Raw genomic sequence first — 72,089 nt, forward strand, 5'->3', positions numbered from 1 at the left:
GAGGCCTTGGCCTATAAAAGGAGGTGTAGGCATAACTCAAATATAACAAGGAAGAAAGGAAAATAGCAAGAAGCCATTCGGCATAGAGAAGAATTTTCTCAAATTGTCTTGCTTTGTATTTTTTTTGGTTTTCTCTTCCTATTGTAAGTGTGTGAGCTTGGGTTATTCGGGTCTTTGGGAAATTGAGTGATAAACACTATTGTATGTTCTCATTGATTATAGTGAAATACTCCGTCGTCTCCAAACTGGATGTAGGCATTGCCGAACTAGTATAAATCTTGGTGTTCTTGTTGGTATTGTTCCATTTATCTGTTATCAGTTTTTAGGGTTTATTATTTTTCACTCACACTTGTTGAAGCTTCCGCACAACAAGTGGTATCAGAGCCCAGTTTTTCGACTAGGGCTTTGTTTTTTTCGTGGGAGTGAAGAAAAAAAAAAAAGGGAAAATTTCTTGGCGCTGCATTCCCGTGAATAGTGCCGAAGAAAATGGCTGGAGATGAAGGTGAACCTGTGAAGAAGAAGGAGTCGGCACCTACATCCAACAGACACCAAATTGCTACTTCAAGGTTAGAGGTTGATAAATTCAATGGCTAGAAAATGGCTGGAGATGAAGGTGAACCTGTGAAGAAGAAGGAGTCGGCACCTATATCCAACAGACACCAAATTGTTACTACAAGGTTAGAGGTTGATAAATTCAATGGCTCTAATAATTTTGGTATGTGGCAATGTGAAGTTATGGATGTCTTGTATCAACAAGAGTTGGATATGGTTCTGGAAGAGAAACCAGAAGATATTGAGGACAAGCAGTGGACGTGAATTAATCTTCATGCTTGTGCTGCTATTCGATCATTTCTTGACAAGGAGTTGAAATACCCGTATATGAAGGAAACTTCTGCCAAGGAGTTATGGACAAAATTGGAGGAAAAGTATATGACCAAGAGCGCAGAAAATCGCCTCTTCCTGAAGAAACGACTTTTCCGTTTTCAGTATAGTCCAGGTATTTCTATGCATGAACACCTCAATGATTATAATAAAATACTTGCTGATTTAGCAAACCTTGATGTGAAAATTCCTGACGAGGACAAGGCATTATGTTTGTTAAATTCATTGCCTGGTGATTATGATCATTTGACAACTACTTTGTTGTATGGAAAAACCGAGGTGAAACTTGATGAGGTGTCTGCAGCATTGGTGAATCATGAGTGTCGTAAGAAGGAACTAAAGACTCATAATTCACAAACCGAGGCACTTGTTGCAAGGGGTCGAACAGTGGAAACAAAATATGTGAAACGGGGAAAATCTCGTTCAAAGTCACAAGGGAAGTTTCCTGCTAAAGATGAATGTGCCTTTTGCCGCCAAAAGGGTCATTGGAAGAGAGATTGCCCTAAATTGAAGAACAAAGAGAAGGAGAAAGCAGGCCCTGAAGCAAATATTGTAAACCAAGGAGATAATGATCTCGAGTTTGCTTTGGCTAGTTCATCTACTAATGGTCACTCCAAGGAGTGGATTTTGGATTCAGGTTGCACTTATCATATATGTCCCATTCGAGAATGGTTTTCTAGCTTCGAGGAGCTGGATGGTGGAGTTGTTTTGATGGGTAATGATAATTCCTGCAAAACACAAGGGATAGGCAAAATCTGTTTGAAGATGCATGATGGAACAGTTAGAGAATTAAGTGATGTTCGGTATATACCGGATATGAAGAAAAACCTTATCTCTCTGGGAGCTTTGGAATCCAAGGGTCTTAAGATCACCATGAAGAGTGGAGTTCTTAAAGCTGTGTACGGGGCACTGGTGGTGATGAAAGGTATAAGACGAAATAACTTGTATTTCTTGCAGGGAAGTACAATTATTGGTGGAGTAGCCATAACCGAAGCTATTGACGATAGCACAGACACCACAAGGTTATGGCATATGCGTCTAGGGCATGCTGGTGAAAAAGCGTTGCAAGGATTGGTGAAGCAAGGCTTGTTGAAAGGTGCAAAGGCATGCAAATTGGAATTCTGTGAGCATTGTGTGTTTGGTAAGCAAACTAGGGTAAAATTTGGCACTGCTATTCACCACACTAAAAACATTCTTGATTATGTTCACACTGATGTTTGGGGACCTTCCAAGAATGCATCTTGGGGAGGTAGCCATTATTTTGTCTCCTTTGTTGATGACTTCTCTAGAAGAATATGGGTGTACACCATGAAGCGTAAAGATGAAGTCTTGAAAATATTCCTGAAGTGGAAAAAGATGATTGAAACTCAAAGCAATCGAAAAATCAAGACTCTCAGATCAGACAATGGGGGTGAATATAAGTCTGATCATTTCTTGAAAGTCTGTCAAGATGAGGGTATCGTGAGGCACTTTACGGTTAAGGAGACACCACAACAAAATGGAGTGGCGGAGCGCATGAACCGTACGTTGCTTGAGAAAGTCTGGTGCATGTTATCTAATGCTGGTTTAAGCAAGGCATTTTGGGCTGAGGCAATCACTTATGCAAGCCATATCATTAATCGATTGCCAACTGCTGTAAACGAGGGCAAAACGCCCATGGAGGTATGGTCTAATAAACCTTGTACTGATTACAAGTTCTTACACATATTTGGTTGTCCTGCTTACTATCATGTCAGAGAAAGCAAGTTGGATCCAAGAGCAAAGAAAGCTCTATTTATGGGCTTTAGCACTGGCGTGAAGGGATACCGACTCTGGTGTCCAGATGAGAAGAAATTTGTTGTAAGCAGAGATGTGACCTTTGATGAGGCTGCTATGGTTAATCAGAACAAGCATGAAGGTGAAACTAAAGCAACCAAGATCATGAGCAACATAAAGCAGGTGGAGTTACTGAAGACTCCAGTTGTCCCAGTAAAGTCCGATGTTACAAACCCTAGCCCTACAGTTAATTCTGATGATGAAGACGTGGATGATGAAGTAGAGGCACTTACACAAGAGCCTCCACAGCAACAAGACTATATTGCAACCAGAAGATCGAGAAGGGAAATTCGAAAGCCTGTTCGATTTACTGATATTGTGGCATATGCACTTCCCGTTATTGAAGATGATATTTCATCCACCTACAAAGAAGCTGTCATGAGTTCAGAGTACGAGTTGTGGAAGAAATCTATGGGTTCATAAAAATAAGACTTGGAAGCTGGTTCAGTTACCAAAGGGGAAGAAAGAAATTGGTTGTAAATGGGTGTATGCCAAAAAGATGGAATCTTTGGGAAAAGACAATGTAAGATTCAAAGCCAGATTGGTAGCTAAAGGCTATGCTCAGAAAGAAGGCATTGACTATAATGAGGTATTTTCTCCTGTAGTAAAACATTCTTCTATTCGTATTCTGTTGGCTTTGGTTGTGCAGTTTGATCTTGAGTTGGCCCAACTTGATGTCAAGACTGCGTTCTTACATGGTGATTTGGAGGAAGAGATTTTTATGTCTCAGCCAGAAGGTTTTAAGGTTGCTGGAAAGGAAAATTGGGTTTGCAAATTGGAAAAATCATTGTATGGCTTGAAGCAGTCTCCAAGACAATGGTACAAGCGATTTGATCGATTTATGATCGGGCAAAAGTACACAAGAAGTCACTATGATCATTGTGTATACTTTCGCAAACTACAAGATGGAACCTTCATTTATCTGCTTTTATATGTTGATGATATGCTTATAGCATGTAAGAGCAAAGTGGAGATTGAAAGGTTGAAGACTCAACTGAGAAATGAATTTGAGATGAAGGACTTGGGAGAAGCTCGGAAGATACTAGGTATGGAAATTGAAAGAGATAGACCGAAGGGCAAGATTAGTTTGTGTCAGAAGCAGTATTTGAAGAAGGTACTACAACGTTTCAGGATGAATGAAAATTCAAAACCGGTTAGTACACCTCTTGCCCCTCATTTCAAACTTAGTGCTTCTATGTCTCCTAAAACTGTTGAAGAGAGTCAGTACATGGCTCAAATTCCTTATGCAAATGTTGTTGGTAGTTTGATGTATGCTATGGTGTGTACTAGGCCTGATATTTCACAAACGGTTAGTATTGTTAGTAGATATATGCATAATCCAGGAAAAGGGCATTAGGAAGCTGTGAAATGGATTCTACGGTGTATTCTGGGTACTGTGGATGTTGGTTTATTGTTCCAGCAGGATAAAATTACTGGTCAATGTGTTGTTGGATATGTGGATTCTGATTACGCAGGTGATTTGGACAAGCGTAGATCCACTACAGGTTTTGTATTCACTATTGTTGGAGGTCCAGTAAGTTGGAGGTCGACTCTGCAATCTACAATTGCTCTGTCAACTACTGAGGCAGAATACATGGTTGTAACAGAAGCTATAAAGGAAGCCATCTGGCTTCAAGGGTTGGTTGATGACTTAGGGGTTCAACAAGACCATGTGGATGTTCATTGCGACAGTCAGAGTGCTATTCATTTAGCAAAGAATCAAGTTCATCATGCACGTACGAAACACATTGACGTGAGGTTCCATTTTGTTCGTGAGATTATTGACGAGGGAGATATTCTTCTTCAGAAGATTGAGACCGCTGACAATCCTGCGGATATGTTAACAAAGCCAGTTTCGTTGCTCAAGTTTAAGCACTGCTTAGACTTGATTGGCATTTGTAAAATTTGTTGATTGCCCCATGGGGGAGTGGGAGACGACTATTGGGAGTTCTAATTAGAGGGTTTGCGCCAAGGTGGAGATTGTTGATTATTGGCTCAAACAAAGTAGTCTAAAACCAACAAATGATGTCGGCTACTTTCGGCTGCTTTTATGGCTGGCATGCTACATGTGGGAAATAAAAAATGGATGCACTTACAGGTGGGAAATAAAAATTGGATGCACTTACAGGTGGGAGATGCACTTATGCCTAATTCTTTATTACTTGATGAGAGGCCTTGGCCTATAAAAGGAGGTGTAGGCATAACTCAAATATAACAAGGAAGAAAGGAAAATAGCAAGAAGCCATTCGGCATAGAGAAGAATTTTCTCAAATTGTCTTGCTTTGTATTTTTTTTGGTTTTCTCTTCCTATTGTAAATGTGTGAGCTTGGGTTATTCGAGTCTTTGAGAAATTGAGTGATAAACACTATTGTATGTTCTCATTGATTATAGTGAAATACTCCGTCGTCTCCAAACTGGATGTAGGCATTGCCGAACCAGTATAAATCTTGGTGTTCTTGTTGGTATTGTTCCATTTATCTGTTATCAGTTTCTAGGGTTTATTATTTTTCACTCACACTTGTTGAAGCTTCCGCACAACATTGAGCTTTGGCCTCGACTTGAAATGGAAAAAAATACATCACAACGCATCGAAATTATAAGAGCAAGTCCACCCGTTTTGTCATTACAAGGAGCCGGAGAAGGCTATATAAAGCAGTTACTATGGAGTTGCAAAGTCTTGCAATCACATTAGCTACAAATGTGATTAATCATGTGCTCAGGAGCAGTAATCAAGCGTCACGTGACCTCTTAATCAAGTGTTAGTGAGATAATATGGTCTGTCTCTGGTGTAGGCACCTGGTGGCTACCATTACTGGCTGGCAGGGAGCCTTCACCTTTCCGTACCTTTCAATGGCCATGGCATGCGGAACCCCGTCAGGGGAAGGTTATGGGAGGTTAGATTCGACTCTCCCATTGCATGTGTGTCAGGCGAAAACATCAAAACTAATACATGTGTGATTTAATCAACACAAATTCCTCAAGATGATTTATTGTTTCTAACGTAACCCAAATTCAAAAACTTAAAATCTAGGAGGAGCTGAGAGTATTAATCTCACGTCGGAAAAATAAGAAACTTTGTATATGTGCTCATAAGAAATCCATTTACCTACATCTTACGTTGTATGAAAAATGTTGCTTATTATTATCTAATAAGCGATTAAACCATTCAAGGCTACAAACCTCAATTCAAGTCTTAGCAGTGATTATACACCATAAACGGTTATTTGTGACGTAAATAAGATCAAAGATAAAGAAAATTTAGGAAAAAAAATTATAATTTTCTCAGCTAGATGAACGCCGTGTTTTGAAAATAACTATTATTATCAACTCAGAAAATATTGTAATGCTAAAAAGTAGAGAGGTCAAGACCAAATAAAGAAGATACGAGAATCTGGCTCCATGCAAAGACGTGTTTGAAGAAGTTTTGTTCATCAAAATTTTCACTTAATTACGTGTTAGTTGATACTTACAAAGATGACGACGAGGTTAAAATCTCCAACATTTTGACTAGGTCAGATAACGATATGCACGTATAAATTATTAATGAAAAACTGGGTTTGTCCAGACACAAATAAAACGAATAAAATTAATGAAAAACTTGTTTTCAAATTCAAATATAGGTTTTGCAGAGGTGTTAGTGGTTGTTGCAGAAAAATAACATAATTAATTGGCATATAAACATGAGATGCATTATTTATGAAACAAGTTTGTTCCTTAAAATCCAAACCAAAGCATGTTTCTCAATTAAAAAAAAAAAGGAAGAAAAACAATAGTTAGCAAACTAAATCAAATTAATGTTTTAAAAAATTATTATTTTCCTTAGATCTCATATTCCACATGGTCATTGTCATAGAACATAAACATGTATAAAAAAAGGAAGCACACTTAATATGAGAAAAAGAAAGCATAAACTTAAGAGTTAGAGCATCTTCAACATAATATATAAATATGACTCTTTAAATACATATTTCTTACTAAAAAGGTAATTTTAAAACTACTTTCAAGTTTCAACAGATTTTACAAATTTTAATTTTATTTCACTAAAAAAATAAATTCAAATATTTTATTAATTCAAGAGAGAGAGAGAGAGAGAGATTTTAATAGTAAAGTAAAAATAACGTTTGAAGAGTCTATAGATTGAGAGAGTGAAATGAGGGTCCCCAAATTTGAAAACTAGGTTTGTTAACCCTGTTGGGCCAGTGAAATCCCACCTAAAAAATAATGTTTGTTGACTTTCTCGGATATCAATATCTCATGCTAATAGTTATTTGTTAGAGATTAGATTTTGGCATTAGAGCTTGTATTTTCATTTGAGAAATAGTGAGAAGATTTTCTCAAACGTAGAATTATCTACCGTCTCATATTTTTGACATAATATTTTACAATATTAGCATGAGAATTGTATTAAATACATAACGTGAATTAGAGTTTATAGAGAATTTCACTTTCGAAAAAATCTATTTCTCCTTTCATTTTCTTAACACTGTTTCAAAAGATGGGGGGATATTCTTTTCGTTGAAACTGCCAAATGAAATCTCAATAAAAGCAGGAGGCTTTCTTGTGTTCTGATCTGTCAACATCTTCATCTTGTACTACTTATGGTGGTGGGAAATTAGTCTAAGAAAACGTTTGAAGATCCAAATTCAAGGTATTTTCAAGGGTGGAGTGGATGTAGACCAAGAAAACGTACAGTCATGGGGTTTTGTTTGTATAAGCATTGTCATCCACCAATCACGCTCTACAGTCATTGCATTATATATGTCTTGATTGCAAGTCTTGGAGCGCATTATAAACAAGCTATTTAGTGCATGTTTGAAAGTGTTTAGCACTTCTTTAATCTAGAATCACTTTTAATTTTCGTTGTAAAATGCACTTAGAAGTGTTTTTAATTGTTAAAAAGCATTTAGCCGTTCGAGAAGCAATCTCAAACAAGTCCTAAAAGTCTTTTCATACATCCAATACTGCACCAAAATGAAAAGACAAAAAAAGACGACAAAATAAGTTATTGACACTGTTTGACAGAAAACCGTTTCTTACAAAATTGGTTCTAAAGGGGCTCTTGGGCATGTTCGGGATTGTATTTTTTATATAAATTTCAGTGTCATTTTTTGCTCACTCTCATTAATTACAGTTAAATTAGTTTAAATTGAAATTCGTACTTTAAATTAATTAAACCAAATTAATCTAAAGGCAAATAATCTGGGATGTGAGCATCAGCCCCACTTTAGACGGGTGAGCAAAGTTGCACTCCTAAAAGAACTCTATCCTTTCAAAACAAATAGGCATTTGAAACTTATTGTATTACATAGAAAAACCACTACTTGGTATAACTTCCATGCATGTTTTATCTATTAAAATTGTACCGTAAAGTATAAACTCGGCGTGCATCTATATATTTTTTTGGAAATCAACCGTGCACCTATATTATAATACATAAAAAAATAATATTAGACACAATGTTTCAAGTACCGATTTAGTTTTTTTTTTTTCTTCAGATAACTCCGTTATAATTTTTTTTTCCCTTAAACCCTTTTGTTTAGACAACTTTGGACAAAAATCTAGTGGAGTTACCAAAAATACCATTGCTCCACGATGTGACAATTTTAGAAATCAACGCTCATAGATGTTTAGTTCATAAACCAAAGTTTTAATTCAACTAAAGTTCAAGAACCAATAGTCTAATTTTCTATTCATTCTGTATTAACATTAAGCATAATGTGTGCACACACACGAGACACTCATAAAATTGTGATTAGAATCTATTGAAACTACAAACTCGAGCCCATATAACCTACAGTTAGATGTTCTGTAGCCCTAGATATACGAACAATAATACATATTGGTTAGTTTGTGTGGCTACTCGAGCTAGGAAAAAAGGTATTTAAGTTTTTAGGAGTTTTAACGAAATATTTCTGATACTATTCATATTTAATGAAAAATCATATTTTTACTTTTTTCTAGTACTATTCACTACATTTTTATTTACCATTTTTTTTTTATTAAAACTAAATTTTTTTAGACTTTTCGCTAGTTTTTCTTAAGTTTTTCCCTTATGCATTCTTGTTATTGGAAGCATTTCAAGATAGACATGCAAAGAAAAAGGAAATCGAATTTGATATTTATTACAATTATTTATGCATTATTCAAACTTTTCAACGTTTTTATTTTAAATGAACGTTAACGAAAAGGTTTTGATATTATTTATTTTAACGAAAAATTATATTTTTATACTAAAAAATTAATTCTGGTACTATTTACTTTATCATTTAATTTGTTTTTATCGTTAAAATTAAAAGTTTCTAAACTTTTTGATTAGTTTTTCTTTGTTTTAAAAAGTGCTCTGCCACTTCCTACGCCAAGCTCTCCTCCCCATAATTAAGCTTAAGCAACTTCACACACAGAGAATCTACTATCTAGAGAGAGAGAAACTAGACAGAGAGAGAGAAAAGTGTCAGATGCGATGGCCAGAAGCCAAGCTCCAGGTGATCATAGTTCAGATGAAGACTACATAGACATGGAAGTGAGCTCTTCCTCCAGCTTCTTATGCTATTCCATCAGCTCTCCACCACAAACCAGAGAGTTTGAGTTCCAGATGTCCTCACTTTGTCAAGACAAAGAAACCACAAATTCCCCAGCAGATGACCTCTTCTACAAAGGTAAGCTCCTCCCGCTCCACCTCCCACCTCGCCTGCAAATGGTCCAAAAGATCCTCCAAACCTCCAACAACAAAACACAGGAAGCCATTGACGAAAGCTTCAGCAAAACGGAAAGCTCCAGTATCCCATTGGACCAGTCCTACAATATCGCCCCCTCAGAGTCCTGCAGGGTCAGCAGTGAACTCAACTCAGATGAGTACCTCTCCGAATGGACGGCTGACATGTGTGTGAATTTCATTGGTGGGCACAATGATCATCAAAAGAAATCTTGGTCTACAAAGCTGAAGCAGATCAAGCAGTCCTCATTGGGTCAAAAGCTCAAGGCTTCAAGGGCATATGTGAAGTCCCTGTTCAGAAAAACCACCTGTGCGGATGACTACAACTCATGTGCCGAAGCAGAAGCAGAAAGTGGCTCAAAAGTCAGAGACTTTTGCTCCAACAAGTACATGAAAGTGGCTGAGAAAACCCCATTTGGAAGAGTCGACGGTGGCAGATTCCAAATATCATCAGCCACTCTCATGAAAAGGATTGGGAAAGAAATGGCCGAGGAAAACTCAAACACCCACAGAAAATCCTTCTGTGGGGCAATTCAACATTCAACTGCCCTGCAATCTCTGTGTTCACCTACATCTTCCTCCGTTTCTTCGTCTTCCTCGTCTTCTTTCTCCTTCAGCTCAAGTGGGTTCTCAGATTTGCAGCTGCTGAAGCGAAGTACGAGTGCAAATTCAGAGCTTGAGAGCTCAATCGAGGGGGCAATTGCTCATTGCAAACAGTCCCAGCAGCTGTTGAGTTCAAGAATGCAGTTTGTGGGGGTCAAGAGATCTCACCAAGGTTCATCCAATAATCCTATGAGAGACGCACACATGAATAATTTGATTGCATTATATGATTGAGATTTTGAGAATTTGAGATGGGTTTTCTCTGTTAATCTCTCTTTTGAATTTTCGGGGTCCAATAAATATGCAGTATGCAGTGTGATTGATGTACAGGCATCTGCTTTTTGCACGTTTTTCAGCAGTGTTAGAGCGGAGACCTCGTTCTTGGGGTTTTCATTCACTTGCGGATTTAACCGTTCAAATCATAAAGTTTAAGCCAACTCTCTCTGGTTCCCCAACTTTTATGGTACTTGAGAAGTTTTGTAGTTGTGATTGATTTCCACAATCCTTTGTTTGATTCTCGTTGTTACTTTTTGGATGATACATTATTGTTTTATTGAGTGCAAGTGTCCAGTGAGTCTGAGAAATAAAGTTGCAAAAAGCACTTGACGCTGTTCTGGCTGGATACTAGTGCTTAGGCGTGAATTTTTTTTTGATTAGATTATATAATATAAAAATAAATATCTACTTACATATAAAATAAATAATTGTATTGTGATACATATATTGTAAAATATAATAACATATAAATTATAAAGTATTAGAACACATTGAAAACATAGGAAACAAGCATATAATGAGTGCTTATCCAAGTATTCAACAAGTTTCTTACAATATATTAAAAAACAAAATGCAAAATAAAAGTTATTTATTTTCTGTCTAAGTGAGATTCGTGACTTAGGCGGGCTACGCGGGCCCTTAGATAGGTCTAGATGTCATTTCTTAATTTTCAAACTTTTGGGGATTAATCGGGACGGTCGCCAGCTACCTAGCACCTAAGTGAGATCTAGGCAACGTTGGGCAGAGATTTTTAGAACTTTTATTTATTTTTTATTTTTAAACTACTCTAATTTATGACACAAGAATTCAAATTTTAATGTAGGATGACGTGACACAATATGTTGACTAATGGCCATAATTCACATTGTATTTTATTTTTTTTATTAAAATGCTTATATATCACTATTTAGATTTTTTTGGAAATTCTCTAAGTAGAACGTCTAATCTTTTGCTCAATGACAAATTTTGTGCCAATAATGTAATAACACATTAAAAGGTTTTACAATTGAAATGTTATGCACCAATGTTATCGACCCTTGTCAACATGTGCCACCTACCTGACACGGATTTACCATCATTGTAGCATTTTGTGTAAATAATAGGACATGTGAAAAACTTACACGTGTACTATTGATTCAGAATGTCAACAACCTGTTCTTTAACAAAAACAAAAAAAAAAAAAAAACATTATATTCAAAGAAGACAATTGAAAACATTTGGAAGCATCTCCAAGAGATGCTGTAAAACAAACCCAAACTTTATTTTAAAGAGCCAAACTCAAAAAATTCATCTCCAAGAGATGGTGTAAAAGAGTTTCTATTATAGCAAAATGAACAGTCACTCTTTAAATTTAAAGTACAACTATTTACTCACTAAATATAAAAAAAAAATAAAACTCAATAGTGGACCCTCGAGCAAGGTGAAAAGAAAGAGAAAAAGTAATTTAAAAAATGAGTGAGTTGAGTTTGAATTGTTAATATTAAAATATCTTAAAGTTTGTTAAAAAAGTACGTTGATAGAGATGAAAAGTTAAACTGAGTAACTAAAATAGTTTTTTAATTATTCACTTGCTAGTTTAACAAAAATTTAAAGGAAATTTTAACGAAAAGCTTCGGTATTGTTCATTTTAACGAAAAATCACATTTTGACACTAAAAAATCAATTATGATACTATTCACTTTACTCTTTATTTTGTCATTATGGTTAAAACTCAAAGTTTTCAATTATTTTTCATTAGTTTTCAAAATTTTAAAACTTCTCTTTAAGCACAATTAGTTAAAAAATAAAAAGGGTAAATTACACAAAACTACCTCAACTATTGGGTCATTAAAAGTTTCATACCTCATCTTTAAAAAGTTTCAATGTCATACCATATCTTCGAATTTGTTGCAATGTCAAACCTTTTGTCAGTTGTCTGTCAATTCCTTCATTAAATGCTGAAGTGGCTTGTGACGTGACACACTTTCTATTAAAAAATTAATAAAATATTATTAAAAACTAAAAAAAAATCTTTAAATATTTTGTAATTATTAAAATAATAATTAATTAAAGAAAAGTTATTAAAAAAAAAAAAAAACCCACCATATGTTCGTCTTCCTCCCCCCCCCCCCCCACCCCCAACCCCTTTCTTCCCCCACCCCCTGCAACCTAGAAAGAAAGAAGAAGAAGAAGAAAAAAAAAAAAAAAACCCACCCCATGTTCGTCTTCCCCCGGCGCCCCCTGCAACCCAGAAAGAAAGAAGAAGAAGAAGAAGAAAAAAAAAGAAAACCCATCTTCATCTTCCCCGACCCCCCCCCTTCCCTGCAACCCACCCATTTCTTCCTCCTCCCGTCTTCCCCTTCCCTCCTCCTCCGCACCCACCCTCACACCCAGTACCTACAACCCATAAATAAAAAAAAAAACCATCTTCATCTTCCCCAATCCCCTTTTCCCTGCAACCCAGATCCCATCTTCTGCTGATTCCGCGGGTGGAGAAATTGGGCATGGAGAAAATTGGGGGGGGGGGGGGAGGGGGGAGAATGGGTGTGGATTTGAGGAGTGGGGTGTGTAGAGGAGGGAAGAGGGTGGGTGCCGGGAGGTGGGAAGGGGAAGATGGGAGGGGGAAGAAAGGGGTGGGTTGCAGGGAAGGGGGTCGGGGAAGATGAAGATGGGTTTCTTCTTCTTCTTCTTCTTCTTCTTTCTTTCTAGGGGGTGGGGGGACAAGGGGTGGAGGGGGGAAGACGAACATGAGTGGGTTTTTTTCTTTTTTTTTTTAATATTTAAAAAATATTAAATGATTTTTTTTTTTTAGTTTTTAATAATATTTTTTTAGTTTTTTTAATAGAAAGTGTGTTACGTCACAAGCCACATCAGCATTTAACAGAGGAATTAAGAAACAACTGACGAAATGTATGAAATTGTAATAAATTCGTAGATGAGGTATGACATTGAAACTTTTTAAATACGAGGTATGAAACTGTTCATGACTAATAGTTGAGGTAGTTATGTGTAATTTACCCTAAACAAAAAAAAACAAAGAAAGGAAACCAAATTATCATTGAAACCTTTTCTTTGTGAAAGTGACTCAAACTTCTCTAGTGGTTTAGGGCACGGGAAAGCTAGCCTAGCGACTTTGTGGAGACTAGTAGCTACCTAGCTTTTGTAATAAGCTGCCTTTCCCATGAACCAGATTCTCAATAACTGTTTGAGCCTTACTTTCACCCAAAAGCACTGTGGGCGACATTTGTCTGCACTGTGCGGTGCATTAAAGTTAGTAGCACGTCATCCTTTTATCTTTCCTCTGTCAATTGTTGTTATTAAGGAGAATTTCCCAAACAATAGATGGTCTCATTCTCTAGGGTTAAGGATTTTCTGGGGACTTGGTTTTTGTTGGAAGGTTTTGCATGACGGTTGCTAAATTGCCAAAACTAGGAGAAAGATTAGCATGAAACGAGAATGACAAAATGATAAGTGTTTCAAACTAATTATACATGACATAAGAGAGTTAAAAAAACATGACGATGAGTGACAGGTTTGTGTCTGACACCACTACTTTGGTGTCCCTATTTTATACAAGTCTTTCTAAAAAACCAAGGTGCCTCAGGTCGAGTTTTTCTACTATGCATTAATGTATACGTAGTACATAAAAATATTTTAGATGAAATCATCATAGCTGACGGCCTAAATAATCCTACAATGCATATTGCATGTTGACAAATGAGTCTTCATAGTTTATTAAGGAGCAAATAATAAAATAATCATAGTATGGGTTAGGGTTTAAAATTGTCAACAAAAAATTGAGTTCCAAAAAAAACCACTCTATTTAATTGATTACCTTCATGTTAACATCAATATTAAATTTAGCAACAAAGATGTTCCCAGTTTTCCTCTGCAGAGCATCCACAGAGGCATGCTACATGTATCAGAAATGTTTAATAGATTTAACCAAAAAAAATTTAAAGAATGCAACAGCAATGTCACACCAAAATTATTTTTAAGTCCAAAGAACTAAAAAAAGAATTGAATATGGCATTTTCTGGCTTAAAACATTTTAGTACAGTGGTGCTATCTACATATTCATTTTTTACCTTTCACACACAAATCTCAATTTTCAACTATCGAATCAAATGAATTGAAAAAGATTAATGAACAAAAATTAACAAAAATGTGTAAAAAAAAAAAAAAAAAAATTTGTGAATAGCACTGCTCTTTTAGCAATCCCATTTCTCTTTCTGTTGGTTTTGACTAAACATCCATTTGAGAAACTGTCTGCTAGATTTTTCACATGACTGGGAAATACATACATTCATACAATCCAAGCACATATAACAAGAAACTCAGTTCCCCACGATTACATTGACATGTTTGTCCTTGAAAAAAAAAATGAGATTTAGCTATCGCGTTGACTAGATCTCGTAACGAGAGAGATATACACAAGAAAATACAATCAATTTTTAAAATTCTTTCCAATACATGATTCAAAGGAAAATACAATCGATTTTCAAAATTCTTTCTAATACATGATTAGAAGAATAGGTCATAAGTTCTTTATACATATACTAGTTTATTAACATACCTTCTCTTTCTGTATGCATATATTACAAATTACCAACAATATGCAGAGCTCTTAATTAGTAACTAAATAGAAAGTATGACCCGTGTGTTGCTGTGGAAATGTGATCTGCATATTGTTGCGGAATTGAAAATTTTATGACATATTCTGGTTAAAACATATAAAAGATCATGTATGCAATGATTGTGGACCTAATAATCATGAACTCAACACCGAACAACCTAAATGTCATCAAACCAAAGTAAAATTTCATTTAACTAAGTTCTGAGCACTTTAGTTAAATATGAAGTTAAAAAAAGTAGTTCAATTTGACTAAAATTACACAGAGGAAGGGAGATAGAAAGAAGAAACAGTTGCAGAAAGGTGTACAGTGACAGTGATCCTGCAAGTCAAATATGAAAAATGTTCAAAAGAATGTAAAAGCTCAAATTATCCCTAGACTCAACAGATTAACAATGAAGAAACAAAATTCATATGTTTATATTGCTTGTCGTTTCACAATTCAGCGTGGGAAAAAATGCAAGAAAAAAATATTGTTAAATATCTGGTGAATAACAGTGAATATGCATACTATGGAGAAAAAAAACTGCACAAACCCAAATCAACTAAGTTACAAAACAACTACATGTGCAAACAATGCAAACGACTAATTAGACGTAAGCCAACTAACTTCGAACTTAACCAAATCATAAAAGCAATCACAATCAAACTAACCTCTTCTTCCCATATGAAGTAGAAGATGTCTCTTGTTTTGCCTCTGTAAACAGCACGCTTTTCACCCTCTACGCACAAAAAGAACACACTGATAATGCTTAACAACATTACAAAAACTATACATACAGGATTATATATGTATTTGAACATAAAGTATAAAGATTTACTAATAGATTCAAGCTTAAATTTAACAAAATAAGTAAATTATGAATTGAAATCAAACTATATCATAGTTGTTAAAAAAGCTTTTGACTAAATTTTACAAATAGAATGAAAACCTTGCTCTCTATCAACTAATCAATAGTTTGAACTGTGAAAAAAAAATTGATTTGAAAGCCTTCTTTACCAACTTAATGACGCATAAAATCATTAATTCCAAAATAAGCCAACTTTCAAAAACCCTAACACGATATCACATCGCCAATAACCTTAAACCCTTTACTGCAACAAACCTCAAAATGCCCAATAACAGTTCCAGATGGCACACACCAATTTTTATCATGAGAAAAAAGCAACCCCAAACCCAAATTAAGCATTTCATAAATCCTATTTACCAAAGTGATTTTTATTTTTTGAAAGGGAAGCTCACCAGTGCTATCATAGGCCTGAGCAGAGAGCGGTTCCAAAATTGCAAACAAAAGCCCCCAAAAGCACAAAAAAAAAAAACAAAAGTCTCCTGCAACTAAAAACAAAACAAAATTAAACACCTGCATACACAATCGGAGGCTACAAATCCAACCCCCAAAATCACATACAGAAAATTTGAATAGAAAAACCATTTGTAAATCCAAAACCACAAAAAAGAAATTCAAACAAAAGAAAACTGCCAGATAATATCGATACTGTTGTAATAACATCAGAAAATACTAACAAAGATATTAATATTTTAATTTCATACCACTTGATACCATGACTCACCTTTCTTTTTGTATTTTAACAACAACCCTCTGCAGCTCATGTACACTGGTTTAGTGAGAATGTGCGGTGCAAAATATGCTCTCATCTATTTCAAGAAATCACAAAGTTTAAGCTTTACATTTAATATGAAAAACTTCAAATTAACCAAAGAAACCCTAACATGGCTATACATGAAGCATATATAAACCAAGGCTATGTCATTTTTCACTGAACAAAAAAGAAAGAAAAATATACGGCAGAGACAAATATTATAAATCACATACAGTAATAACAAACATTTCGACTTTTTTTTTTTTTAGTTTGAAACACACTATTTATAAAGATTGATAACACCCTATGAATAATAAAGATTGACATTTTTTTCGAAACCACGGTTGGTTTGAAACCCCACATCTAAACAGATTGTGAGTTTTTGTTAACGGAGGCAGTAGATCCAATGGAGGCAAACCTCTTGCTTTCACTGCAGCTGCCAAAGCTAGGTTATCTTCAACCCTCAGATCTCCCCTGAACTAAACCACACTGCAAGCACCTGCTGACATCTCCAAAATTATATTTTTTCACCAACCAGCAAAGCCCGGCACCAATTTTTTCCTATCTTAAACATATGTTATACCATATGGAGATATATTATCCTTCTCTTCTCTCTCTCTCTCTCTCTCTCTCTCTCTCTCTTTAGGAGCACATCACCACGTATAACCTAAACTAACTCCATGCCTGCTTTGAGTAAATCCAAAATCTCACTTGCATACAAAGTACAAAAATCCAACAAAGAAAAATGTAAGAAAATCGTAAAACTCACCTAACTCAATACTCGGTTTGAGTGAATCCAAAATCTCACTTGCATACAAAGTACAACCATCCAAAAACAGAAAAGCTTCTTCTGACCATACACACACACACACACACACACACAAAATAAGGACACGAATGTCAGCACGGCGATTAAAGTAAGTTCTCTTACCAAATAACTGAAGCCAAATTGACACAGAAGCGTATCAATGTTGCATCGTCACAGGTACACAGTCAGCAACGTTTCTTTCCTGATCCAAACATAAACATGAATCAATTAAAAGCGTTAAAAATGAAATAACACTTCAATCTTAAAACTAAAAACCAAATGGTTATCAAACGGCCTCTAAAGAAATACACATTTTGGATTTATTAAATGAAGTTTTTCAAAACCTTCAATTAAGTGAAACTAATATACAAATAAAGTGCATATATAGGGACCAGAGATCACTGAAAGCTATATGCTTAACAATCTTTTAAGCACTACAGTAAGTTAACAGTGTTAGAAGAAAAATATTATTGGAATTATTGAATGAACACATAACCGAACCCATTTTAGTCTTACATCGCCATCGTTTGCCCAAATGATTACCAGATTTCCAATTTCACGTCCCGATCCTCTAAGACGACACGTGACGTCACCAAGTATCCGTATATCTAACATACCCCACCTCCGGGATACGTACAAGCATAGCTCAAAACTCGGATTTCATAGTAATTTTTGTATGCTTTATGGCTGCATCTAACCTCCTCGTTAGATTGTCTACGTACTCTAAATAGGGATCAAGCCATTTGTAGTTCACCATTTACTACACTCCGACGTTTATCGTAGTATGTTCAAATCGAAAAGTATAGCATTCCTTAATAAATCATTAGAACTTAACAAGCATGAAATTACTAGGTTTAGGGTTACCCAACAAACCCACTTGACATTCAACGTTTCCATTCCATCCATCATATAAATCACTAAGTTTTCAACATGATACTTCCATCCACAACATGTAACATATCAAGCCAAATTGATAAACGAAAATAATCACAATAATAATCATATCCAACGTCATTCCACAATCCTGTCAATTAATCAATTCATCAATCAAAGATGCATGATTTTAACATTTAACTACATTAATCAATTAATGAGATAACATATTATTCCACGAATTTAATTAAGGAACTCTATATAATTCCTTACTTGGATTATGAGTAATAACATGGTAAATCTAATTTATATTCACAAGGTCTATTGTGGGTAATTCCCATTCACTCGAATCTAGGGTTCTAGACTAACCTTATGGAAATAAGCAAGAGCAAGGATTCCTGACCACTCAATGGAACCAAAATATCAAGCGGTTTCTCGTAATCTACCATGACCTATCACATGTATAATCAGTGCCTAAATCATAGGAATGGTGCACTGGGTAAATCAGAACTCGGATAAGCTGCGAAGCTTGGGTGAGTGATAATAATACAAGTATGTGATATTCAATAAAAAGAAAGGCCATCGATCATAGTTTATAAATCAAAAATATAAGTTTATATTTATGAAATCATAGTCAAGTCACTAAAAACTTTGAAGGAGTCACCTAGACATCCAATGGCTTTTCTAATTAAAACAACAAAGATTCTCAAAAACTGTTGTTCATAAATACGTTAAAAACTAGGCTAGAGGGACGCAGTCTGGCCGAAGCCTACATAAGTAACCAAACAAGAAGTGGCCCCACATAGCGGATTAACTAAGCAGAGCCACCCCTGAGAAACCATGTAGGTAGTGACCCCCAATCATGGATTAACCAAGTAGAGTCGCTCTTACGAATCTGTTAGGCAATGATCGCCCATCGCAGATTAACCAAGCATGATCACCCCTAAGTATGTATGGCTATAAGGATCGCCCATCGTGGATTAACCAAGCACGATCCATAATATAATATGGTCTCCTATTACGGATTAACCAAGTAGGACCACTAGTGACCCCCTGTCGTGGATGAACCAAGCAGGGTCATAAGCAGTGATCACTCATCGTGGATTAACCAAGCATGATCACTCCTAAGTATATATGGCCATAAGGATTGCCCATTGCGGATTAACCAAGCGCGATCTATAAATAGTATGGTCTCCTATCGCGGATTAACCAAGCAGGACCATCCATGTACCACTACTACATGGTGTAGACTCGGTGTCACCTAACCCCGTGACACTAGGGTAACGACCCCTTACTAGCCCTCAAGTTTAACAAACTTTTCATTATGCACTTCAAATCACTTTTTCACAAATATTTCCAATCCATGAATCAAATTACATTTAATAAAAATAGATCGATGGCCAATTATAAAATTACATTTTAATAGAAAACACATTTATAAACCAAGTCATATCCACAAAGGATACTAATATAAGAAAACAGGGTAATAACCATATCACATGTATTAAAGTCACTTACCGAGACAAGTCCGTAAAGCCTCACTAAGTCTTTAATAATAATAATTTTAGTAATTCAAATGGTTCAGGACATGTTGACCAAAAGTCAACTCTCAGTCAATGATGGGGTCCACACCCTAGCAATTTAATTTGAAGATCCACACATCGTATTTCGGACCTGTACCTTCCTAAGGTCCACATTATGCTCATAGAACAACATACTAAAATCTCATCACAATCCGACGGTCGGATCTCCGCCAATCTTAAATTCAAGTAGGCCAAGTGGCGGTCAACAATTGGTTTTACAAACTTAAAAATCCAATTTGGGAAGATCCCTATGTCGGATTCCCAATCCATCAGTTCCTACTATCCTCAAATATTATATACTATTACATATTTAAGTTTGGTGCTAATCCAACGGTCAGATTGTCAATTCATATAATGACCTCGTGAGGGCCAACTAGGTGGTCAATTAAAAAACTATACTAAAACAATAGAATTTCACTAAATGGATGTCAAATATGGAATCGGGGCATCAAAATTAGCCTAGGATGGTCAGGTGGAGTCTCGGCTCATGCATTGCCGCACGCGGCGAACGATCGCCCTGACCCATCGGAAAATTCAACTATTTCTAAAAATTACCAAATTTCACAGAAATGTAGATCTCGATGAGTGGAACAAGTTTCATACTTGTGACTAAGCCCAATTTGGTCGGGAAAAGCTTCAATTTCCCTCGAACCTGCCGAAAACCCTAAAAAGGGTGTGCTTAAATCCGTCACTTCCGGTGCTCCACCGCCCTCAAACCTGCTTGAGCTTTGTTCCTGAGTTTGAGGGAAGCCTTTTGGTGGTGGTTGTTGATGGAGTTACCTTTGGATTTGATGGATCACCGCCCCGAAGCCTATCACACCAACCAGTACATTTCTCCACAATCTCGAACCCAATCTTCATGAATTTGATGTGGAAATGGTAGAGAAAGGGTTGAGATGATGATTGGGAATGGTAGATCGGCCCAATTCGTCGAAAAAAATGATGAATTTCATCAGAGAAACACATGGGTCACGACTGGGTTGTGGGTCAAGGGGGAATCGGTTTGGTTCCCCTCATTCTCCTCCTTTCTTCTTTCCCCTTCTTTCCCTCTTTCTCATTGGCCGCTCCTTCCCCTCCCCTCTCCTAATTGGCCCTTCCGTTTCCCCTTATCTCTCATTTTCTCTTCTCTCCTTTTCATCTCAGCCGTCCCTTTCTCTCCTTTCTCTTCTTTTCCTTTCATCCCAATGACACACGTGGCACATCTCATGGCTCCAGAAAATCTGGAGAATTCTAAATGAGGGTCAAAATTACAAAAATGTCCCTAAATTTAAACGTTAATAACTCTTTCGTTATAGATCCGTTTCACGAATAGTTTGCGCCTACGCGTTCATGTGATCGAGCTCTATTCGAAAATATAAATTGTGACCTCGAAAGGTGTACGGATTTTAGATAATTAATTTCCAAACTTTAAACTTCGTAACTAGTTTAATTAAAATCTAAATTCAAATAAATTAATATAAATTCTCAAAAAATAATATAAAATCTCAATAATGCAAATACGTAGATTATAACAGTGAAAACTATGAACGGGATTTCACATCCAAGTGATAGATCAAATATATAACTATTACTATAATGCACTACCATTTCAAATTATCATGCCAAGAGAAGGAAAAGGAACATTGTGAGGTGAAAAATATAAATGAGAGCATAGTAGAATTAACCATTTTGATGTTCCTGTTAATTATGTCTAAAAGAATGTCAATGTCCAGTGCATTCTTTCTAATAATTGACACAAAAGAAATAAATATACAGCCATGTTCACGTAATTCGAAGAGGAACAACCATATACCTGAGTTTTTTCAAATGATTGGTCACCCTTTCCCCAAATCCCCTGAACATAAAATTCTCATGCACTCGTTTGTTCCATGTTCTGCCTTGCTCCCATTCAGATCTTTCTCTTTCTTCTAGTTGGAGACTCGAATTCAAGTAAAATAAAACATTCAAACAACTCAAATCAAACATTTAAACAACTCATCTCTCACTTGATTGATTGGTACCAAATGAAGGCCATTAATACTTATTTGTAATTTAATTAACAAAAAAAATTAAAAACGCTCGAGAGAGAGAGAGAGAGAGGCGAAAGGAAAAGAAAAAACAGAAAATAAGTGGAAGCGGGAGCTCCAACGATGATCAAAATTTGGTCTCGAATTGAAAAAAAAATATGTGAGAGAGAGAGAGAGAGCGAGAGACGAACCTGATTCGCTTGCGGAGGCTAGGGTTCCGGGCTTGAGAGAGAGCTCGAGAAATCTATGGAAACAAATGGAAGAGCTTTACTTTTCCACCTTACTTCCTTTCCCAGATGACTAACATGCGTAAATTAAGCTTCATTCCCTTACCACCACGCGTCTAGCATGGGCAAAATTGGCAATTTATTGCACTATCTAAAAGAATGCTAAAAATTGTGAAGAAAATAAAGGGAAAATTTGTTCGGATGGATATCCCTTTCCTTTTCTGATCATCTAACTTTCACTTTCAAGTCTATTGGGAACATGTTTCGCCTTTCTCATCGGGCCTTGACTTTAGGAGGTTTTTTGGAATGTTCTTCGTGGGACACCTTTCAATTACCAGCATTAAGAGATTTAGGGGATCCCATTAAACCTGTGAAACATTCTATGTTCTCACTTAAGTTGGCAAGCGCAAGCCTAAACAAAGCAAACCTCCTTTTTCATTTTGGCTGATTCAACCGAGATTGAGTTACCTTTCCTTTGCTACACTATTGATCGTAACCAAAAACTGGATTTTGGTATATATAATTTCTTGCAGGAAACTCATTCTTGGTGTGTTTGAGAAAACTACGTAACGCAAACTTGGAATTTGGAGAGGTCAGAGCTCTAAGAATCGCACAAGGGATTTTAGCAAGTACTAATTTATTTTCTTTTTGGTAAATTTAGTAAGTACTAATTGTTCTTTCAGTCATTCTCCTCATAAATAATCGGATAGTACTTTGGTCAATTTGCTCACCATCCTACGTGACCCGTTAAATTTTGACAGCTGTCAAATAAAATTCTCTCTCAAAGTCCTACTATCTTCATAATCAAACACTATCCATCTGCTATCTTCGTAACCAAACACTATCGTCTTCTTTCTCCCTTCCTGTCTACGTGCAGAAAACCCTCATCCCCCTCCATTCTCCACCTTGTCTTCTCCTGTGAGACCAACCCAATCCCTCACCTTGTCTTCTATCTTGTTTACCTCTTTTTAAGAGAAAATAAGGGGAAATGGTTGGTACCTATTGTGTTTTCACAAAGGGGTTTTATTTATTTATTTATTTTTACTATAGTGATTTCTGCAATCCTATTTTTTTCCTAAGAACTCCATTATTCTGTTGGGAATTTTCTTGGATACTTTGGGTACTTTAGATCTTGTTATAATATTTTTATTGAATATTAATAGATAGAGACATTGAGGCGAGGAGGCAGAAGGGAAGGATGGTAAATTTCATTAAAAGGCAACGAAAGCCATACGTTGCAAAATTAAACAAAAAAAAATCTCTCTCTCAGCATCCTTGCTTCACTCTTTTGTAACCCTTCATTTCTCCGATGTACACCTCAATTATCTCCAACACAAATGAATATTAATAGATAGAGACATTGAGGGGGAATCGTGTGTTTTTTCAAAACTAGATCCATCCTGAGGTTTCCTTTCTTTCACCCTATTGAGATGTTGGAGTAATATTGTATGTGGACTAAATACCCAACTTTGCCTAAAGCTTAGTTGAAGGGATAATGATATTCATACATTTATTTTTACCTCCACATACTTTTGTGAATTTTTTGCCATTAGTATTCTTCAATTCATTCGATTGACAGCCGAAACTGAGAGAGGTGTGTTATAAGTAAAAATGGACATGTGAATATCACTACTTAGTTGAAAAAGGTTAGAATGAACAAAACTTTCTTACAAGGATGGTGGAGGGGAAATAGTGAGTGCGTGTTCTGTAACTGAAAACATTACATATTGTGATGTTTTCTTTTCTAGTAAAGGGAGACTCGGCACAAAGTTGTCACAACTGCAGTTATACACCATTGTACATCGGCCCATGTACCACTGGCAGAGAAGTTATATGCATGGTTGACATGGTGTGAGAGAGGCTATTCACTCCACATCCCAGTCATTTCAACACCAAGTTGTGCTCTAATTAAAACCTTAGTTAGATTGGAGCTTCCCTAGCCATGATAATAATCTTTATCCCATTCAATTCATGCGTCAATCTTGGCAATGAAACCTAGCAAGTGAATGAGACACCACGTTACATGTTCTTGGTACATCCAATTCAAAAACTACATGACAGAACTCAAAAAAGTTATCACCCCATCTCATTTGGAAAACGACTCTAATGAATTCTGCCATTGTATGTTTGAAAATACTTTAGATTATGTTACATCGATATATATATAAGGCCCCAAAAATCATGTTAGGAGCCAGGCAGTTTATATGTAAGATATCTTCATCTCAAATTGCATAAACTTTCTTACTCTTAAACTCGGTGTTCAGAAGCTCCGAATCCGATATCACTGAGAAAGAGCAAGAGTGTGAGTTTGAGTTTGAGTGTGAGTGTGAGCGGATGCTCAGCGATGATCTCCGAATGTGACAACGATATTTAGATGCTTCAACGCGCTGCACAACCATCCAATAACACATTGTTCCTAGTGTCATTCCCATGATCACTGTCCCTATAGCTGTCACTCCAACAGCCAGCCATTTTTCTTCTTTTCCAACAATTACATATGATAGTGCAAGAAATGCAACTGAAACCATCACACAAGCCATCCACATTAGCTTGTTTATGACTGCCATTAGCCTCTCTTTTGCCTCCCTCTCTACGACAACAATAGAAGTTTGAACCACCACAACACCCAATGATATGAAGAGAGCAAATGAGTCAAAGATGAAGAAGACTATGAACTCAGTTTTGGGGGCAATGTTTGCTTCTCCGGGAGAGAATCCATCAGGAAGAGGTTTTTTAGGGTCAGGGTATTGGCCCGGGACACTGAAGATTGCAGCAAAGGCAACAGTGGCAGTGAGTACAGCCACAACTGTGGTGGAGTTTATTGCGTTGTTAAGCCCTTCCGAATGCATTTTGCCGAGCCGCTTTACCATTTCATGCACTTTCTTTCTTGTTTGTCTCGTTTGCTTAAGCTGATCATGCACCTCATGTTTTATTTCACTTACAGTTTGTTTGAGTTCTCGATTTGGGTTCAAAGTCGGCAGCTTCATGGATTTGGCACTTTGAATCCCATGCTCTGCTAGAATGGTGGCAATCTTTGAGTGCCCAGATTTCTCAGCAGTGTCAAAAACAGATTCTCCAGATCTGTTAATGATGGTTTTTGCCACTCCCTTATAACTTAACAGCGTTCGAACAATCTGTAAAAGTCCAATCTCAGGGGCTTAAATATATGATTGATTCAAATAACTATTTTAATACCACGTTCCAAAGCCTAATTGAATAACATATTCATGATAATTCAACTTTAAGTGATGATCGAAAACTCAGTAACACGCATTGATTCATTTGGTCTCTTAAAGAAGTTCGATTTTCATTTGCATATTATAAATCAAATTAACAACTTTCATTACCTGAGCTCGACCCTTCCCAGTTGCCACGTGCAAGGCAGTGTTTCCCTTGTTATCTACCTCGTTTATCGACGAAGGATTTGCCTTCGCTAGCTCATCCACCAATTCGACATTCTGTCCCTTGACTGCCATATGGAGAGCTGTCTGGCCCTTACTATCTTTTCTTATTGCAGTTCCGGTATCTTTGCTCAAGAGGGCCTGGACCACCTCCAAATGCCCCTTCCTTGCTGCAGAATGCAAGGCAGTTTTCCCATTGCTTCTTGCTATGGACATCAAGCTGCAACCAGTCTCCAAAAGAAAACTTACTACTTCAGTGTGTCCCTGTGCTGCAGCGATGTGCAATGCCGTGGTGTTTGCACGATCAACGGTCATTGAAAGTTCTGGAATCGCCTCCATGAGGATCTTCAGTACCTCTGAAACATTAAAAGAACAATTTAAGATGATCCGCTCGATAAGTTATATGTTATCGATTTCAATCATGGTTTACAAAACCTTCCTAGTCTCCTACAAAATTCACAAATCAAATGAGGTACGAACTGTATACGCAAGAAGCCAGATTTTCTTTTGTGATTACAGCATGCAGTCTAAGCTTATGCATAGCAATTCACAAGGAACAATTACAGATTAGGGTTAACAAAAATTCGAAACATCGATAGAGACTAACCTAAGTGCCCTTGCTTGGAAGCAACGTGAAATGCATCACAGCCGTTCCCAGCTTTGATACTAGCTGCACCAACATCATAGTACTTCATCATTTCCTTAACCAAACCAACATATCCACAACCAGCAGCCAGATACAAGGCGGTTTCACCCGCATAATTCTGTTTCGACAACAGTTCATTCAACTCCTCCTCCCCACAATTAGACATGATTTCTACAACCAGTCCTAAATCTCCTGCTCTAGCTGCCAAATGCAAGGGACCATTGTCGCGCTTTCCTGTCAACAGCTTAGTCATCTTCTTCCCAGCAAAGCTTTGCTGCCTCACTGGAGCTTCCGTTGTATTCAATTCCATTTCTGTATGTCTAACATTTGAAGCTTTTTTTCTCTTTTCACCATGGAAGACAAGGCAACCTAGAAGATTAAATCTCCATGAGTTTGCACGTGGGAAATCTGTAAATTTGGTTCCTTGATAACCACAACACACACCCAGACATCTTCCTCCTGCACCCAGAATAATTCAAATAAATTAAACCCCAATTCTCAAACACTCTCTCTCTCTCTCTCTCTCTCTCTCTCTCTCTCTCTAACTTTCTATGCACATTTCTTTGCATGATCCAAAGGTCATTACAAGAGGGCAAAAAACGAGAACGAAAGTTAAAATGAAGCAAAGTTGAAACTGTATCTGCAGTGGGAAATCAAATATATATACTGCCTAATTACATATCTATCTAGCCATCCAATAAAAGATAAAAACTACAGTTAGGCACTAAGTATATACCAAAAAGCTCACTCATTTAATAATAAATTAATTTTAACAAATTGAACTTTATGAAACAAAAGCATGGACTTACTAGTTTTGTGCAGTTGGGGGGTTGTTAGAACTCAGAGCAGAACTTCTTACTACTTTGAAGGACCCAGAAAGTATGAAAGTTTCAAGTGCGAATAGTGAGAGCCCAACAATTGGAGGGTTGAGCGAGTGGAGCTCCAGTTAAATCCAACTCTTTATAAAAAGGTGACGTTGACAGATTCACTAGAGGAAGAAATTCTTTTTGTGATCGGAATACGGGGGTGCGGTACATTAAATATTATAATACAAGTGATTGAAATTTTTTTTTTCAAGTATTCAACTACTTGTATTATAATACTTTATGTATCGGACTGTATTCTCAACATACTGAAAATCTCTTTGCCAAGGGATGGAAGAAGAAGAAGAAGAAGAAGAAGAAGGAAGAGAGGGGGTTTTGTGTGCAGCCAAAGGAGAAGCCGGCTTCATTGCAAAGCAGGTGGCCTTCATTTTTACCCTCCCATTTCCACTTAGAATTTTACTGGTTTTGGAAAGTGAGCAATCGTGTTTTTGGTATCAAGGTATGGAAATTTGACCATCCATGACCTCTCAGTCTATGGCTAGAGTAACTCTGATGCGCAACGTTACATAATTTTTTTTCTTTTCTAATTATGAGTTAGTGAAGAAGTCGAGGTTTTATTATAAAATCAATTGACATTATAAAGTAGTTTTACATTTTCAATGCAAAAACTCAAACTTTAACCTATATTCTTATATTTGGGTCTCAAAAGATGTGGATTTATGTATTTTCATTTTATTCTCCAATGCAAAGATTTGACTTTTAAAACTCAAAATGAGTTTTCAGATTTGAGTTTTTACATTGGAGGAGAAAACATTAGACTCAAAACTTTGTATTTGAGTTTTAAACAGTTTATGTGCAATGAAGATGGTTGGACTCAAAACTCAAATCTCATTTTTGTTGGTTGAATAACATTTTTTCCTAGTTGGCATGGGCTCCACCTTAGACTCAAATCTCATATTGAAATTCAAATTTGAGTCACAGTAAAATATGAGTTTTAAGTCTTATGTGCATTTGAGATATTTTGCCTTATATTTAAATTCAAGTAGAAGATTTGAGTAATGCTTGAGAAACGCTCTTATAAGCCCATGCAAAGCCAGCATAGATATTTTTGGCTTTTGGGATTTTAGCTTTTCTGGGAAGACGTTGAAACCAAAACCAACTTCCGAAATTTTAGCCTTTATCCTTTAAACCTCTTTTTTTTTTTGGTACTAGCTAATACCTATACCACACAAAGAAAGTCATGCTTTGCTTTTGAGATGAAGTGATATGAAACCCTCACATCCTTTTGATCCATCAGGCTTCCCCATCAAAACAAACTTGCTCCATTAGTCTCTGCTTAATGGTGTTTTTGATAGCTGTTCAATTTGCCTCTACGTAACAGAAACCATTTTCTTTCTCAACGTTTTGTGGATATGGATTAGGGTTTTCCGAGTTACATAAATGCTTTATGGAGAAGTATATGTTCTGTTGAGTTTCTCGTGGAAACGACGTTAATTTCCTGATAAAATTTGAGACAATGCCATGTGAATCGCTAGAAACATGTAAAATGTAGAAGTGCTTTGCACTATGTATTTTTTCTTATAAGCATTTTCGCTTGCAACGCTTTTGTTTACAAGCACCAAAAAAAAATTGTTGAAGCTTCAAAACTAAAGTGCTTTGCGAAAAAAAGCGCACAAAATTCTACTTTTTCTTTGTAAGTTCTTCTAGTTGAATCATTATGAAGCACTACATCCTAATGCATGCTAATGTATTCATGTCTTTCATGAAAAGCATTTGGAAGCACTTCCCGAGAAGCACTTCATAAGTTCTTCTAAAAATGTAGTGCTTCGATAATTTAAAATCACTTTTAACTTTTTCAATCAAACATCTTCTAAAAAAGTTGTGCTTTCATAATCCAAAATCACTTTTAACTTTTTCTGTCAAATGTTACTAAGAGTGGGCTTTTGATCTTCCCAAAAGGAAAATTTTAGACAAAAGGAACAGTTCCAGTGAACAGAGTGTGCAACCGAGTAGCTTCACTGTCTTTTAGAGGCCACAGTCACGCGGATTCAAGACTTTCTGCACCGCGTGATGCACCTGGTTCCCCTGATGACTAATGAGAGACCGTACTTGGCCACTCAGAAAAGCAAAAGCCTGCAATAATTTAACCAAAAACAAAAGCAAAAGCACTTCTTGTTATCCCAACCATTCACGATCTTAATTAGCGGACAAATAAATATACGTAACATAATGGACTATCTGTTCCATGAAGTGGATTGCTTGACATCGACATCAGAATATCTGCATTGTTTTTTCGTTCACTGAGATTATTCCCAACCTAAACATGTGTTTAATCAAATGGGGTCATCTCTAAGTGCAGTCCTAATGCGCATTGACGATGATAGAGACGTCAATTAGAGGAAGAAAGCATGCCTTGGCCCTTGGCTACCAGCTTCGGCTAACGAACAAGTCAAGGATGTCAAAGTCTTCCAGTGTATGAAAAGAGGTCAGTCGTGCGATGGGATCGTCATCCGCCAGATTTATTGCACTGAAGCAAACGTTTTTTTTTATCCTGGTAACTCAGAAAGATGGAAGGGAGCAACAAACTTTAGAAAATGTACAAGCTTTTCAATAGGGTCGAGCTTGGGAGAAAGTAAAAATAGAATCGTACGTGAACTCTATGTAAAGAACATGATCCTACAAAGCCATTAGATCTTTGGTGTGTTCAACCAATCAACTCACAAATTTCCAAATGTCGAAAACTTGTTATTTTTGACTAATCTCACTACAATATGGTTGCATATCGATCAAATTGTGCAAATCACATACCCTTTGTTTCTATTTGATATTGAATCATCCAAAGGGTCAGTAGTTTGATGAGTTCTATCAAAATTGACCAGAAAATATGAAGAGAGATGAAGGAAAATGGTACCTTCTGCAGAAACATTGTCAAAATCTCGAATCCTCTAATTGGAGCACTGCTTCTCTCATCTGCATGGACAATAACTTGAACAGTCACGGCATTCGTAAGCAATCCCTCATCAGTAGTAGAAGGAAAGTCCCCAATACAATATAGCAACTTTTCAATTTAGAGTGGAAAAAAAATGTGATGAGGGAAAAGTAGAAACGGAAACCTGTACCCCACAGGCATCCACAGCAAACTCTGTTTATACATAAGTTCAAGCAACATCGACCTAATACATTCTTTTCTCAACCATTTGATTGTATGCACATGTAATGCTTCAGGTTTTATTCATATATCAGATACATTGACAGCTATCAGACATTAATGTCGAGTAAAGTGTCGTTCAAAATTTTGAACAACTAATCAGTGACTACCTATTGCTAGAATTCGCATAGCAACTCACCACTGACAAAAACCTATACAAGTTACAAATGGACCGGTACCATGTATATGCCATATCATATACAGATGATATATCTCACTTGCTGCCTTTGAAGATTCAAGGACATCAACAGCTTTGCTGAAAAATTTCTTAATCCTTGAGACACCTAGAAAATCACTTTCAAACAAGTCCATTCACAGATGCTATTACAAGGTCCCTGAATTTTGTATCTATAGCTTAGAACCTTTTCGGAATCAGCTAATCCTGTGTTGATTTTCTTCTCCATGTGGCATAGAACCAGAGGCTAGTTCCAGCCAGACTATGATCACAGGGCATAAACACGGTTCACTTCTGAATCGGACTCTGAGTGACGCACGGAATAGTTGGTTCCAATCCTCGACATCTTCTCTCTCTTCCTCACTCTATGAATCCTTTTGGTCTTCACCACGTAATATGTCATGGTACCAATAACTCCCCCCATTATAAGTCCCCCTATAACTGTGACAAGGATTGCAGCCCACACATTATGCCGCCCAACCACTATATATGATGAAGAAATAAATGCTACTGTAGTGCAGACAGAGGCCAGCCACATCAACTTATTGATCACTTCCACAACCCTCCTCTCGGCCTTTGTCTCCCCCCTGACGAGGGTGATTTGTACCAAAACAACAGCCAATGATGCGAACAGTGAAACAGCATTGAAAAGGATGAAAATTTTAAATGACACTTGGATTGACATAACAGCTGCCCCGGAGTCAAGATCACCACCAGGAAGTGTAAATAGAGCTGCAAAAGCTACTGTTGCAAAGAGTGAAGCAACCACTGTGACTGAGTTAGTGGCATTATTGATTCCTTCCCTTTGTAGCTTCCGGAGCTCCGTGGCAATTCCAGTAACACTCTGGTTGGTTTTGCGGGCTTGTTCAAGCTGATTATGGACATTTTTTTTAATCTCTGTCACGGTGTTTCTAAGCTCATCCCGTGGCTGGTTAAGTTCATTTGCTCGGACAGCGCCATATTGTGTCAAGGTTTCCTTAATTGTTGTGATTTCTTCAGAGTATGGAAGTCCTTCGGCTATATCAAGGGGTGTTTTCTGGTCTCTTGTTAGAACATTCACATTTGTGTCATGAACGAGCAATAGCACATTGACTATCTGCAAGCGTAATGAGAAATTAAATTTCTAAAGATGTAAACCAAGCTCAAAATCAGTTAATAGTTAATTGCAGATCAATCAAAAAAACTTTCAGCAAAACAAGGAACTCGTATTAAGATAAAATGAATAAATTCAATATTAACTATCCAATCATAGAACAAGATTATATTGACATGTCAAAACTTGAAGATCCAACAATGGAAATACATACATCTACTCGCTTTTTCCTGGTGGCCACATGCAATGCTGAATTGCCGAACTTGTCTGGAAGCATGACAATAGCTGGATCCGCATCGACAATCAACCTCACAAGTTCACTGCTAACACCTTTTACTGCCATATTCAAAGCAGTTTGTCCTTTCTTATCAGTTCTTCTTGCTAGTTGTGGATCCCTTCCAAGCAAAGTTTTCACAATTTCTACATGCCCCTGCCGTGCAGCAAGATGCAATGCATTCTTCCCATTGGATTTTGCTACTTCCAGCAAACTCGAATCTTTGGATAGTAATTCTTTAACTACTGCTGTATGCCCTCTTGTAGCTGCAGACACAAGAGGGGTAGCATTTGCCTGCCCAACTGTTTTGCTAAGCCCAGGGTCATGGTCTAAGAGCACCTGGACAATGGCTGCATAAAGCTGGTTAGCAGTTATTGAACTGAGGTGATACGATATTGAAACTCGATTATCACCAATAACAGAGCAGAAAAAACTCACAGTGCCTGAACTAAAAGTTTAAAACAAAACAGAACACAAACTTCTCAAAAAGAACTATACCTGTTATGGACGTAACACAACACTATTCCAACTCTGGACTCAAAAATTCGACAAGGGAATTAAAAACAACTGATCTTTCGTTCACCAATACTATAACATGTATGGATTAATAACACCATGTGATAGTAATGACCGTCACACTAAAAACTTCTCCATTTCAACATCCCATAAACACATAGATATCATACAACTGAAATAAGAACAAGAACGAAATTCAAATTCGGGCTCGAGTTATCTAACTTTATGGCTTACCTTGGTGCCCTTGATTTGCAGCAATATGCAATGCATCAAACCCAATTTGATTCTTCAACAAAATGCCCTCCTCCGTCATGTAAGGCAAAAGCTCCTCCACCATAGCAAGATGCCCCTGCTCCGCCGCTATGAAAAGCGCCGTCTCTCCCAACTCATTCACCTCATTCACAATGGCAGACCTAATCTCTGCCACCTCTTCATCAAACTCGGATCCCACCATCTGAGCGTCAATCTCCGCTAGAAACTGCTGCAGCGCTGCCAAATCCCCGCGGCGCGCAGCCAGGTGAAGCTCCGTGTCATTGTTGCGCCCGGTCACCTGCTTCACATACTTCTTCCTCCCCAACTGATCAAGGCGCTTCCCGGAATTCGACACGACCAGAGACTTGCCGGAATTTGAAACCAGCAATGCCTTGCCGGAATTTGAAACCAGCAATGCCTTGCCGGAATTTGAAACCAGTAGGGCCTTGCTGGAATTGGAGACCACCAGGGTCGGCCTCGACGGGTGCGGCGACGACGGCGGCTCCGACAGAGCTCCTGGGGTCGAGGGCTGCGCCAGCCCCTTCTCCAGGTCCCTTTCACCTCCTTACAAATCAAATAAACCACAATTCAATATGTATTCATTTAATTAATTTTTAAAATAATTAAAAAAACAAAAACCAACTCATTGGATCATATACTCTGTGGTTATATAATCGTAATTGAGAAATTAATACCAAAAAAAAAATTAACAAAATTAAAGTCTTCTTTTTTCTGTGTTTCCCGCAAAATTGATCAAATGAGAAAGGAAAATGAAGTATCAGGGAAAATTCAATTCCTAATTGCATTTTCTTTCATTTTCCTGCAGATTCTCGGCAGTCAAACACACAGTAATGCAAAGAGAGACGGAGAGGGAGTACCTGAATCATGCCCCGGTTCCAAACGGATTCTCATTGTGAAAATCGAGCCTTTACCTGTTCATTTCTATATTATATAAAAATTATATAATAAAAAAATGCGACCAATTGATCGTGGGGAACGAAGAATGTGTTCGATTAGGATTTGAAGTCGAGGAAGAAGGCAGAGCTGATGGGGGCGGGGCGGGAGGAGGTGGCGGCGGGTGGCGGGTGGTGGGTGGCCAAGAACAGGGGAGCTTTGGGTTTTTTGTCTTTTTATTTTCAAAATTAAAAAAAGGAGGTTGATATTAAAAAAATTCAAAAATAAATGAAATAAATGAGGTCGTTAATTTGGTGCCAGCAGTGCTGTACAAATTTTGACACCACGAGGCAACCGGATCGAACACCAACCTCGTACCAAACTAGGTTACTTGTGTAACAAGAAAAAGAATCATTGTAACCCGCTTTCAGTTAATTTTTAACTGATAACTCTTGGGAAAAAAAGACACATAATTTGGGTAATGTCAAACCTTATAAGTCCATACAATCTTTTGTTCGGCTTAATTTTAGTTATAATACTTGTATTCTTCGCAATATCTTACTTTTATATCTATGATTTATATTCTTTCACTTTATCATCGGTATTCTTTCTTCATGTCGCATTTTATTCATATGTTCTATATTGTCTCACGTTAAAACATGTATTCTTCCTCAATGTCTTATTTCACCATATTTCGTCAAATAAGTTATAAGAGAGACATTAGTTGTGTTGATGTGACATGGACAATTTAAAATTTTCAACTAAGTTGGTTGTGTGGCATGTGACATGGTATGTTAGTAGGACCCAAGGATAATAACAGGTGGATTAAACTCAAACTAGGGTTTGATTTCCCATATCAAGAGAAAAATATAAGAAAGAAGGTTGAATATAAGAAATGAAGGTTGAAATATAAGAAGTGAAGGTTGAATTTCACTTTACGAATCAATTTCAATGTTCTTTTACAGAGATTCTTGAGGAGAATCTACCTCTATCGCTCTCCTCTTCTTTATTTTCTTTAGAATGGAGAAATCAAACCCTGGTTTGAGTTTAACTCACATTCTTTCACCAATGGGTCTTACTAACATAGTTGAAAAAACTAAATTGTCCATGCCACGTTAGCACAATTAATGGCTCTTTTTAATTATTTGATGAAATATGGTAAAAGTGGGATATTGAGGAAGAATGCATGTGTTAAAGTGAGACAATATAGAGTGTAGGGGCTACAGTGTGACACGAAGAAAGAGTGCAGGTGGTAAATTGAGTCAATATAGAGTGTGGGGGCTAAAGTGAGATTTGGTGAAGAGTACATGTGTTATGGCTAAAATAAGCTCTTTGTTATTATACCTTATGTAATGTCGATCCTAATGGAATTGAAAGCCCTAATAGTTTAAGATTGATAAATATGTTTGCAACGTTTTGTTTTTATAGGGGACCATACTTATTTCAGGGGTGATTATGCTTGGTATATCTGCGATGGGTGATCACTGCCTGTGCGATTAGAGTATGCCTATGGTTCCGCTTAGTATATCTACAATGGGGGACCATACGCATGCTAGGGGTGATCATGCTTGGTAAATCCTTGATGAGTGATCACTACCTAGAGCTATAAGAGACGGCCTTGCTTGGTATATCCGCGATGAAGGGGCTTACCAATTTTAGGGGTGATCATACTTGGTATACCCGCAATGGGTGCCTACACCATTAGACTAGGCCTATGGTTATTGATGAGTCAATTTCACATTATATATTTTATCCTATTCTTAGTATATTTTAGTTAATATTTTGGAAGAATTTTGATACTTTGAATTGTATTTTCAATATAGGACTTTCGACTTCTTCTGGAGCAAAACATGGTCAAATGGACGAATTTTGAAGTAATTCTAGTTGGAGGACGATTGTGAGTCATTTTGCTTGATCATATCAAAATATTAGATTTTTCCACTAAGCGGTTATTTTCTGGCAATAAAATAAAGGAGTGATGCGCGGTGCTGGAATAGTGACGTTTTGGGCTTGACTTGCGTTTTTGGAGCCTAAGAGGACCTCGGATGGGTTCGTGGCCTTCTGGAGATGTGTTCAGAACGTCTTGATCTTCTAAACAAGCTGTTATGGGCCAGATTTTGAGGAGATTTGAGGTTAAAACGTGGGTGGACAGTTTCTGTGCAGTTTCTCCTAGTTTAATTATGACTTTATTTTCTAAGATATTTTGCTATTATTTAGTTTCCTAGTTGGAATAAAGGACCTATGTCTTAGGGTTTGTGCGATGGCTTAGCAAATATATTGCTTTGCCATTCTTAGTCTTTTCTACGCTTTCTTTTAGGCAACTTTGGAGACAGAGAGAATTGCTAGGGTTCTTGGAGATTTTCTACTTTAAGGTGTTTTCAATCCTTTTCTTAATAATATTTTCTATGATTTCAATTATGAATATATGTAACTAATTCCTTTGGCTAGGGTGAAGCCTTGCGCCTTTGCATGAATATGTAATTTTTATTTAATTGCTTATGATTGATTGCATGCATACTTCGAATTATTGATCACCGTGATTAAAACTATATAATTGTCTTAATGTCTGATCACCATTAGGATCTTTAGAAAAGTAATTTAATGCAGTTTTGGTTGGAAGGCTCCCTGAAATTGACACTGGCTTCTTGTGATTAATAATTGTAATTTCACTTAAGATGAACACCACATCTTAAGGGTTGCATGGTTTTTCAAAAGCTTTTCATAAAGCATAATGAGTCTTTCATGTTCAGATTTGATCCGAACGTCCGGACGGGTTGCATGTTAGATATATGTTCTATGTTGGAGTTTTCAAGTAGAATATGAATTAGGAAAGCCTAACCTTCAAAGTAGCATATGTAGATAAGTAATTGGTAAAAATGCATAGGATTGCTATGTGATGGTGGAACCCTAGTGCTTTTATACATTGGTATTTAAAACTCTATTCTTTTATCCTATTTGTTTTTAATTAAAATTCGTTTTTAATATTACTCAAGTCTAAAATGTCTTTTCTCAATTTTTAACTCTAAGTATTTAATTGGGAATTGTTTCTATATAAATTATCCAAATAGTCTTTGAGGAGAACGAGCATCTATACTACAACTTCCTTGTATTCTTACAAGTATTTCATGTGTTTTTATCCCTACTTTTGTAGATGGTAAAAATCCTATCAGTTATGTATAGCAATGAGCGATGGCGACGACTTCCTAGTTGGATTTCGTTTAGTGGGTCAAGAATTTCATTTCATATTCGTTTCCGTTTAGTTAGTTGGAAACCAAGGTTCTTATGCATAGAAGTTACTCAGGTTTATAATTGTTGTTGTAACTTAGGGTTATAATGTTGAATGTTCGGATTTCAATAATGAAATACGTTAGACCTTATTGTGGTTGGTTCCATTAATCTTAGTAAAGTGATATTTGATATTAATGGATGATTAACATAGTTAATATGGTGCTTCTTTGATTCTTTGGATCAATCATTCTCTTGTGTTTGTTGACTTGTTGTTGGAAAATAGTGTTATGTATGTGATGGATGAAATAGAATTCTTGGTTATTATATATGGTTTCGTTAGGTAGTTTGGAATCTAGCGAATTATGCTTGTGAGTTCCAAGGAGTGATTCTGGAACTTTATGTTATTTTCCTGCTAAGGGATGCCATGAAAAATATCGGGGTTGATAATGGTGAACTACGAATGGCTTGATCCTTACTTAGGGTACATAGCAGTCTAACTTTATGTTATTTTCTTGCTAAGGGATGCCATGAAAATTGTCGAGGTTGATAATGGTGAACTACGAATAGTTTGATCCTTGCTTAGGGTACATAAGCAGTTTAACGCAATGTTAGATGCATCCATGATATAAAAGGAAAGTTGTTGCACTGTTAAAGTATTGGTTTGTGTTTTGGTCATGTCTCGGAGGAAAGGCATAAAAGATAAACATGTAGGTGATGACGTTACGTGTTGATTTTGTATGTTCCTAGGTATAGAGGCATGACAATTCACTGTAGTAATATCAAATAAATACATATTTGCATAGCAAAATTAACATAATAAAATATTGGGTATGCATGAACAATACATATTCAAGCAATATATGCAGTATACAAAGCATAAATAAATTTGCGGTTCAGGCATCATGATAAATGTTTTCATGTTGTCAGGACTTCTAAAATATCGATTTCATGTTCTAGAAGAATGTGGATTAGATGGAAGCGATGAAAGCCTTTGAATGTTAGTTGTAAAAGATCATTCTCCAAAATCCTTTAGGGTGTATTTGTCACTAACTTACACTAAACTGGACTGGACTAGTTATTAAAGTAGTCACGTGTTTGTTGCATCGAAAGAATCAGTTTAATGGGACTAAAGGACTCGCCTCGACTAAAACCTTCGCTAGAAGGTCTTAGCAGGAGCTCCCGAAAAGCACCGGACTAGCTAAGACCGTGCTTTGCTTCAACTTGGGATTTGTCTGCTTCGCTTCGACCTCGACTCATCTACTTCACTTCGACTTCGATTCGTCTGCTTTGCACGATTGACGACGGATTGCATCACCGTCGTTGAAACCCAAATCTCCAAAAGACAGGATCTTTGTAAACCCAGTGGTTGGTGAGGAAGGAATATGGAGGCCGAGAATACCAGCTGAGACGGTGGGACGCCGGCGATGAAAACAAGATCATTAGCCGCACTCAGATGAAGAGGTTGCCTTGAGAGAGAGAGATGGGAGAGATTTGTGAAATTGGCTTTGATTTGATCTGCGTTTGGAATTGGAGATCTGCAATTGTGACTTTCGGAAAGAGGAAGAGAATTCTAGAATACCTTTTGGTTTGATCTGATCTGCAATTAATGGAATTGGGAGTTGGTTTGGATAATATCTCAAATTGTGGAATTGTTTCCGAGAAAGAAGAGTTATGAGAAAAAATAAAAAAGAGAAAATGAATAATAAAATATTAATATATACAAATTAAATAATATAATATTAGAATTTGTTAATTATTTTGTTTCTTAGTCCGACACTGTACCAAACACTTCATTACGTTAGTTCAGCTTAGTCTAGTCTAAGCCAGTCCAGCTTAGTCCCTAAAACTAGTCTAGTCCGAAATAGTCCGGTGCAACAAACGCCCCCTTAGTTCCTTATAGCAGCAACAAGAGCATGGCCTATTTTCCTGAGGGTAAAGAGAAGGAGAGGGTCGACGACAGAGAGAGAGAGAGTGGAGAAGGGCTTGAGGAATTTGTCATATTCCTTATTTTTTGTGTTTTTATTCATATTAATAAGAAAAGAGAAGCTTACTCTCTAAGTAATATAAGTAGTACAAAGAAAGCTCTTTTAGATTGCAGAGAATTCCTATACATAATTAGTATTGTAACAAATAATAATTTTTGTGAAAAATCAATCAAACTAGAAATTCTTAAACTCGGAACCACATTTCTCAAGTCAGATTTATCAAACACGAGAAATGAAGTATTTTTCATAAGTCGGAAAGGTAACTCGAAAGGTGAGTTAAACACAATAACGTACATAAATGTGTCGGTGTTTACCCCGGTTTTTAATATAGTAAAACCCTCCGAGACTCCGACAGAGGAAACGCTTAATCATAACCGACGCAAGAATACGTAAATACTATCACATCAAACGCAAACAATCTTCATCTTCTACATAAATGCGAGTCTGTTTTCACTTCACTGGTACAAACTCACAAAACTAATGTTTTTCGTTTCAATTTCCACCATAATCACAGCACAAACCGGCAACCTTTTTGCCATAAATGGGCAACTGCCACGGCCACCACCGTAAACGCCGTAACGGCCCCGTCTCCGGTGAAACGGCCAGTTCTGGCTTTAAACATGGTCCGTCGGGTCAAGCAGCTCAAATCCCTTGTTCTAGCTCATCGTCAGCTAAAAAGACCAGCAGCATGGTGGTCGCCTTGCCGTACGCTCACGTCAACTCGAGCTTGCGCGCCCTCGCCGCCCAGGCCGAGGGCTTCGGCCGGCTCGCCGTCGGCGGTCTCAACGGGGCCGTTTACCACGTCACTACTCTAGCAGGTCAGTTTTGTTAGTCCAATTTGTTGACTAGATGCATGTTCTTGATAACTTTAGCTTCAATTCACTTTGTAAATGTGTTTGCTTTATGTTTTGAAGATTTGGGTTTTGTGTGTTTTGAAAGTTTAATTGGTGGGTTAGTGTTTAATTTGCAACTAATTGAAGTAAAACTTGCTTATGGGGATTGGGGTAGTGGAAGTGCTTATGGGAAGTTGATTCGAATCCGTCTTTTGAGGGGTTTTTGTCAGTTTAAATGGTTGATTTTGTAGTTAATTTGGCATGCCAACTCCAAAGTATGAATCTTGCTGTTAAATTAGTTAATTTGATTATATCTCTTGCTGCTGTTTGATCTGTTGAGAACTTTAGATCGGCATTTGATGTCGTGAAATGTGTATGGTTGCGTGTGGAAGCTTAAATTTGATTGTTTGTGTTTATATTTGTTTGTAGATGATGGTCCGGGTTCACTTAGGGAAGGATGCCGAAAGAAAGAGCCGCTTTGGATTGTCTTTGAAATTTCAGGCACTATCCATCTCAAGTCTCACTTGAACGTATCATCGTACAAGACTATAGATGGGCGAGGTCAGAGGATTAAACTTACGGGGAAGGGGTTGAGGTTGAAGGAATGTGAACATGTGATTGTATGCAATTTAGAGTTTGAAGGTGGTAGAGGATCAGATGTTGATGGAATCCAAATGAAACCCAATTCTAAACACATATGGATAGATCAGTGCAGCCTTCGTGACTATGAAGACGGACTAATTGATATCTCCAGAGGAAGCACGGATATTACAATTTCGAGGTGAGGTGAATCCTCACTCCATGTTGGAATTCACTTTTCTTATCCTTGCAAAGTTTAAGTTCGTGTGTTTAACCATTATGCAGGTGTCATTTTTCACAGCATGATAAGACAATACTGATTGGAGCAGATCCCTCGCATATTGATGACAGATGCATCCGGGTTACCATTCACCACTGTTTCTTTGATGGGACCATACAGAGACATCCTCGTGTTAGATTTGCGAAAGTACATTTATATAACAATTATACCCGAAACTGGGGCATATATGCTGTTTGTGCGAGTGTAGAATCGCAGGTAATAATGCTACTACAGATAGATAGATACATATATATTGCTTAAATACTCTTCAGATTTTTCCAAGGATTTTATCCTATACGAGGTTAATATGATATTATTATTTTTCCGCTCCAGATATTCTCTGAATGCAATATATATGAAGCAGGAAAGAAAAAAGTGGCATTTAAGTACCTTACGGAGAAGGTATGTCCATTTTCATTTTTATCGAGGAGCAACTACATGCCTTTAAGATTTCTTACTCGCATAATTCTGCAGTTTCAGCATTTGACATTTCAGAAGCTGATCTAAAGATATTGTATATCAGTATCCTGCAATAGTCCTTGTATGAGTGCAACATTATTGTATATTTCGAGTCTTTCCCTTTTGCTCATCCTACTCCATGATCTATAAATTCATATCTCTGACCACAATGCAAGGCCAGACGCTTTCATCGTCATATAATTTCATGATGTATATTAAGTTACTAACATTTTCCATACAATTCAATCCTGTTCTAGCTCTTAACCATTGGAATTTCCAAGGGGTTCAAAGATACGTCCAAATTTCCAACTGCTATATTACCACCCTCTTCGCAACCTATAGAATCTCAAACTGGAAGCATTGGACATGTTGATCCAGATTCAACCATACTAGACTAAATAAAAATGAAGATAGTGTAGTCGTAGTGGTTGGCCATTATGATAATCATGATATCCAAAAGCGATTTGAATTTGTTCTTAGTTAGGAACTGAATGCTGAGTTGAGTTATTTCAAGAAGGATTTAACATGAATGCATATAATGCAATAATTTTTTTTTTCTTTTCCTATTAATCCAATTGAAGGCTTGATGAACGAGAATATGTTCCTCGCAGCCTTTGTTTGTTGAGAGTCAAAATTTTGTTGTAGGCTTGTTTGTGCAATTAAAACTACTGTCAATTCATCCAATACATGGCTATTGAATTGTATGAGACTAATTTGATTACTCTGCCTTTTCTATAGGCAGCGGACAAGGAGACGGCAGTGACTGGCCACATTAGGTCCGAAGGGGACTTATTTGTGACCGGAACTCATGCAGGATTATCACCCGATGGCGGTGAACATTGCATGTTTCATCCTACCCAACACTATCAGACATGGACAAAAGGACCTCCAGCGGATGATCTTAAGCATGTTCTTCAACATTGCACAGGATGGCAGGGTGTTCCGCGGCCAGCTGATCAAGGAGTAGCTATGTAGGATGACAAGGTGGTCCGCAACCAGATGATCAAGGAGTAGCTAAGTAGCCACGAGAAAACTAATATTCGCTTCAATTCCCAAGTTTTATTTAGTTTTCGAGTTTTTGATCTTTTTTTTGTTAAGTTTAGTCTACTTCATGTATTTCTTGTGTGTAAAATAACAATCAATAACAAATGAATGTGCGCATTGTTTGTGCAGTCCTACTATCAGCCGCAATGATAAATTGAACTGGTGCTTAAGGGAAAGTATTATAATCCACATGTTATAACGTGGGATGAGCGGATAATCTGTATTTCAGGATACATATGTAATAAATGTAACGCGTGTTATAGCTTAGTCAGGGATGAAGTCGGAGATCTACATGAATGGAGCATCTTTAAACAGCAAAGTCACAAATTATAAATTTAAAAAATTTACTAAACAAATCACTTATATAGTAATCCATAAAGTGTTTCATACAACATCCCTTGTCGTGATTTCATGTTTTGAAAGCGTTGCATGACAACTTTATTACCATTACAAAACTCTCTCTCTCTCTCTCTCTCTCTCTCTCTCTCTCTCTCTCTCTATAGAAATAATCATCTTATTATTCATATATTGATCTCCTATCTAATTCCTCAATCCATCTTCAAAAATTTCATAACCGAAAATGCTTTTTCAACGATAACAGTGGCACATGGAAGAGTTAATACTAATATTATAAGCAACTAGAAAAGTACATTTTTTCCAACATAAAAACTGAGTGAGGGCATTCGTCCCCACTGGGCCCAAGGTGGCTCCGTCCATGAGAATAGTGGATCGGTCACAGGAATTTTGATAACTAGCCATTTTTTTTAGTACATCGATATATTTACACTAGGGGGAGGTGAAGTTCGACTAAGCCACACAATGGGCAACCTAATTTGGTATCGAATTCGCCATCCACAAGATTCAAACCTAAGACCTCTCACTTCTAAGTGAAGAGGAATACCACTAGACCATAGTACTGAGTGGCTAGCCAATTTTTACACCTCAAATGAATTTTAGCTTTCCTTTTACAATTCTTACAATTTAACCATATGTCCATCTGAAATTTCAAAAATACCCTTAAATTAAAACCCTAATTACTCACTCGTCCCTTCCCTTTTCTTATGCTACAGACAACCATTGGTCGACCCATCATACCCCTTCCTTCATCCTCACCCCACCTTTTTTGGGGCTGAGAAAACTCACAAAGGCATTTCAGCCTCCCCCTAACCCCATCGTGCGATCTACCAGCGCCAAGAATTGAACCGAGGACGTGGAGTGTGGAGTACGGGCCTAACTTCATCCCCAACCACTAGATCATTCTGTAGTGGTTCCCATTTTGTACCTATTCATTCGAAAAAAAAAATTAGCATTACCAAATCAATATCAATGGTGTCGTGAATTCCAATATCGGAAGCAAGCTTAAGCTTCGTCCCAACACCATTTGTGCAAATATTACGTGGTTATGGTCGTTGGTGCCCTCCTCGGATACAAATGAACTTCATTAGTTTTTTAGAGTAAATTGTAGCTATGGTCCTTCAACTTTAACACAATTGGAGTAATGGTCCCTCAACTAAAAATCCATCACCAATGGTCCCTTCAACTCATCAAAATGTGCAACTATGGTCATTTTCTTCAACTCCGTTAGAAGTTCAGTCAAAATGAGTACATGTCATACACTTGAGGCTAGATCAAGGGGCAAATATAGTAAATGAAAAAAGAAAAATTGTATCACTGGTCCCTCAACTTTACTTCAACTGGAGAAATGGTCCCTTAACTTTAACTCAATTAGAGCAATGGTCCCTCAACTTTAACCCTATTGTACCAATTGTCCTTCTAACATAACTCATTTAGACAAAATTCTGATGCAGTTGACGAAAATGACTATAGCTACACGTTTTGATGAGTTGATGGACTAATGGTAATAGATTTTCAGTCGAGGAGACCATTGCTCGAATTTGATTAAAATTGAGAGACAATTGTTACAATTTACTCTTAGTTTTATCCAACCAATCACCACCGTCACTGACGTACCTACTTCCTGCCATGGATGTATCAATTAAGTAAAAAAAATTATGTAGAAATGTGTGTGTATATTTAGGTGAACAAATATGCAATTCTGGGATGGAGGATTGAGTTTGAGGGACTTGGGGCTAGGGATTGGATCTGGAATTCAAATCGAAATTGTTCAAGGAATTCGTAATCGAAGCGATGGCTCTTCCATTTTCCATCAAAATCAAAATTCAAAAGTCAAAAATCAAAATCATAATCTACAAAAAGGAAGTTTATATTAAATTTTAGTTACAATTATCATAAATTTTAAAAAATAGCTATAATTTATATGCGGTGTTAAATTTTGATTATTTTTTCAATTTGTCTGAGGATGACATCATTGGTACTTATTTTACAAAATGATGGGTCATAGGCTCTTGAAAATTGGTAACTGACTTTAAGGAAATACTGATGCGTGACCGCAACATAAGGGTCAATTGATGATGCCAAGGTATCTTCTTATGCGGGCGGTGTGCAAACCCAATATTATTGTCTTGCTATTCCTTAACAAACCTCTATCTACATATGACGAGTAGAAACTTCGATTTTACTTTTATCAACAGCAGTTGTAAGTTGACTTGGTACCTCTGTTTGGAGAACACAGAAAAGTCTTGCCCTTCTTTTAAAATTTTCATAGTTTTCAAATCCCAATGTCTTTTTTGTCAAACAAATAGATATAGCCCGCCATGAAGAAGAGTAATTTTTCAATGTACTTGGAGTACGGTCTTATAACGTAATTATTTTTAGGGAATTTTTTGATATGGATCCAAAGTAACTAAAAATTAGACATATTTCAAAATGTGGCCTATAAAATTAGACCTATTTCAAATTTTTCCTTATTTTTTTTTCTAGTTGTATAGAACATATGATTTTTTTTATTAATATACTTTAGGAGTGAGACATGTTAATCATGCCGTTGCATGTGATCCAGTATCTTAGCGGATAAGGTGTCGGGTTTTCATTTATGCATCCCGAGTTTGGAATTCCCTCATCCCCTTAATTATTATAATAACTTCCAACCCTTTCCTCCTCCTTTTAATAACAATAATTTTAAAATATCGTTCATCCTTATTATAACATGTAAAATGATATACCTTGTAACTTGTGTTCCAAGTACTCATAAAAATTTCTTCTGAGTAAAAGGGAGAGAACACACGAATGAACCAAGTCGTTTTTGTCCACCTTCACAAGATTATGCGGCTCTATTTTTTTGTCAAGACTCCATGAGCTTTCAAACTTAGCATGATTGGTGGTTGAGGTTTTTTCCCACTTAATTAAGTACTAATTATAACTAAGGGTTGAACAAAATCTATCAGGCTATCAGCTTCCAACAACAAAATCTTGTTAGAAAAATAAAGAGATTAAACAACAAATACAAGGCTGAGAAGCTACCAATAAATTATATGGTCCATTCCTTTATTTGACAAAAAAAAGGCAATTCCTTGTGTTTTCCCTTTCTGTTTAGGTGAGGAACTCCACTTCAATTTAACAATCAATATGAATTAAACTCACAGAATTTGGGGACCAGCTTTTTTTGGGGGTCATAATCAAATTGAAGCCCCAAGAGAGCACTTTATATGGGCAAGTACCAAGCTATCGTGATGTATTGTTTTAATGATGTAATGTTATGTGAAAAGAAATTTATACCCAATATTGTATCACTCATATTGAATGTTACAATAACAGTGTACTCGTACCATCAATTCTCCAAACAATATTACAAAAGCCGCACGGTTAGGTTGGTAAAATTATGCACTACAAGTAGCTCTTAACATATTTATTGGAAAATAGTTCCATTAGCATGTGGATTGTTACCAACGATATTAAAAAAATATCTATTGAAAAAAAAAAAAAAATGAAGAAAAAAGTTCCTCAGTGGTACAACAGGAGGGCGAAACTGAAGAAACTGTAGTTTGCAAGTGAAATAATTGTCTTTTCAACACAGCTACATCCCTTTTCAAAAGACGTTGAATCTCCCCGTTTTTTGTTTCGTCCTCAAGTCCCTGAACGTATGAAGTCTCGTTTTTGTAGTATTCCAATTCGTTAACATCACACTTGTGCAAAGATTATACATGTAAGTTTTAGATAAGTTAGGATTATGAAAATTTAGGGTTTGTCGAACCTCCTATCAAACAAACGAAAATAACTACAAAGGAATATAAAGATAATTGATCAATTATAAAAATTGAATAAAAGATGCGAGTTATGAACCTCAACATAATAAATTCTAGCTTTGACTGTAAATTAGAATTTAGAATATCATCTTGTTAGAAAAAATTAAAAAATAATAAAAGAAATAAAAAAATGTTATTCTAACCATCTATTTGTATCATTTGTTTAATAAAGATGAGATCTATAAATGTTAATAGGCCCTACTTCTATCAGAGAGATGATACAAATGGTAGTACAAATAAATAGTAAAAATTTACAAATATGAACGGAATATGAACATCTTGGGCACTGTTTTGAATTTACAGAAATACAGGGGGTGATTGTATAAGTAACAAAGTAAAAGTTTTCAAAATGTCGTTACACTTGGCAACAACAGCTAACTTATTTAAATTGTCTGACGTGTGAACACGCGCTTTTTCTACACGGAAGAAAACAAAAAATATATACCACCGGAAACAATCGCCAATAAACCGGCGCTTAAATACAAAACAAAAACTCGGCGCCAAAAATAATTCTTAAGTCTCAAAGACTCCGCCGACGAGACAACGCTGATGACGAAGAGCCGCCGGATGCGGGCGTAAAAAACAGGTCGGATAAGTGATTTCCAATATCTTCAGGGGCAATTCTGACGTAAAGCCCCGCGTTTCTCCCGCCGCCAACCGTCATCCTGTGTGTGTCATAAAACTCCCTGTAAACCGGAACAAGCTTTTGCTCTACAGAAACTTTGATCTCGTCTCGGAGTTTCGGGTCCGGTACGACACTCATTCTTTGTTTCCGATACGCTTGGTCGAAGGCAAAATTGAAATTCCGGAAGATCAATCTCTCTTCCTCGGGAGAAATCTGAGCCGTCGGATTCTCCGGCAGCGAAGATAACACATTCCCCCAAGCCAGTTTCTCATAATTCGCCGCGAACTGCCGCACTTTCGCCTCGTGCTTTGATATCCAGTCCTCCCCAAGGAGGTACTGGAGATTCGACGTGCGGACTTTCGAGATTACGTACTGGAGGTTGTTGGCGAGGAAGAGGTACGAGAGCGCGATGTCCTTGTAGTGCTTGGCCTTGTCGTCGAGCTTGCAGAGGAGGACGAGGACGAGCCATGCCATGAGGACGGAGATAGCCGGCGCTGGAGAATTATCGGAGAAAGGACTGTCGAAGTACGATTCCCGCGGTGTCGATTTAGCCGGGCGAGGCCAATCGGTGATAATGTCGGCGAGGATGTTGCTGTAGTCGGTGAGGAGCGAGAGGTGATTCATCGCGCGGACCGTCAGATCGTGGATCCCGCCGCCGGTGGGGACGGATTTGGACGAGTCTTTCTGGACCGTGGACTCGAAGTCGGAAATCAGCGATCGCACCGACTCGCCGAGTTTGATGAGCGAGTTGAGAGCCTGAGATCGGACGGCGGCGGTGGATTCGAATCCGAAGATGGATTCGATCTCCGGCCAGCTCTGGGAGATGGCGGTGTACATATCGAGGAGGCGGAAAATGTCAATCGACGACGGCGAGTTCTTCTTGCTTTTCACCGCCACGAGAACCTGCGGGAAGCCGAAGAGCAAATTCGCGGCCTCGCTAGAAATGTGCGCGAAGCAGGACTCGCGGATCGACGCGGAGGACGCGAACACGTGGTCACACAGGATCCTCTCGCCGTCGAAGAGCGTGGAGATCGAGATCTTCACCGCGCTCAGCCAGCTCGTGATTCTGAAATCCAGAACCTCCCGGTCCATCTTCCCGATCTGCGAGGAGCTGAACCGCTCGACGCCGAGCTTGTACATTCCCTCGTCGATGATCGATTTTCTGATGGTTTTGTAGCTGTGAACGCATTCCTTCGCGTATCCCGATGTGATCATGCACTCGGCGATTAATTTCAAGTCGTTCATGGCGATAGCCGAGACGTGCTCGACTTCGGAAATGGCGTCTCCAGCGAATTTTACGTCGTCGTCTGTGGTGGCGCCGCTGTCTTCGTCGTAATCGGAGGTGCTGGACCGGGTCGAGGCGAGAGATGATCTGGACCGGGTGGAGACAGATTCTGGGTCGAGGTGAGCCCGGTTCATGGAGAGGATCTGGTAAAACTCCTTCTGGAGACGCTTCATTGCCACCTGCATGAGGCCCTGCGCGTGGACGAGTTTTTCGGATGTGGGTTCCTCTTGGACGAGGTAGTGCATGACACTCTGGAGGTCCGTCACGCACCGGATAAACTGCCGGGCTTCGTTTTTGCTCTCGTAGAATAGGGAGGTGACTTTGGCGTAAGTGGAGGTGTCCGGGTTCCACTTCATGATCAGCACGGCGCCGTTCTCGATGATCTCTTGAATCATCGCCTCCGTGAAGTTCGCAACGGGAACGCGCCGCGGGGTCGGAAATGAAATCGAGGGCCTAGAAGGGGAAGAAGAGAAGGCCGGGAGTCTAGCAGGGGAAGAAGAGTAGGCCGCGAACGACGGCGATTTGGAGTGAAATAACAGGCTCCTCATTCCTTTTGTTGGCATTTCACTCTAGTAATCTGACAGGCTTGGACTGGCTTGGCTTGGACCGGGTTAAATTTTCTCGAGAAAATTGTTTTGGTGTGAGCTGTCTAGGTCGGTCTGTTTGTTTCTCGAGAAAATTTGGTGGCTGTTGTGTGTGGGATTTGGAGGGAGGAGGGAGATTATGTTTAACGTGTTATGTTTGGGACTGGATAGTGGGAGGGGGATATATAAAGAGAGGGAGATGGAGATCGACGACCGTGTCTCCTGTAGAAGGAGAGAACGAAGGCACGTATTTGACCGTGACGCGTTTGTATTGACAAATTAAACGACGTGTTTTGAGAAATGAAACGACAATGTCGTACTGGGAGCAAACAAATGTAGGAGATTAACTAATTGGTCGCAACGAGACGCAAATATATTCAAATAATTCGGGAGAAGCCTGTGAACGGTACAGGTTAGATAATAATAAAAATACTATTAAAAATATTATGATTAAGAAAATAATAAAAGATTATTTATTTTGTTGGTTTGTTTTTAACTCTAGTCGCAATTGGGTGCTTAATTAAGTATAAAAATAATATTTAATTTATGATCAAGGGAACCTTTAAGTCTTATGACTAATATTCCAATATTATTCTCCAAGTTGTTGTTTATAAGTTGGAAGATAATTGGTATTGCACGTGGGACGTAAGCTCATATATCATTTCAAAGGCACTGTCATATAAGCATGATATTCAGCCCAAGTTACTTTAGGTAGGGCATGACGTTTTCGCTAACATAGAAACTAGTGGAAGCAAATATTGAATAGGACTTTATATGGAGGACGAAATAAATTCGAGAAAAGTATCACATACTTGCACCAACTTATCATCCAAGGATTGATGAAAATGGAAAATAGTTGGAAACAGAAAGGCAGCATAGGCGACATAACTTGTGAAGCAATATACCTTGAATTTACATTTTATTAATTATTGATACCGACTGATAAATCTCTAAGTGATGTAACACTCTCTCACCTAGGTACTACTCGACTATGGTATTCTACTTTTAAAGAAACAGACTAGTCGCATAATGAGCTAGCTAGCTATAACTAAGTATTAAACTTAACATATATACGTCATCAAATGTGAATTAAACTTGAGATATCTTACTTATGAGAAAAGATAAATAATGTAGTAGTCAATTTCAGCCTCCTTCAGTCTTGATGAAAATGTACCTTTAAAACAATAAACACCTTTGATAAAAGACCAAAACATCACGCGCCCATGAGGAGTTGGGGGAGGGGGTTTGGCCAATGAATCTCTAATGCCTATTAAGTCAGTAAATTTGAATAGGATGGGTGTTTAGAGTTTTCTATATAGCGAAAAGCTTACCAAAATTTGGTGGAGATGGAGGTATTTAATTATAGGAGGAGGTGGGGGCCATGGGGTAGGGTTTTGCCATACTTCTTCATTTAGGATTGTATTAACAATAGGATTTGTTAATTAATTTTTATCTTTAATTAGTTTACATTAAGAATTTTTTTTAATAATTACTAATATTAAGAAGAGGAAAAAAGTTTGAAACCATTACAATATTAAAGTGAATAGAAAGGGAGTTTCGAGGATACATTTTTAGCCATTCATTTCACTTCCACGTTCATGTATAATTATCATTTAAGGAAGTCAACTATAAATCCATGGCTGAAAATGAAGAGTATATCAATAAAGTAAAATATTTATTATGGAGGCAAAGTAATTTGGAATGAAAATATATAATAATATTACAAAAACAAAATAACTAGACTTTTGAGATTATAACACACAGCTAACCACAGGTAAACTTTCGATTTAGCCACCAATATGAAATGAGAAGGGTCGTCAATATACAAATCTTCAATCACAAGAAGTCTATAAAGTACGCTTAAGAACTCAAACTTGCTTGTAAAAAACATACATGACTCCTACCGCAAAAATACAAAACTCATCAATATATAGCGAGAAAACAAACTCTTGCTCATTTCTTTCTATTTAGAGGGAGAAATTTCTATTGAGACGACCAAACATTTCAACTATTTTACTGTTATTGACTCATAAGCGTGAAGGTATATTGCTTCAACGGTGGAGTTTCAAATTCCCAGCAGAAACATGCACCTTCTCGAATGCTTGAAGGCAAAACAAGTCAGCGTGCAATGTAAGCCTGAAATATTTTCACGTAATAATTACATGCTCTTGATGATTTAATAATTCCCACTTCAGTTTTCCATCTTATATATTATGGTGGAAACCGTGAATGGAATCCTTCGAACATAATATCAATTAGTAGAATAGTTAAGTAATCTTCCACACCCGTATACGTTAGCATCAACAGCAAAGATATTAATTAAAGAATTAATGCAAAATGCTCCCGCACAGACTGCCATTTTCTCTGCCATTTTCTGCTAACATGTGCAGCAAAACCATACGCTGCCTTGTTACAAATTCTGGGAACAAACTGGAAAACATTATATATTATTTTTTTGGAGTTTTAACGAAAAACCATATTTTTACACTAAAAAGTCAATCCTGGTACTATTCATTTTATCCTTTATTTTGTCCTTATCATTAAAACTCAAAGTTTTCAAATCATTTTCATTAATTTTCTTTTATTTTTTAGGTAATCTCAGTTGCATCGCTATTAGTTTAGACGACATTCACTGCCCCGATAATATATTATTACGAAGTTGATCATTGCATTCCAACATGATTACTCAAATTAAAAGTTAATTTTAAATGACATATGGTTCACTTTTTAATTAGTCAAGTTCTGTTCACCTTGCAACTTGATCATTGTAAGAGGATGCATGTTGCAACTTCAACAACAAAAAATTAAAGAAGAAAAAACAAACAAGAAATAGAAACTTCTGTGCAGAATAATATATATAATCCTCATCACCATGTGATGATTATGCATCCTTCACCACACAAGCATATATTTTAATATCATAAACATTCTTCTCAAATACAAATTATATATAAATATACCGAGTTTTTATCCAAAAAGGATCCCTATTTTTTTATAAAAATGGAGATTAGTTGTCAGGCCCACTTTACACCAAACAACTAAACCATCTATTTTTTAAGTCTTCATTCATAGCTCATCTTGCAAAAATTCAATTCAATCTGATTTACTCATTTGATTGTCTTGATGAAATTTTAATGTTTATTAGAACACAGTGTTTATCAATTCGTTTTAACTTAATTAGATGCTTCAAACATCTTCGATTTGGCTAATATTTTGTAAGGAAGATCTATGAAGTGCAACGTGAAAAATATATTGTTTAGAAATTCGATGTGAAGTAGGACGCACAAATAGTCCCCGTTTCTTTAAAAAAAAAAAATTAGGGATAAGGGGTCTGTAAATTTATTTATATATATATATATATATATATATGCAATGTACATTGCCATATATATGATAATATTCATAAATATTCATCATTTTTTAATTTATTTCACTTTTTCCAGTTCTTCTCTGGTCATAGTCATATATAACGCGATTTTGGTTTTGGCAAAAATTATTAGTCGAGTTTTGTTTTCGTCTCGACTACTCTGTCGTTTGGCTCCTTGCCCGTACATGCATCAGCAGTGATCACTGTATGCAGCACTCGTTTTGAGCTGTTGGAGTTGGATCACCCACCGCTGTTAGGGTTTGATTCCTTTATTTTCGTGTGATACAAATTATCCAACAAAGAACATATATACATAAATCCATTATCTACAGATTCTAGACGATCGAGAAGCAATACAATTCAATGTTAGTTTCATATATAGTTAATTGGATTGAAGCACATGTTTTTATAATAACTCGTTTTTTCTTGGGTTGCTCGTCGATTATATACTGGTTTATATTATGCCAACTAGAGAAATTAACAAATATACTTGCATGGGAACTGGGAAGAATACGCGTAGCTTATAGCATGCAATTTAAGAAAATAAGAAAGAAACACAAATAATTGGTCTTAGGAAGATCTAAAGGCCTAAGGCCAGCTACCAACTAACTACTCGTCTAATATAATGATACTTTTATTTCCAAATTAATGTTGAAGAAAGACAGGTCCAAATCTCCCCTCCCTCAATGACCAAAATAGTAAAAATATATCTAAGAATTGAAGAGGAGGGGAGGCTTTGAGTGCAAAGAGTCTAATTAACTAGTCTAGAGTTGTAAGAATGTGAATGTGGTATAAGTATTTTATCATAGAGTTGTAAGAATGTATTAAGAAACTTGCAATAACTTAACTACAATGCACTTCTCACATTCTCAATTAACTGGTTTTTGCGCGGTTTGAAACCCTGTCATCCATCAGGGGTTAGATCATATGCCATTTGAGATTTATAAAAGAAATAATGATGTTTTCTAATAAAATGTGTCTTTAGATATAATATTAAGTTGTTATTATGTATTATTTAGGTACTTTGGGTGCAATGTTGTATGACAATAAAAGCATAAACCCCTACTCAGAAGTACTGTCTAGAACATGCACGCACCATCATATTGGCAATGCAATTATTTCTTCATTGATATTGTTGAGCACTTTAGAATTATACACACACACACTTACACTTCAAGTGCTTTTAAAATGTCATTTAAGCATTGCCAATTGATTGGTACGTTAATTGTTTTGGTTTTTCATGTTTGGGGGGTGTATATATAGTATATACTATATAAAGTTATAAAACCTAGCTTCGCGTCTTTCTTTTCCTGTATACATGTTTGAAACTTTTCTATTTTGCTGCTACAGACCACTACTGCGGCAGGTCAAAATAAAAACCGTTGGTGACGAAGACTTGCACGTAAATATTATTATGAATTTACCGTCTTTGGCATTCGTTTGACTGACTTGGGGTCTTGGAATGCTGCCTTCCTCAGTTCCGATCTTTGCATATATATGAACTCAAACCGTGAGAAATCGGCTATAAGATATTAAATCCTTGTGGACTAATAAAATTTATGGGTCTTTTCCTTAACAAACCAATTGCTTCACATGCTAGTAAATCGGACTGTTGAATTTTAAGAAATGGATGTTCTATATACTTAATTACGTATACTAGTCTTTTAAGACGGCTTTGTTATGCCATATATAAATTCACCACTGATACTCCTTCAACGCATAAGTCTTCACGCATATGTATCGGTATTTATTTAAAATTATAATTTTGTATATATACTTCAGAATATCGATCTAGCAATATGGAAGTCGTGAAGTGTTTGAAAGGTCATCTACTCATTAATTAATTATTATCCATCCTCAATTAATTTTGAATGTCTAAATTCTGAATTGGTTACACGGATAAACCTGTTACATCCGTACCAAAATTTATTGTATTCTATCCCCCTACACTGTAACTTTACGAAAAATGACCCCCTGACGGGCTAAATGAAAATCCTATGTTAACCTCTGAACTCTTTTCATAATTTGTCTCTTTTCTTGTCTTACTTAAGCAGTACTTGTCACCATGAACACATGAGCACAAACGGAATGTAAATTGGATGCCTCTAGCTCCATCCCCTTCCCATTTATTTTGGTTTTGTTCTACTTGTAGGAGCTTGTGCTGGTGGTTCATATCTGTCAGCTCTTCTCTAGAGTGGCAGTTTTGGTGGCGAAATTTTGTTGGGTTTTTTTCCTTGCTGAGGGTTGAATTTTTTTGTAATCGAGACCTTTGTCGAATTTAAAACAGAGTTAGTTTTCTTAGGACGACTAACCTTGCGGTCGCTGGCAAGATGGTGCGGCGGCAGTTTGCTAGTTAGAGATTAGGGTTTTGTTTTTGTTTTTTTTTTTTTGTTTTTTTGTTTTTTTTGTTTTTTATTTTTTTTGTTTTTTGTTTTTTGTTGCCATTTTAGCTAAATAGCCTTTGTCTTTCCGCACTTTATTCGGTTAGTTTGATGTAATTGTATTGGGCTTCTCTTATTCAATAAAAAGAAGAAGCAAATTCGATCCCCGCAACTTGGACCCTAGATAATTAATGTATAGTATTTTGTTATGTTTTTTTTTATGTAAGACTATATTCTCCAACAGGTTCGAAATTGAGACTTCACACATACTAAGTAGGCGTTATATTAAAGAGTGTTTGTACCATACATGACCAATCCTGAAACTACCGAGCATCGGTTAACGTCATACCTTCAAGGACCCACTGAGGGGTTCATGCTAAGGCACCCCTGCCAAAGCATTAGAGTTTTCTTACAACCAAGAGGCCAAGCACAGCGCGACACATGTCAACATCAGAATAAAGCTCATAGAGTCTCACATCGACCGCGCTGACAAAAGCTAAAGCCTCTCCTCAACTATAAAAGGAGAGCATTCTCCTACAATTAATCCCTAATATCATTATTGTACTTAAACTAGTCATTACAACCCACTAATGATAATTATGCTTAAACTTATGTATTTGTGTAAACCCTTCACTATTAATGAGAACTCCTCTACTCCGTGGACGTAACCAGACTTAGGGCAAACCACGTACGTCTTGTGTTTGCTTCCCTACCTCTACCTCTTTACACATCATCATCACTAGGTGACTGGAACAATCTAATGAAGGTCACAAACTTGACACTTTTTATTGTACCAAAGTCCTCGTTGATTTTGTGCATCAACAAAGAATATCTTACCTTGAAATGGTACCACATTTTACACGCAATATGACATATGACATCAATCAACATCAATGAGATAAAAATATAGATTAATGAAATAAAATCATTTATAACTAGAGGTTTACATATCAAATGGCACATGGGACTAAAATGTGGAATAACTTAGTCGATGTTTCAGAGTGAGAAAAACCAAGACTATATATGCTATTAGTAGATGATTGTATTGGTGATGGCTTTGCTTGTCAAGAAGGCCAAATTTGTTGTTGATGTCTTTGCTCGTTAGAGCCATATTATTTTTGATTGTCATATTTGAGACCATTGTATTCCTCCATTTACTTTAGCTACTTTCAGTTTGATTCTGTTGGGAACAATTGTAAATGTGATTTTTCTCTTTAATGTTATACTTCTTTTATTTAAAAAATGATTAGATTGGTTGAAAAAGTAGTAATATTAAAGATAAATTAATTAAAAGGGTTCTAAAACTGCAAATCACAATTAAAAGCATTCAGACAACTTTATTTAATGGTTACCACAAAAGCCAGATAAAATTCTAGTAGTGGATGTAGCCTAGTTTTGAGGGGTGAACCACTTAAATCTTGAGTCCATTTCATTTTAATTTTATCCCAAGCCCACCAAGGGCGGCTAATCGTTTTAATTTGTTAACTTGCAAGTTTTGAGCGTTAGTAGAAGTCACAACTTTACTTCCCAGCTTTCTTTGTTATTTAATAAAAGAATGTTATTTGATTCAACATTAATTTACCTACAAAATATATGTAGTTGCTCATCCTAAATTTACAATAGGTAGATTAATTAGTATAATATGTTTAAATATATATGTATTATTGTGCATATACATATATATATATATATATATATGATTAAATTACATAAAACTACCTCAACTATTGGGTCATTAACAGTTTCATACCTCATCTTTCAATGTCATACCTTATCTTCGAATTTGTTGCAATGTCATACATTCCGTCAATTGTCGGTCAATTCCTCTGTTAAATGCTGACGTGGTATAAGGCAGGGCCCACTTTGTATTTAAAAAAATTAAATATTAACTAAAAATTAAAATATTAAAAAAAAAGAAATAAAAGAAACCCGGATCCCATCACCCGCATCCCTGAAACCCATCCCCTCCATCATCTTCATCTTCCCGTCCCCCCCCCCACCCCCACCTCCCCCGTAACCCCCCTTCTCCCTCTCGAGCCTCCCAACCACCTCATTCTCTTCCCAAACCTTCCTTCCTTCGCCGGTTATCCCCTCTCTCTGCAACCCCAGCTCTCTTTCCAAACATCTTTCGTTGAAATCCCCGTCAATTCGACCTCCTTTATGGGCAAAAGCCCTCACCCCTTCACCTCACATACAACATCGTAGCCGGTAGCTCTTCAATATATATTTTTTTTCTGATTTAATTTTTAATTTGGGGGAGAAATGAAGAGGTTGAGATCCAGTGATGATCTTGATTCCTTCAGTAAGGATCCGAATCCTAACCCGAACCCAAGTTGCAACTAGGGGTGGTTCGGTATGTGATCCCATACCGAAACCCTTATCCCGATTCCCATACCGAAATTTTCGGGAATCCCAAATTCAATACTAATCCCAAACCAAATTTTCGGGAATCCCGAAATAATTTCGGGATTTCGGGACAAATCGGGAATCCCGAAATGCTTTTGGGCTTTTGGGCTTTTGGACTAAAATTTGACATATTATGCTTTTGGGCTAAAAATTGACATATTATGCTTTTGGGCCCAAACTGCCAATTTGTTATTTCTACTAATTTGCCCACTGCCCACTGCACAAATTTGACATAGTTTCATAAATTAAGTTTCAATCTACCCACTGCCCATTTGTGCACAAAGTTTCAATCTGTCCACTACACATCATGCAATAAAAATAAATTAGGTACCAAACCCAAAAGCAAAAATAATAGTTACAAGCCAAGGTTTTAAAATAAATAAAGTAACAAACTCAAAAGCAAAAATAATAGTTATAAGCCAAGCTGGGTGGTGATTCTGGTGAAGGAAGGCTGGTGGCACAGTGGCTGCGCTTCAAGCTCTTAATGGAACGGAAGTGAAAATTGAAATGGGGGATCTGACCTAAAAACAAATGAACGGCACATATTAAATCTAAAACAATGAACAGTTGAAATAATTCTCTTATAATTAAAAAATAATATATATATATATTTAATATTTATTTCGGTTCGGTATGGGAATACCGAAAAAATGGAGATGCAATACCGAATCCCGTACCGAAAATTTCGGTTTGGTTCGGAATGACATACCGAAAATTTCGGGAATTTTGGTTTGGGATTTTTTTTTGTTTGGGATTGGGATTTTTTCGGTTTGGTTTGGGATTTTTGGGATTTTTTTCCAGCCCTAGTTGCAACCCCGGCCGGACCTCCTCCTCTTCTTCGCACCGGAGCTTCTACCTCAAGAGCCTAAATTCACACAAATCTCCATTGTTGGCAGCAAGGAAGGAAGGAGGAGCCACCTGGAGTGTTTCTAGGTGTATTCTATCTTTGTTTTTAATGTTTAAGATTAATTATTCTCTTTGTTTTGTTGTAAACATGAAGAGCTAATTTTGTTTTGGCTAGAGGAGACTTTGAAACCATGATTATATTTGCACTATGAATTGATTAATTTCAGTTGTGATTTCATATATTGTGAATGCAATTTACTTAACCGTTTGATGGATAACTTATTCTTGTTTGTTGATTAAGGGTGCACACTTAGTTTGCATGCATGAATTTGGTGTTAGAATATAAGGGAGTTTCACATAATCGTTACAAACTTATATTCACAAGTAGTTAAGGTTGTTTTCACAATCATGTTAAGTAAATTCCTAGCATGAGTATCATGATGTCATAGTTACAAGTGCTTTGTCAATGCTTATGATTTTCATAGAACGTAATGATCTTTGATTGTATCTCTATTATGATGTCATGTAGGGAACTTTTGAAGAATGCTTTGGGTTGTCGTATGATGTCATCCAATCCAATAACTAAAGGAAAATCTGAGGGTTAATTAGTGATGTCACGGTTAATATAGGGTGTTGAGGTTCATGGTTTATCAAAAAAGCAACTGGAAATCAGTTTGTGCTCGAATGTATCATGTGTGGAAAAGTATCCTCTAGCTATCTAATCATCCATCGTTTTTCCCAAATTCGTCCAAATCCTATTTAAGCCTTTTAGTTACTTGTTTTTATCTTAAATTCGTCAAAAACCCAATCCCCTTTATTTAGTAGTGTCAAATATGTCCTAATTAGTGTTTTGAGTCAAAACCAATTCTATTTTCGTCCAAATTGAGTCCTAGAGTCTAATTGGAGTCTTTTTGATTGTTTTGTGTTGTTTTGAGTCTAGTGGTTTACATATCAATTGGCACATGGAACTAAAATGTGGAGAAACTTAGTCGATGTGCCTAAGTGAGAAAAAACCAAGACTATATGTGCTATTAGCAGAAGATTATATTGGTTGAAAAAGTAGTAATATTAAAGAGAAATTAATAAAAGGGGTTCTAAAACTTTAAATCTTAATGAAAAACTTTCAAACAACTTTTTTTAATGGTATGACAAAATCCAAATATCAAACCAGCCTAATGATACAGATCCAAGATATGTGTTTTCAATTTTCCCTTGACATTTTTTAGCCCAGTCCGTTGTGTTTCCATTAGTTGTAGCAACAAAAGGAACTCAACATTCCATTTTTCTTCAAATACACAGAGAGATAGAGATAATGTGGAGTGTTTGTAGAACTCAGATATTTCGTTGTTGATTGATGAAGATCATTGGTGTGACAATGAAGGTATGCCACCTTACCCATAAACTTCTCAATTGTCTTTCTTTAGAATTCGATATGGATTCCTCTCTAGTTTTGGGCAATTTTCACTTTCTACATTTCAACTCATAAGTCGGTAATTTTTGTTCTCAAATCTCCTTGTTATAGCCGTATTATTTGTATGATTAGGGGGCGTTTGTTTGCCCTCACTAAGTCGGACTGGACTAGACTGGACTAGCTATTAGTCCAATACTGTGTTTGTTCCATGCTGGGATTAACATTAATGAGACTAAAGGAGACTAGCATGGACAAAACCCTTCACTAAGAGGTCTTAGCGAGACCCCCCAATAACCATGGGACTAACTAAGACTATCCTCTATTTCTCGTCCTTGTCATGCTCAACGACCATTCCCGACAGACTCCTCGTCATCTCCGGTCACCTAGATCAATCATTAACTTTCCGACTCTATTTCAGATCCATTTCACAACCAACTTTCATATAAAATATACCAAATTGAAGCTGGGAGTGACAAGATTATGATTTTACTTGAATTAAGGCCAAAATGTGGTCGAATGTGGCCTGAAAATGGCCTGGAAGTCTCGGCCTGTTTGGGCTTCTTCAAATCCATGACAGATTTGAGCATGCAAAGCTAAGATCTTGGTCCAGGGATGGTGATGAATTTTTTGGCGGTGCTAACTTCATCCAATTTAATGAAGGTTGGCCAAAAAACATATCGGGAAACCTGCAACTCGTCGGGAAAATTGGAGCCGTGAAGTTCCGTTCGAACAACGCATAACTAGAGAGGGAGGGAGGACAGAGAAATAGATACTAGAATAAATAAGGAGTTTGACCAGGAATGAGAAAGAGACATGAATTGAGAGGTCTGAGAGGAAAAAAAGAGGGAGAGGGTGGGACGATGAGAGAAGAGGAAAAGAGTGGGACGGAAATGGTAGGAAAAGATGGAGAAAAAGATAAGATCATAATAAAATATTAATAATTTATATATTAAATAAAATAATATTAGAATTTGTTATTATCCAGCTTTTTAGTCCAATACTGCACCAAACGCTTCACTAAGTTAGTCCAGTTTAGTCTAGTCTAAGCCAGTCCAGCTTAGTCCTTGAAGCTAATCCAGTCCGAGATAATCCGGCGCAACAAACGCCCCCAAATGTATTGCGAGGCATTTGAATCATATTTGAGCGACTCAGGGTTTAATTCTAATTGATCTGCTTCAATTTGTTTGTGTTGATCATTAAGAGACAATACAAAAATTAGTAATTGTATATTGAATATATGTGTACCAGATAAAGCAACCATTTCTTGGACAATAAATTTAAGGGAACTTTAACGAAAAGCTTTCGGTACTGTTCACTTTAACGAAAAATCATATTTTTACACTAAAAAGTCAATTATGGTATTTGTTGACCCTAAAAACTACCAAGCCCACGTGGCGCGCAGGCCAAGTAATTAATAAGCTAACTACGTTCTTCAGTTGTGTGCGGGGTGTGCCAACTTGTCGGCTGAAGTAAAATTTGTTAATGTTGCATTGAGCGCGTTGCTGACTTCTTGAACTTGCGACTGCGACCGAGGAAGGAACACGTCTCGGCCTTCGTGTTCTAGAGCCTGAAGACAAGGCTGCTAGTTCTGCGAAGTTCAATATCAAATTCGGCTTTCAATGTGCCGAATATGGTAACTTGTAACACCTCACTTTGCCAAGAAGACTAGTGAGATGACCTCTGCTAATAAGGATTCGAAAACCCTTCTCGACCGAGACTTGGATAGGTAACCAGTCGACCTCAACGCAGTGCTGTTTATCTAAATTGAAGGTGCTCCTTGGTCGGTTGATTCTAGAGCAACAGTGTTGTTTATCCAAACTGAATGTGTGTTGGTGGAAAAAGAATATAAAAAAAAATCTCAAGATGTTTGAGAGGTTTGTACAGGGCAGTTGTGTGTTGAATTGGAGGGGGCTTGAATGATGCACTCTGCTATCTATTTATAGCAACAAATCCTCCTTAAGATCGAGTTGAAACCATATTCGAATTAGAACTTCTTATTCTGATCCAACCTTATCTCGACCAATCATACTCCTATTAGGACTTTGAACTCACCCCTTTTTCAGGCCGAATTCATTTCGAGCCAAGAATCCTCATTGCATTAGGACCCCTTATCGTACTAGGAATTCGACCCATCCGCTCTTATCGAAATAACTCATTCTTGCCATAGGACTCAACCACCCTAACTGAGTGGCTTAGGACCACCAAACAGCCCATAATTTGAAAAATCTTTGGGACGAACATAAACCTACGCTCGGCCCAATAATATTATTTTGTGCCCAAACAGTACTATTCACTTTACCCTTTATTTTGTCCTTATCGTTAAAACTCAAAGTTTTCAAGTCTTTTTTTATTAGTTTTCCTTAAGTTTAATAATTATTTCATATGAAAGGCAACTTTTTGTTGCAAAAAGGCTCCCAACAAAAGACCACATCCCTCAATGTACTTCTACTTATAGAACTCCATAGCTTAAAGCAAAACGAAATTGCAAAAAGGCAAGTTACCATTTAGACTCACTCCAACCCTTGGAGTAAGTTTCAAAATTTAACTTCTATTCCTCCTCCATTTCCTTCCAACCCTTGGGCAAATTTTTGGTTTTGGGTTAAAACTCAAACTGACCCAAATTCTGGCCATGATTTAAGCCCATGTAAGTGGGAGGAGCCTGCAAGTGCACATGAACGCGCCCCAAAACAGAGTAGCGCAGCAAGCAAGATGGGCCGATGCATGAAATGCGCTGGGAGCTGAGTGGTTGTGTAATACCCTATATTAAAAAAAATGATATATTTATGTGTGTGTATGTGCAAAGTTATTTTTATGTAATGATTTTATTGAGTTTCTTTTTATATGCCATGTGTACAATAACCTATATTTTTGATATGTAAAATAGTCTCAACGTACAATCCTTTTTGCTACAACATTATTTCAAAAACTAGCTAGTATTATTTCATGTTCATATATAATTAGAGATATTTTTAGTTTGAATTGGAGAAGGGTGATTATATGGGATTGGCTTGATAATTTTACCAAATAAGGGTGAATTGGCAAGTTTGTAACCATTAGGAATTTAGGAGTTAATGATTGGTGATGATTCATCCCCCAAATTTGGAGAGGTGGGATTTTATATCCCTTATAGTTTGGACATGGCCTTTATGCATTTGTCCACATGCATTGTAATGATTATAATCAGGATCAATTACTAATGTTTCCAATGATTGATTGCCAAGTGTTGCAAAAGAATTGAAACGTGTCCTCAAAGGCTTAATTGAGGATTCCATTTCTTTCTCTATAAAGGTAGAGGGAGGAAAGAACACGGGAAGGAAGAGCACACACCAACAAGAACCTAACAGCAACAAGAAAGATTTCTCATTCTTAGACCACTCTCCCCACCATCCCTTTCTTTTACCGTATGTAAAAACTTTAGGCCATCTTCATTGTATTTTGTATATCTCTCTTACATAGTGCAAATGCATATGCAACTCTAGTGGATGTAGCCGATTTGGTGAACCACTTAAATCTATTTGTTCATTATTACCATATTTGCAAGCTTTCATCTTAATCCCGAAGACAATTCTTCACTTTTGAAACCAAAATTTTGACATGCCATTATTAATAGAATAGTACTGAGTTTCAAAATGAACTACAGCTTTATACATAAATAGTCCAGGCATCCAACATCCGTCTTCTTCATTTTTCACTTGTGTTTGACCACCACCACGATACAACAACTGCTATGCTTGGCTAGTCACACTCACCAATGGCAGCTATGATGAACGAGACGATGGATGACGCCACTGTGGCTACCACTCTACATGAACCACTTTGGAAATCTGTGAAACTAATGGGGTTATGCATCAATGTCACCTAGAGAGAGATAGAGTAAAATGGTAAAGTAATATTTCTCAATTATATTTTTGTGTGTTATCAATACTTTATTATTGATAATATAATACAATTTTGGCTACTAACTATTTTGATTAGTGTTGCAGATTATAGCATGCAATTTTTGATATCCATATTACTTTGCATATACATAAGAATGCAAAGCAAGAAAAAAAGTTGTGCGTTGTGTCAAGTGCTCACTTGTGTAAAGTGTTTGAGTTGTGAAGATGCTCAAGGGCTGGAGAATGCATTGAATATAAAATAAAGAACCTTGTATATGTCAGGCGTCGAGGGAAGCGCTTGAATATACAATTGGGCGTCGGAGGAAGTGCCTATATAATAAAGTGGAAATTGAGAATTTAATTATGAAAAATTGGGTTTAAGGGATGAATGGGAGTCAACTCATATTCTAAGGTATTCGGAGCCAAGTGGTATAAGCATGGTATGGGACGTGCAGGCTTAGATGCCTTAGGTATGTGTTAGCAGGGTTTGAAGGGAGTGAGTACATTCATGCACCTTATTTGCATATATTTTATGCTTTTGCAAGAATTGTCACATTTTAGTTATTATTTTGTTGGTAGTTTCGATTGTAAAGTAAATTGTACACTATTTTATTCCGCTGCGTATTCAATAAATTTTATGTATGTAAAATTTTGTTATACGATGTATTGAGTAATTGCTACAAATTATTTTATTTTATTTTCTCCCATATCTTGGTTGTGAATAGTCTTTATTCACGGGTTGGAGCGTGATAGGCTGAGGTCCCACACACGTGGGTCTTTTCGGCCACCCATCGGAGCCCAACGACTCTTTTTCTCATCCAAGGGCTCTGATTCATTGGGTCAAGGTTCAAATTGTTTTTTTGTTGTAGTTTATATTTATAAATTTATTGAATCCAACGGCTGAGATCGAATATGATCAAATCTAACGGTAAAAAAAAAAAAAAAAAAAAATCTAACGATCCAAATTTAAATCCAACGGATAAAATAATTAAAAAAAATTATTTAACTTAAAATTCACCTAAAAAACACTATAAATACCTATGTATTTGTTCAAACATTCACACAAAATTCCCTTTTCTCCTACAATTCTTCCAATTTTTCTTTCTATCATCTTCCAAAATCCCATGTATTTGTTCATGTGTTTTGTGTTTATATATCTCTATCATGTGGTTCATATTCTTCCATAATGTTTCATGAGTTTCATGTGTCGATTTAGTGATTTTTCAATGTATCAAAATTTAAATATTTTTAGGTTAAAATGTTCATAAAATTAATTTAGGATAGTCCATATATATATATATATATATATATATATATATATATTAAGAAAACGTTCCTAAAATAAAAAATTAGCCTAAATTCATTTTGACACACCTCGACCTGGAATATCCACCTGGACTCCGAATCGAGCTATGTTGGCTGACAACAGGAAGGTGACAAAGCCATAATGTGTAGTGATGTGGAGAGTGTGAATAAATTTAAAGCTAAAAGTGTCTAAATGTAAGAGTGCACAAGTGAGCTGGATTGACCCCAATGATGTCAAAGCATAAGTAAAGTACAGTAAAAGTAGGATAACAATTATACCATCGAAGGTACTCTCCTATACCAACATTTTCCAAGAATCCTTGTTGACCCAAAAACTCTGCTACTAAAACCTGGAAGGGCGAAAAAAATAAAGGTGAGTGGGCATAAAAATAAAGCTTTGTAAAAACCTTTTTGAAAGCGTAATAACCCATCGCTGTAAAATAAGTATATATAACATACTTCGTATAATATGAAAATACTTACCATAGCCAGCTATATCTCAAGAATGCAATACATCACAAGATTTCGTAATCAAACACATAACATCACGCAATCACAATATCTCGCATAAATGAAAATATCATATCGAGTGCTCATCGACATATGTTGACACACGAGTTCATGCAAAGGTATTCTAACATGAACAAGACTGGGTGTAAATAAATGATTTATGCTCTAGTATTACAATCATGTGAAGACTGACACTATACGCATCACATACGAGTCCTAATTGCCTATAGTGATTTAGGACAGGATTGGCACCTACAATGGATCCAAAGTGAGCATAAACGTGAAGACTGGCCCTGGCCTAGCCGAGAACTAACACCAGTGTAGCACACGATGAGTAGTAAACGTAAATATGGTATGCCACAGTAATTCGATAATTCTAGTCACATAATATTATTCATAGCTATAGGAAGTTTACATGTGCATCCCGTAGGATAATTTCATAATTTCCCAACAATACGACATTTCTAATAAAAGTTAATTTAATTATGGCATCACGTAGAAAATTCATTATTAAGTATGTATCGAAACTAAATACACACACACACAATATATATATATAAAAGAAAAGGCATACTCACATGTACTTGCGAGGTTGCAGCAATTCGAACTAGGAAAGCAGAGTCTCCGATAGTAATCACACATAAGTATAATATTAGGACCCCGTTAGTAAAACTCAACGAAAACGATTAAATTTGGGAAAACAGAGTGCAGATTTGGAATCAGGGCATCAAGATAATATGAGAAGGGTCCTGGGCAATTTTCATAAAAAGTCAACGACCAACCCCTAAAAAGTCAACTGAGCCCCCGAGACGGTCAACTACATTAAAACTTTAAAATTTCACTAAACATATGTCAAAAACGGACTCCGGGCGTCGAAATTAGCTTATAAGGGTTTTTGAGAAAATTTCGAAAAGGTCAACGCAAGGAATACTCTAGAGAATATTCCAAGAAATATTCCAGGAATATTTTGAATCCATTCGGAAATAGGTCGGTTTGAATTCAGGTTAGGGTTAATGGGTCACAGGTTTGGGCCCTTTCATGGATCAGGTTTTGAGTTTTTTTTTTTTTTTTTTTTTTTTTTTTTTTTTTTTTGTATCGGGTCGGGTTAACCTGCTTGGGCCCGTGGGTTGCACCCGCTAGACTCAACGTAGAAGAAGGCCGTATCTGGGCTAGTTTGGTCGGGAAACTTTCCGAGCTTTGATTTGGGTTCAAAACTCAATCATTTTCAATGATTCAAAAACCAAAATGAAAAAAGGACACTAGGAACAACAATATCCCACTTCCGGTGCCCTCCCGCGCCCTCCTGTTTGTGTAGTCACGGTTAAGCTACGTCAACATTTTATATTACTATTCATTTTTATCTTATTATCTCTATAAAAAATAATATAAAATGTTAAGATGGCTTAACCGTGATCACATAAAACAAGAAGGCACGGAAGGGCATCGAAAGTGGAAGGTTATACAATCCTTGACCTTCCGTTAGGGTCATGGACTCAAATTTAATTTGGAGCTTGCGTGTTGGCCTGTGATTCCAGCACGTGGGCATAATATTAATTTACTCAAAATGTCTACTTGACGAGAAGATGTTGTGTCGGATGATCCATGGTGGTGGGCTATGGCTGTTGTGTTGTGAGACACAATGAGACCCGTTGAACATAAAAAATAAATAAATAAATCAAGGGTGCGGTGAGGAAATTTTTGTGTGTTTAGAACGCGCACAGACACGTGGTCTATATGTCATATCCTAAAATTTCTCCTACTAGACTGGTTTGCTGTTAGATTGTATACATCAGCGTTGGTACGATCTCATGTGGCAATGACAAGAAAAAATTAGAATTAGATGCCTCATTTTAAACATTTATAGATTAAACATTTATTCATTTTTAACTTTAGATTTAGGTGCTTTAACTTTTGATTAAACAATCTATTCCACGTAGATTCCTAATTTAGATTTTTTCAAATTTATTTTAAATTCATTTCTCCACTAGAAATGCCTTCAAATAATATTTATTTAATTTATTATCTTTATCCTTTCCTCAATTTAAAAATTCAATAATATCCAAATAGATAATAACCAAATTAATTGAGGACTGAGAGACTTAAATTATTAAGAACTTTCAATAGGATAATATATATAAATCGTTTCTAACTTGGTACAATCTTTACTACTGTAAGCGTTAATATTCTTTCTCATTCTTTATTTTCTTCGTTAGAATTCAACTACGATTTAGGTGAATTAATGTGCCATCTTTCTTAACAAAAGCATTAAAATGTACCAACACAACTTATTTTTAAATTAAAAGGTACCTATGCCGAATTGAAAGTCTTCATAGTAAATTAAAATGTAATCATGCTGAATTAAAATATACCCATGTTAAATCAAAGTGTACTGATGGATTTTAGGTACGATTATTTTAAATGTACGAATATGTATGTTTTAGTAACTTTCTATTTTGTTGTTTGTATCTACATTTTATATTTGTGTATTATGTATTTGCCAATTATTTAAGGAAAAAACTTTTGCAAGTTGTCTTTTAGGTACATTCCATGAGTCAAGATAAAACACCTGTGTTATATGAGTATTGGAAGATTTTAGATTTTCATAATTTTATGAACTAATGACAATTTTTAAAATTGTAAATGCATGAATAATGAAAAGAAAACGAGATAATTTTCCAAAAGGAAATAATATAAAATGAAATTAATAATCCCCAAATTTATAGGAGAATGTTTAATCAAAATTTTAAAAGAAACAGATGTTTAGTCTAAGTAATTAAAAAAACAAGACACCTATATCAAAACGTCCCCCAACTAGGGAAATTGATGCCATATCCCTTTTATTTCTATTTGTTAAAGATCAAAGGTTCTATTTAATACATATTTGGAAAAATGTTTATTTATTGTTCACATTACATGTATATTAATATTAATTAGCCTTTGTGGATAAACTCATAAAAGCAATGAGTTCTAAGCATTATAACATGCAATAAAACTATGGTTAATACTTGCATTCTCCTTTTGGAGGAACAAGCCATTCTCCTGTTTACAAATAACATGCCGTTGTTGTAAAACTTCATAATTAGAATTGTTCAATCTGTTGATTTTCATTTAAAAATTATTTCTACAAAAATTCATTCGAATTAGAGATCGTTCAGTCATCCACATGTATCAAAATAAATCACTGGTGTAAGTACCAAGTAGCATATCAATGGTGAGCTATTCAATTATTTGGTACATTTGGATGATTAAACGATCTCCAATCTGAATAATTTTTTTGATAAGGATGATCTTTAAATGAAGATTAAGAGATTGAACAGTTCAATTATGAAATTTTTATGATTATGATACATTATTTGCAAGTGAGAAAATAGACTCATCTCAAAGCAAGAATGCAAATATTATTCTATAACTATTTAGATATACAAGACTAAATTGTCATAGCCCTTTTCTTTTAATTTAAATTTAGCCAGTCTCTCGAACTTGTTCCATCTATTCAAAACATCTCTCTCATTCTCTCTCTGACCCAATTTACAGTCTTTGTACGAAACTTTCAAAATTTCAAAGGCGGCCATGATCTCAAGTCTCAACTTCCTATACTCTGAGGTGTAACTCCAGCAAGTTGGATCTGATCATCTGAGAGCTAACTCGATTGATTTTAAAACCCCTAATTAACAATATGGCTACGCAACATGCATTGACCCTAACGTCTGAGTCATTTTTTTAATTCGCGTTGATAACAGCTTAAGCTATACCTAGATTAATTAACTTTTAACCACTATGGATGACCTCAGTAGTTGGAGACCAATTCTAAACATGTATTCCATGCAGTACATTATGGATTCCATTCTTAACGCTGATGAATCACACGATGGTAGTCAGGTGAGACTGAAATACCTTTATGAGTCTTTCTGACCCAAATGAACAGTAATAGTGAAACCATCAAACTGGTATCTTTTTTAGATTAATCAACTTTTCATTTTCATTTTATGTTTGACTAAAGTTATTATATTCCAATTATATAATATTACATCCACAAGCTGGCCTTGGCATGTACGTCGACATTTATAAAGTTGATTAAAATAAAAGGTATGCTGCAATACTGGACAAATGATACATGTCATTCACAACATAAAATTAAGGGTGGACAAAATTGTTTGATGAGAAATTCAGAAATGAAGGAGAATAGTGTCGAGCAAATTAAGTCTGAGTAAAAGATGATTTATATAATTTTTTTAATTTGGTCCTTTGAGATTTGAAATTAATTCATTGAGTTTGAGTTTATCCATCATTAATCATTTTTGTTATTTTGTGAAAGGTCTTTGTTAAAATAATGATCAGTGACAAAAATATCATCAATAACAAATAATATGCCAAAATAATTTAACAAAGATCTAGTGTGTTTTTGTAATTATCTTCCTTATTTAATGGATATTTTTTTTTAAAGAATAACCAAAATTATTGACGATGAACAGACCCAAAGATTAATTCTATCGATTTTAAATCTCAAAAATCAAAGCGAGAAATTATGTTAATTTCAAAGATTATTTTGATTAAAAACTTAATACTTTTCGACACCACACATGCATATTATTAACTGAAAGAGACATGACACGACTAGCTCAAAATCCAAATGGCAAAATTTGCGACGTTCAAAACGAGAAATTATGTTAATTTTAAAGATAATTTTGACTATAAAAGTTTAATATTTTTCGACACCACATATGCATGCTATCAACCGAAAGACACACGACACGACTAGCTCAAAATCCAAGTGGCAAAATTTGCGACATTCAAATAGGTATTCCATGCATAATAATGTAAATTGTACTTATAGTACTTGTAGTTGACACTGCTAGAGACAGGTAGCATCACCCAGACACAGTCCTGACATATAGGCAAGCCGGAGAAGGATTGTTTCCATTCTTCTTTTTTTTTTTTTTTTTACCATTTTCTTTTCTCTCTTTTTATTTAAACGATCATAATTAAATCACGTTAATATATTATATTAATTTTTTATAAAATAAATAAAATAAAATAAAATAGAGAGTGTTAGAAACAGAGATGAAAATGAGCGAAAATAGAAAATGAGGGAATCCTAACAAAAAGCCAAGCCAATGCTACTTGCATGTTTGACTTTTGATAACAGCTATATTAAAATAGACAAGAATTATATTATATATGTTCTGTACATTTGACCTTTATGGCAGCTTTTTTCAGGTTATAGTATAGAAAGTACGGCTGGGCATTTGAAAAAAAAACAGCCGTTTCGGGTTTTTTTTAATTTTTTAATTTTTTAATTTTTAATTTAATTTAATTTAACTTTTTAATTTTTGGTGGTTTAATCAAACTGCACCAATCTTAATTAGTTTGGCAAATGGTTTTTAAAAAATTTCAGATGCGGTTAACCGAATCGACCTGTATATACTTATTTATTTTTATAATCATAACTAATACGTATAGTAATATAAATAATTAGTTATTTACGAGTTACTTTGTATCCACCATATAAAAATAAAATATGATTAGTTTAAGAGTTCATTTTCCTATCATTCAAAAAGCAAATAGCAAAAAGAAAAGACAACCTTTATGTGCCAAAGGCAGAGAGGACTGACATTATGAAAGGAAAACAAGGTCACCATTTGGAGAAGGTAGGAGCTGCTCTTTGGTGCTCTCCTTGAGCTGCATCATTTGTGTTTTTCTTTGAGCAATCACTCATATTGGTGCTACGTTCTGTAGCTTTTGGGAAAAGAATTTGTTATGTATTTTCGTCTTCACACAAATCGAAAATCTATCCAAACCAACCTGTCACTGTGGGTTAACTGACTTTATCGGTTTTAGACCCAGCTTGATCAATTTTGGTTTGCAATTTTGGCCCAACCAACTAGGTCGGTTTGGTTTCAGTTTTGACCCAAAACCAATCCAAAACAACCCGCGCCCACCCCTAATAGAAAATAATTATGCATTTGCATTCTTGTATGAGCTTGAATACCACTAATTCTCCTCCGATCCCAATCCACATTTCTTTACCTCTTTCACTCTCTATTCTCTAAAAAAAAATTAATAAAATCAAATAAAATCAAATCTTAATATACCCATTTTTACACACTTCGACACTCTTCACCGAATTGAACCTAGATCGAGATCACCTTTAGTGACAGCTCGGTGCATTGGCAATGACTTCTGGGACGTCACTCTTGATATTTAGGCGATCAACATCCTCACTATCTTAATCTTGGAGAGTTTGTTCGGCGCTTCTCTAGTGGTCTGGTGATGCAAAGAACGACGAGGTCTTCCTTGAGATAATGAGGTTATAACTGAGGCACGTCCATTGTTGGTTGAAAACTATTTCCACTCCCCCTCTTAGGCCTTGGTTAAGCCTTGTGCCTTTGAGAATTTATGGAAGGGAGCTCTCTTCGGAGGAGGCTCTACTATAAGAAAAAAAAATTCCATTGTACAAAAAGGTATTTAAGCAACTTGTTTAATTAATTATTAAACCTACATCATCACATAACAATTTTTTTTACAGAATTGTGACGGAATGATCATATTGATTGACGACACCTATTTTCAAGGACTACATTGATTGATTTTCAATTTTAGGGACCATATTGATGGTGTGGGTCAATTTCAGGGACCATTTGTGATAAAAACCCGTAATCTTGTGGGGCCCATTTATGTGCCACATCAGCACTTAATAGAATTTTTAATAGAATTGTGATTGAAGGACCACATTAATTTGCGACAATTATTTTTAGGGACTATATTGATTGGTTTTTAATTTTAGGGACCATCTTGATGGTGATGGTCAATTTCAGGGACCTCTTTAAAAGACGGAAATAAAGCAAGCATTCATATAATTTAATTTTGTTGTAGCCTATTTTCTCTAGAGGGGTGCGGCAAAGCATAGAGAGAGAAAAATTGTGGAATTCTAGGGATGATAATTTTCTTCACGTGTGCCTTTATTTATTGTAAACCAAGGAGAGAGAAACTTGTCATCCAAGTAATGCAAGTCTTAATAAAAAATAATCATCATCATAAAGAGTAAACAAATCTGCCAAGGATTTATACAATCATACTTATACTAGGATTTAAGTTACAACATTCCCCTTTGATTGTGTAAATACTCAAATAGATGTCACATCACATCTTTATAGATGATGGATAAACAGTTGATGAAGTTGACGACACAGTGGTTGAATGCTAGTCTCAAAGTAAACCCTGAAGGAATGCATAAAAGGTAAAACTCATAAAATTTCGCTATGGTAAAACTCATGATAGGTTAAAACCCATAGTCTAAGGAGAAAAATGAGAACTTGCATTCAACTCAAAACTAAATGTCTTCTAGATGAAAGTAGAACACACAAGGGTATGGCCTGGCCAAAATTTGTGTCTCATTAAAACCTTGTTAGATAGCAAAAATTCAAAGAGAAAAATGCTCTTAATCGTAGGAAAAAAAGTACATTAAGATCAAGTGAGTATACTTCGAGAAACTCCCCATGAGTTTGACAAACTTCAAAAATAAGAACTACAAGGACTTCAAATCAGATAATTTATGCACACCGATTTGTTAAACAAGCTTCTGAAAAGTAGACTTTGGCAGTGACTTTGTGAAAATGTCGACTAAGTTGTCCTAGGAAC

At 36.4% G+C, this 72,089-nt stretch overlaps 5 protein-coding genes and 2 long non-coding RNA genes across 10 annotated transcripts; 2 read left to right on the plus strand and 5 right to left on the minus strand.

The window, feature by feature from the left end:
- Positions 1-9,007: 9,007 nt before the first annotated feature.
- Positions 9,008-10,634, plus strand: LOC103932974 (probable membrane-associated kinase regulator 4). Its single transcript, XM_009342627.3, has one exon. It carries the CDS (start codon positions 9,158-9,160, stop codon positions 10,244-10,246), a length of 1,089 nt encoding a protein of 362 aa, XP_009340902.2. The 5' UTR covers positions 9,008-9,157; the 3' UTR covers positions 10,247-10,634.
- Positions 10,635-15,296: 4,662 nt separating this feature from the next.
- On the minus strand, positions 15,297-21,853 carry LOC103965774. Of its 3 annotated transcripts, none has more exons than XR_007254117.1 (5): positions 21,559-21,853; positions 17,434-17,512; positions 16,473-16,557; positions 16,144-16,230; positions 15,297-15,622 (listed from the first exon to the last, which is right to left on the minus strand). It is a non-coding gene; the product is annotated as an uncharacterized LOC103965774 (long non-coding RNA). The 3 variants fall into 3 exon arrangements; XR_007254114.1 differs by having other exon boundaries at positions 16,144-16,236; XR_007254113.1 differs by lacking the exon at positions 16,144-16,230 and having other exon boundaries at positions 21,559-21,851.
- LOC125472196 lies at positions 18,552-20,944 on the minus strand. Its single transcript, XR_007254122.1, has 2 exons — positions 20,370-20,944; positions 18,552-18,635 (listed from the first exon to the last, which is right to left on the minus strand). It is a non-coding gene; the product is annotated as an uncharacterized LOC125472196 (long non-coding RNA).
- A 2,089-nt stretch (positions 21,854-23,942) lies between the features above and the next one.
- Positions 23,943-26,970, minus strand: LOC103965773 (ankyrin repeat-containing protein At5g02620-like). Its single transcript, XM_009378849.3, has 4 exons — positions 26,856-26,970; positions 26,008-26,505; positions 25,347-25,756; positions 23,943-25,133 (listed from the first exon to the last, which is right to left on the minus strand). Exons 2-4 carry the CDS (start codon positions 26,354-26,356, stop codon positions 24,222-24,224), a joined length of 1,671 nt encoding a protein of 556 aa, XP_009377124.2. The 5' UTR covers positions 26,357-26,505; positions 26,856-26,970; the 3' UTR covers positions 23,943-24,221.
- Positions 26,971-28,742: 1,772 nt separating this feature from the next.
- On the minus strand, positions 28,743-35,622 carry LOC103965772 (ankyrin repeat-containing protein ITN1). Of its 2 annotated transcripts, XR_007254130.1 has the most exons (6): positions 33,267-35,622; positions 32,371-32,952; positions 31,561-31,970; positions 30,218-31,349; positions 29,782-29,840; positions 28,743-29,421 (listed from the first exon to the last, which is right to left on the minus strand). XR_007254130.1 is itself a non-coding variant. In XM_009378848.3 (4 exons), exons 1-4 carry the CDS (start codon positions 33,298-33,300, stop codon positions 30,522-30,524), a joined length of 1,854 nt encoding a protein of 617 aa, XP_009377123.2. In that variant the 5' UTR covers positions 33,301-35,622; the 3' UTR covers positions 29,967-30,521. The 2 variants fall into 2 exon arrangements, 1 of the variants encoding a protein (XP_009377123.2); XM_009378848.3 differs by lacking the exons at positions 28,743-29,421; positions 29,782-29,840 and having other exon boundaries at positions 29,967-31,349.
- A 3,209-nt stretch (positions 35,623-38,831) lies between these two features.
- Positions 38,832-41,818, plus strand: LOC103965771 (probable pectate lyase 4). The gene is made up of 5 exons (XM_009378844.3): positions 38,832-39,313; positions 39,758-40,109; positions 40,193-40,403; positions 40,521-40,589; positions 41,385-41,818. Exons 1-5 carry the CDS (start codon positions 39,037-39,039, stop codon positions 41,619-41,621), a joined length of 1,146 nt encoding a protein of 381 aa, XP_009377119.2. The 5' UTR covers positions 38,832-39,036; the 3' UTR covers positions 41,622-41,818.
- A 4,301-nt stretch (positions 41,819-46,119) lies between these two features.
- On the minus strand, positions 46,120-48,361 carry LOC103965770 (exocyst complex component EXO70H1). The gene has a single exon (XM_048573373.1). It carries the CDS (start codon positions 48,324-48,326, stop codon positions 46,374-46,376), a length of 1,953 nt encoding a protein of 650 aa, XP_048429330.1. The 5' UTR covers positions 48,327-48,361; the 3' UTR covers positions 46,120-46,373.
- Between the last annotated feature and the right edge of the window lie 23,728 nt (positions 48,362-72,089).

This window comes from the organism of the source record quoted next, unplaced genomic scaffold, assembly GCF_019419815.1.
Source record: "Pyrus x bretschneideri cultivar Hongxiangsu unplaced genomic scaffold, Pyrus_bretschneideri_v1 Contig11, whole genome shotgun sequence".
NCBI classification, from domain to species: Eukaryota; Viridiplantae; Streptophyta; class Magnoliopsida; order Rosales; family Rosaceae; genus Pyrus; species Pyrus x bretschneideri.

Bases quoted from the DNA above. Each gene is read 5' to 3' on its own strand.
- LOC103932974 (XM_009342627.3), top strand. From the start codon at position 9,158: ATGGCCAGAAGCCAAGCTCCAGGTGATCATAGTTCAGATGAAGACTAC.
- LOC103965773 (XM_009378849.3), bottom strand. From the start codon at position 26,356: ATGGAATTGAATACAACGGAAGCTCCAGTGAGGCAGCAAAGCTTTGCT. The intron at 25,757-26,007 runs GTTAGTCTCTAT...TTAATGTTTCAG, and splicing joins TTCCAAGCAAGGGCACTTAG to AGGTACTGAAGATCCTCATG. The intron at 25,134-25,346 runs GTAATGAAAGTT...GGACTTTTACAG, and splicing joins CTGGGAAGGGTCGAGCTCAG to ATTGTTCGAACGCTGTTAAG.
- LOC103965772 (XM_009378848.3), bottom strand. From the start codon at position 33,300: ATGAGAATCCGTTTGGAACCGGGGCATGATTCAG. The intron at 32,953-33,266 runs GTACTCCCTCTC...TTGATTTGTAAG, and splicing joins GGAACCGGGGCATGATTCAG to GAGGTGAAAGGGACCTGGAG. The intron at 31,971-32,370 runs GTAAGCCATAAA...AGCTTTATGCAG, and splicing joins TGCAAATCAAGGGCACCAAG to CCATTGTCCAGGTGCTCTTA.
- LOC103965771 (XM_009378844.3), top strand. From the start codon at position 39,037: ATGGGCAACTGCCACGGCCACCACCGTAAACGCCGTAACGGCCCCGTC. The intron at 40,110-40,192 runs GTGAGGTGAATC...ACCATTATGCAG, and splicing joins ACGGATATTACAATTTCGAG to GTGTCATTTTTCACAGCATG. The intron at 40,404-40,520 runs GTAATAATGCTA...TTTCCGCTCCAG, and splicing joins GTGCGAGTGTAGAATCGCAG to ATATTCTCTGAATGCAATAT.
- LOC103965770 (XM_048573373.1), bottom strand. From the start codon at position 48,326: ATGCCAACAAAAGGAATGAGGAGCCTGTTATTTCACTCCAAATCGCCG.